At 32.0% G+C, this 60,948-nt stretch overlaps 4 protein-coding genes across 7 annotated transcripts; 2 read left to right on the forward strand and 2 right to left on the reverse strand.

Moving 5' to 3' along the window:
- The first annotated feature begins 7,096 nt into the window (after positions 1 to 7,096).
- On the forward strand, positions 7,097 to 26,287 carry LOC134707446 (uncharacterized). The gene is made up of 8 exons (XM_063567188.1): positions 7,097 to 7,186; positions 9,238 to 10,743; positions 11,176 to 11,286; positions 15,159 to 15,287; positions 15,661 to 15,762; positions 16,958 to 17,167; positions 23,652 to 23,769; positions 24,843 to 26,287. Exons 2-8 carry the CDS (start codon positions 9,303 to 9,305, stop codon positions 25,000 to 25,002), a joined length of 2,271 nt encoding a protein of 756 aa, XP_063423258.1. The 5' UTR covers positions 7,097 to 7,186; positions 9,238 to 9,302; the 3' UTR covers positions 25,003 to 26,287.
- A 2,295-nt stretch (positions 26,288 to 28,582) lies between these two features.
- Positions 28,583 to 45,214, reverse strand: LOC134707447 (ATP synthase subunit C lysine N-methyltransferase-like). Of its 4 annotated transcripts, none has more exons than XM_063567189.1 (5): positions 45,125 to 45,213; positions 39,208 to 39,533; positions 35,399 to 35,536; positions 29,936 to 29,986; positions 28,583 to 28,929 (listed from the first exon to the last, which is right to left on the reverse strand). In XM_063567189.1, exons 2-5 carry the CDS (start codon positions 39,508 to 39,510, stop codon positions 28,786 to 28,788), a joined length of 636 nt encoding a protein of 211 aa, XP_063423259.1. In that variant the 5' UTR covers positions 39,511 to 39,533; positions 45,125 to 45,213; the 3' UTR covers positions 28,583 to 28,785. The 4 variants fall into 4 exon arrangements, with proteins under 4 accessions (XP_063423259.1, XP_063423260.1, XP_063423262.1 ...); XM_063567190.1 differs by lacking the exon at positions 45,125 to 45,213 and adding an exon at positions 40,127 to 40,147; XM_063567192.1 differs by lacking the exon at positions 35,399 to 35,536 and having other exon boundaries at positions 45,125 to 45,214.
- Positions 45,215 to 45,951: 737 nt separating this feature from the next.
- Positions 45,952 to 49,113, forward strand: LOC134705194 (uncharacterized). The gene is made up of 2 exons (XM_063563953.1): positions 45,952 to 46,069; positions 47,711 to 49,113. The coding sequence occupies exon 2, from the start codon at positions 47,723 to 47,725 to the stop codon at positions 48,578 to 48,580; it is 858 nt and encodes a 285-aa protein (XP_063420023.1). The 5' UTR covers positions 45,952 to 46,069; positions 47,711 to 47,722; the 3' UTR covers positions 48,581 to 49,113.
- A 6,973-nt stretch (positions 49,114 to 56,086) lies between these two features.
- LOC134705195 (uncharacterized) lies at positions 56,087 to 59,724 on the reverse strand. Its single transcript, XM_063563954.1, has 4 exons — positions 59,466 to 59,724; positions 57,542 to 57,714; positions 56,881 to 57,041; positions 56,087 to 56,199 (listed from the first exon to the last, which is right to left on the reverse strand). Exons 1-4 carry the CDS (start codon positions 59,536 to 59,538, stop codon positions 56,124 to 56,126), a joined length of 483 nt encoding a protein of 160 aa, XP_063420024.1. The 5' UTR covers positions 59,539 to 59,724; the 3' UTR covers positions 56,087 to 56,123.
- Positions 59,725 to 60,948: the final 1,224 nt, after the last annotated feature.

A 60,948-nucleotide genomic window follows, 5' to 3' on the forward strand; every position in this document is an offset into this window, starting at 1 on the left:
AGAGTAGTCAACAATGAGTTCACATCATGCAGTCATATCACTATTATACTATGAAAGTAAGTTGAGAATATTTATCAGTTTTAACTTAAAATCTTAGATTAAAATCACACATGAGACTATGTAATAACTTCAAATAATGCTTCATATCAGATTATCCATACAACTTATTTACCCCACATTATTGACAGCGGGGCCCACAGAGATAGCTCCCATCTCAATGGTATCTAGTTATATTTCCATTGGTCATTTGATGTCAAGCTGAATGCTGATTGGCATTAAGAGTTACTAGTAACTCACATTTGCATTACTTTGTATCTTTTTTCAGCTCAACTGGTCAACCATCAGAATATCAATTTTCTCTCAAAATCTGATTCTGGAAACAATATCTTGAACAAACTGGGTTTTATAATCCCCCATTTTACAAAGAAGACTATTGATTTGAGGACAAAGTTCTATTGATAGATTAATATTTGTGCAAATTTTTTACCATAAATGAAAGTAAGGTATGATAGCCAATGTGATGACTCTCCAAGAGAGACTAAATGACATAGAAAATAACAGCTATAGGTCACCGTACACATTTCAATTATAAGTTTCCATGCTTGAAGATCATTATTCACAATGTTTCATGAAATTTGATAAAAAGCAACAGGCTGTGGTCCTGGTGGTTATATATGTGGCATTGGGCCTCTCAACAGATTGAACATAATTGGAGGGGTACCAGGAGGAGGACCTTTCAATATAAACATACAGTCTTTGACTCTCAGGGGGTAGGGTACAGACTGAGATATATCTCAAAAGTTATAACTTATCACAAATACTTCAGAAAGGATTATTATACAATTTATAACAAACTTTAAAGAGCTTATCTAGTTACAACTGATTTTCTTGAAAATTGAATCTGGCTTTTCAACTGCAAATTAACAGCTGCACAAAGAACTAATGATGCAGAATTTTGCTGTAGAAATGATAAAAAAGAAATAGATATAATTCTTTAGTCATTGACGATTGAAGACTGAGAAGCACTAACAAAGTCATACAATAGTAGCCAACATTATGTTTGTTTCCCTACTATGTAAATTTATGAAGTTCATACCTGGAGATAACCCAGGGGAGCCCCTGGTAGTAGCCCAGGTGGCAGCAATCTTGGGAGCTCATTATGGTTGTGCTTGTTCCTCGTCTTCCCCAGGCAGCCCACCAGGGACACTATTTCTTCTTTTTTTTTACATCTTTATCTCCATTTCTCTGCCTTTCACTTTCATCATATCTCTGTAGATGTCTCCACCTTCTTCATCGCTATCAGTATCAGAACTCTAGAATTTGCTATTTTTTGTGTATCTATGTTCATCCCACAACAAAAACAAATGCTCACTCAGAACATTCTTACTTCCATGCAAAAAATTGTAACTATAGATCTCTGATTTCTTTATAATACATTTTACTACTAATGAGCTCATACATAGTATAACGTAGTATAACGAAATCAGAGATCTATATTTTGATTAGATCGTGTAACCTATAAAAATATTCATTCCTTCCCATTGGAATTAGATATTTGTAAGTTCCTTTTAAGTTGCAGTACAGAAGGGAGGTTTATTGTTAGCTGTATTTAATCAAAGAATGTCTCATTTTGAACTGGTTCAGTGGCTAGAAAGAATTAGTAAAAATTAGTTACTCACATTTGCATTATTTTTTATGTATTTTTACCTCAACTGGTCAACCATCAGAATATCAATCTTCTCTCAAAATCTGAGTCTGGAAACAATATCTTGATCGAACTGGGTTTTATAGATAAGATAAGATAACTTTATTAGCACTAACACATTGACAATAAATGGTTATGGCAACAAATTAAAGACTAACTACAATAACATATATACAATGAAGGAGTAACAGTGGATAATTACGAGAGAAATATATAAAAAAATAAATGAGAAGCATATACATTATTACAGAAATCAAGTACCTTTTAATAATGAGTTTCTCACCAACAAGCATTCATTCAAATAGTTGACAACAATTTTTAATATTGTTTGGGAATTACTATTTAGAATTGATATAAGCAAGTTATATGATAAGGAAGGAAATTTGTTGTTCAATAGAACATTATTTAATTTTTTAATAAGGTTATCTCTCACATATTTATAGGAGGAACATTTTAAAAGAAAGTGAAGTTCATCTTCAATGTCTCCATTGTTGCAGCAAAGACATACCCTACTCTGCTTTGGTATTTTTAGATATCGCCCTCTTTCAATAGATAAAGTATGAGCACTTAACCTCAATTTACATAATGTTGATCTACCACTTTTGGATTTGCATTGATCAACATACGATGGTCTTTTATTTGGTTTATAAAGTATATTAAAAAAAATCAATTTTTTATTTTGATTGATGTCAGTTTCTTGCTTTTGGAAGGCTATATCATTGATTCTTTCTTGAATGGGTTTTAAATACATCTTAATATCAATAGGATTTAGATAAATAAAATGAAATCCAAGTCTTGAAATGAGATTTTTCATATTTATTATCCAAGAGTTATTTTTTTCAGTTGCTTTATAAATTTTTAGGGCAAGTGAATTGATTTATAATGCCCCATAGATTGACTGCTGGTTGCTTATCTTGTAGTGGCAAATATCAGAAGAATTTAGTAAGTTTGAGAGAACAAAAAACTACAATTCTTATTATCTTAATAAACTGTTTATTGTCGAGCCTGCAACTTTTGTTGCAGAAAGCTCGACATAGGGATAGTGATCCTGCGGCGGCGGCGTTAACTAACTTCTTAAAAGATTTATATTTTAGAACTGAGGTGGAAAACCTGGATGCTTCATACTTTGTTTATAGATGTCTCATGTTACGACGTTTCCGTCAGTCACATGTCCAATGTCTTTGACCTCATTTTCATTGTTCGGTGACCACTTGAAAAAAAAAGTTCAGATTTTTTGTAATGTTGAATTCTCTCTTATTATAAGTACTAGGATAATTATATTTGGTATGTGCGTACCTTGCAAGGTCCTCATGCCCGTCAGACAGTTTTCACTTGACCTTGACATCATTTCATGGATCAGTGAACAAGGTTAAGTTTTGTTGGTCAAGTCCATATCTCAGATACTATAAGCAATAGGGCTAGTATATTCGGTGTATGGAAGGACTGTAAGGTGTACATGTCCAACTGGCAGGTGTCATCTGAACTTGGGCGTATTGCATTCCCGCTAATTTTTCAAAGTCCCAATGCCAATGCTACGTTTCCGCAATTTGTATTTATTAATTTTCCGGAAATTTACCTGGTAAATTACAAATATTGGTAAATATGGAATATATATTGACTTGAAAAATGTTGCTATGTCCTTATACAGAGACAGGCGAAAGCAGTTTCCAAAATTACCCAAATGTAGATTAGAAATTCACGAAACATTAAGACAAATAGATTTGAACACTAGCAAAACTGAAACTTATTTTCACTTTTAATTAGTCAATGATTTTGATTCGGGCCGGAATCGTTATACTTTCATGTATCGCCAACTTGGTATGTCTGTGTAATGAAAAGACTGATATTTTCATAGATGGCACATTTAAATCTTGTCCAAAATTCTTCTACTAACTCAGTTTATTCGATACATGTATGTAAATCTACATTCGTCTTGTATTTGCGTTACTTTCACTTAAATCCGAGGAATGTTACACGAAACTGTTGGATCGGCTTATTGATGATTGCACTACCCGAACTTCGGAATAATTCTCCATCCCAAGGTAGTTCAAAATGACTTTGAATGTGTAATGCATACTGCTGTTACAAAAACACGAATAGTGCCGAGTCTTTTCATGCCCACTTGAACTAGCAGTTTTACGCTAGCCATCATAACATTTTTGTTTTTATCGATGTGTTATTGAAACTGCAAAGTTTAACAACATCTTACATAAAGATGAGAACTCTAACTGTAAAAGCACCCGTTTCGAAATGTGAAAAGGAGAAGATGGAATTCCTTCTTCAACAAAATACAAAACTTGTAAACGGTGAATGTACTACTGTGGACTTTGTACGGAGTGTTGGCTACAAATATTCTGCCAGGACTGACTTATGAACTCATATCAAGATATTTCTGATTAGTGCTGACTTTTGAACATACGTTTTCAAAGATTTAAATTATGAATTTTACTTGCATGTTTTGATGACCTTTGACTTACTTAATATTTATTTTATATTATGGCTTTGCTTTTGATCAACAGGTATTCTTCAATTATTTGCGGAAAAGCAATAATTTATTTTTTCCGGAATAGTTACTTTTTTCCTGAAAAGTAAGATATTTATTTGCGGAAACGTAAACTTTTGTTTCCGGAAATGTCATCTTTTTTTCCTGAAAAGTAATGCCAATTTGCGGAAACGTGAAACGCCGCTGAACTTGACCTCATTTTCATGGTTCAGTGGTTATAGTTAAGTTTTTTGTGTTTTGGTCGTTTTTCACATATTTTATGCAACAGGTCTACTATATTTGTTGTATGGAATGATTGTAAGGTGTACATGTCTAGCGGGCAAATGTCATCTGACCTTGACCTCATTTTCATGGTTCAGTGGTCAAAGTTAAGTTTTTGAGTTTTTGTCTCTTTATCTAATACTATAAGCCATAGGTCAATCATATTTGGTGTATAGAAATATTTTATGATCTATATGTCAGTGGCATAGGTTTTATTTGACCTTGACCTCATTTTCACGGTTCATTGATCAGTGTTAAGTTTTTGTGTTTTGGTCTATTTTTCTTACTATAAGTAATAGGTCAACTATAATTGTTGTATGGAAGCATTGTTAGCTTTAATGTCTGCTTGGCATGGTTCATCTGACCTTGACCTCATTATCATGGTTCATTGGTCTTTATTTAGTCATCTTGGTTAATGTTAAGTTTATGTGCCAGTTGTAATAAAGAAGTTTATACTTAGGACTATTAACATAATATCAATGATTAGTAAAGAAGGCGAGACATTTCAGCGTGTGCACTCTTGTTTAAGATCCAGACAGCTAAATGAATGTGGTTTCTTTCAGTGTAATAATTTGTTTCTTTTAATGACAAAATGGAAATAAATACTTTTATCAAATTTCTTAAGTTATGTGTAAAACTGAGACTACTATAACACATTGTGTTATAGTAGTCTCAGTGTAAAATTACTGAGAAACACAGAAGGTGGGGTTTGATTTTCAATGAGACAACTCTTCACGAGAGACCAAATAGCATAGAAGTTAACAACTTTAAGTCACCATACAAGCCTTCAGCAATAAGCAAATCATACCAAATAGTCAGCTATAAAATACCCCGAAATGACAAATGTAAAACAATAGTGGGGGTCTCATTGGGGGGTTCCGATCCCGGATCCCGCTTACTGTTTTGTCAGATTCCCGTATCCCGTTTACACTATGTACGTAACCAATTCTCATTTTTTTGTCATTTCCCGGGTCCCGCAAGACCTCATTTCCCGTTTTCATGACACAATAATTTGACTTTCACGTTTCACGCTTACGAAAAATCGGCAATCCCGCGTCACGCTTAGACCCCAATGAGACCCACAATTAAGGTGGTATGGGTGACTTCCTCCATCTTGGATTGTGAAAAACAGTGAACCAAAGGTCCACATTTTCTATCAAGTTAGCAAAATTTGATGCAGGAATGCAGATATTTGATATGAATTTTCACTTAAAAGAACCAATTTATAAGAATATAACTTAAAAATATTAATATTTTTGTAAAAGTTGATTATTTTTGTTTGTTTTATGTTGTTGTTTTTTTTAATTGCAATTTTTAGGGGAGGTAACTCTAAAATAATGCATTTTCTAAAGGATTCTACATGCAATTTTCCTATTTTGTATTCTAGCCGAAAAAAACTCACGGTGGCCCTATCTTTTCTTTTAAATTCTAAAAGCATTGTCTGAAAGCTATCTTTTCCTTTTCCTTAAGTATTTAACAATTTTATCATTTTGTTTAGTTTCTAACCACAAAATGGTGTTTTTTCCTGTATAATCCTTACAAAATGTGTCATTTTGTTGCTACCTGTAGCTTGAGAAAATGCGCGGTGACCTATCATGTTTATTATATATTTCAACATATATCATTAGATACTACGTTTTGGCAAAGTATGAACAAATTCTATCATTTTTATTTTTGACTCCCATACCACCTTAAAACGAGAAAACTAACACAAACGAAATACAGATATGATATATACAGGATCAAATGACATCCACTGACTTAAGACAGGCAATGCTGCATTTACAGTATGTGGATGTTTTCTTCTTCTTCTTCTTCTTCTTCTTCTTCTTCTTCCAGGTTAGGAACCTGATTCAGCAATGCTGAATGTTAATGGTTCGGACCTTCCGCACGAAAACTTTACGCAGAGTCGGGCAAAACATAAAGATTTTTCTTGGCTATTTACAAATTACATCTAAAACGAGGGTTTAAACATGTTTGCTGGTGTGTTAGTTCAACTTCAAGTGTTGGAAATTGTGTTTGATAGCTTTAACTAATGCCTTTTCCTCATGTGAACCAATTACAGTCATTACAAGATTAATCGCTATAACTAAGCAATGTATATGTAGAGTCTGTAGAGTTCTATTGTGGTAACAAGCACTGAGGCAATGTGTTTTCCACTTGTTTGATTTCAGTTGACCGATTGTATTTCACAATTTGTGTCTGTATTTTCTGGATAATGATGCACTAATAATGCATTTTGCACGTTTATTACATATTGTACAAGGAGAGTTTTAAAAACAAATTATTAGATAAATAATAATTGTTCTAAAACACAAGTAAAATTGATATCATATTAAATACCATAAGTTTGTTTTCTTTTGCATTTCTTTTTTTTTTAATCATTTTGAATAAGAAATTTAAATATAAAATAAAAAAAATTCTTGTCGTTAAATAGTCTTTTGGTCACTAAATTATTCGTCTTGTCCCTTCAAATAGATGAAAAATCTAGAGGATTCCGGATTTTATCACCTCCTGACAAATGTAAATGCCAGGATGTCCGGATCTGAGAATATAAGTGAGACCGTTAATGAACACTAATAAAGTACGGAATCTTCCTACCCGTGTATGGATTTACTTTTACTATTAAATTTATCTCCCTTTGTTGCTGCTGCGGCTGAGGAATTTCGCTCCAACGGCCCCGTTGACTTGACAATAACTCCAATAATATTTAACAGGTTTGTTTATATGCTCCACTTAGGGCATTATGTTTTTCGGTCTGTAGTTCCGTCCATTCGTCCGTCTGTCCCGCTTCGGGGTAAACATTTTGTGCCGGGTTTACTATCCAAAGACTCCAAAGTTTTTTTAGGGGTTCGTATGGATAGTAAAAACCACCCCTGTGCGATTTGCAATCAATCTGCATCAATCAATATATTTTTTCGAAACTTTTATGTTTTTAAGTTGGAGTAGACAGGTAGACAAAAGCTGACAAGGAAAGAGGAGATAATGATGCCAAAATCCAATTTTAAAGTAGAAAAAAAATCAAATAAAAAACCCAATATCGTCTAAAAGAAAAGCCCATTATACCACAGGAATCGGAAGTTCTATCAATAAAATTCTGTAAATAATAAGGTCGACTATCAATAGAGCTCAAGAAGCTCTATTGATAGTCGACCTTATTAGACTATCAATTGAGCTTCTTCTAGAGAAGAAGCTCTATTGATAGTCGACACCCTAAGTGGTCTTTTCTCATCACTTGGCCCTAAGTGGTCTTTTCTCATCACTTGACGTCCGTTCTCCGTTGTTGTCCGTCGTCTGTAAACTTTAACAAAAATCTTCTCCTCTCAAACTACTGGGCCAAATTTAACCAAACTTAGCCACAATCATCATTGGGGTATCTAGTTTAAAAATTGTGTCCGATGACCCGGCATACCAACCAAGATGGCCACCACAGCTAAAAATAGAACATAGGGGTAAAATGCAGTTTATGGCTTATTACTCAAAAACCAAAGCATTTAGAGCAAATCTGACAGTTTACTAATCAATCTTTGGATCTAAATTTTGACAATTAAAAGTTTCTTTCATTAAAATAAAGAGTAACTACAATGTTCTTTATTTCTTGATTAGAGTACAACTCCATCTAAAATTTGTAATCCTTCATCTTCCATGCAATTACTTTATACACAACAAAAGTCAACCATGAATCCTGTGAATGGAAATTATTAATAAAGCAATTTGATATATTTTGTCATATGAATTGGTCGATTATTGGTTGCCTAATGTCTGCAGTGACAAATATTTCATGCATGTAAACTATCTACTAGACTTCCTGCCGGTACATACCATGGGTAGATCCAGCCATTTTTAAAAGGTGTTTCAATAAAAAAAAAAAAAAAAAATTCGGACCGCCCTTTTTTTCAAAATGATGTTACTGGAAACACAGATAATTTTTTTTTAGGCCTTACTCATTATTATTCATTGGATACCAATTTTCGTGGGTTTTGTTGAAACAGGTAAACCACAAATTCAGATGTTCAACGAATAACACTTTTCAATCATTTTGTCAATAGGCTTTGTATACAGATATTGGTAAAAACCTCAAAATCAAATTTCCATGAATATGCAAGTTTTTAGCAATCCACAAAAATCGATGCTCATGAAAATATATGAATCCACAGTACCTTTTATTGTTTTTCGGAAGAAAAAAATACACTGCCTCCCTCAAAAGATGAATGGTCAGTTCTTTAATACACATTTATATGTGCAAACTCACAAAACAGTTCATAGGAAATGACTTGTTGATCCAGTCAACCTATCTACCATTCATGGCAACCTGTTGACTTGTGGATCATGTCAACCTGTCGACCATGTCAACTGCTCATGATTCTTTTTTCACCAAAGATACCAGTGACATGCATAAAGAATACATTTGTTAGCATAGACTGTTAGGTCAATACCTATAAACCAAAGATACAAAATGTACATATAAATCAACCTGTATTCAACAATGATTCCTGCTTAATAAAGTTAATAAATATATACTGTAAATTCAGAAATTAATGCGTGCATTTATTATTGGGAATTTGTCATTTTAGACTTAAATGCGAATTTAATTTTTACGACTATGAGGAAAATCCTGTTAAATTCATAAAATATATTTCAAAATGCGATTTTAAATTATTGCGTTTGCAATTCAGTTGCATTTTTTGCAATAATAAAAACCTCGCATTAATTTCTGAATTTACATTATTATCAAATGAATAATTCATTATTTCAAATCTATTTTCAGAATGTCCTGAAAATATAGTGTTGGTACGTAGGAGCATATGATAAGACCATTTTTCATCTTGTAAGATGGAAAATGAAACATTACATGATGATATGAAGTCATGTAAGTTAATAAGTGTGTCAACTGATATTATATTACCCAAGGAAAGTGAAAAGTGCATTCGAAAAACTCATGACAAGTCAGTTACAAATCCTAAAGAGAATATAAAGGAAAATATTGCCTTTGATAAAAAAGCCGAAAGTAAAGAATGTCAGACTGAACAGAAAGACATTTGTGGGAATGAACCTGTTAACATGGTTACTTCATTGACAGATACTGGATTAATAACATCTTTTCAACATAGAGGTGAGAAACCAGATGTCGGCCATCTTATGATGTCAAAGATTCTTCCAGATTCTATACTTGAAAGTGACCCTAGCAACAATGATTTTCTACCCGATAAGAATAATAATGCAAATCTTTCACAAAGAGATGGTTGTGGAACACCACCAATACCAAAAGACGAGGAAAGAAATTGTAAAACATCTAATCACATTCCATTTACAGAAGCAGCAAGAAGTTTGTCACCACTTAAAGGAGGATTATTACAGAATGTTGAAGATGAAAGATTGTCTCTATCTGGAGTGGTTAGAGTTTTAGGAGAAAGAGATGATATACTAGACATAAAACATAATAAAGATTTAGAACATATATGGAATTGTTTAAAACCGGACAAAAAAGAGGTTAAAAAATGTGCAGCAGCTGCAGAGATGGTTGTCAAAGCAGACTATAATATCATCTTTAAAAACTGTCTGAAAGATTTAAAAGAAGTTGATTTTAAACAAACAGATTCTTTTACAGGATGGCATCAAGTAAAGTCAATGTTAAATGTTGCTTGGATGTTGTCTGATTCAAGTCCATTGTTTTGTAAGCAAACAATTGAAGATACTGAAGCAGTTCAGAACTTATATAATATAATGAGACTAATCATAGAATGTGATATATTTGAAGAAAACAAAAATCTGAAATACATTATCAAAGCTTTTCTTGGAATTTTGCACAATATATGCAGACATTGTTCAAATTTTAAGGAATGTTTGAGAAGTTGTCCTTTTCTGTCTGTGATGTTAAGATTATCAAAGACCAAGATTGCAATGATACGAGCTAAATGTTTGATTGTGATGTCATACATAGTTAATGATTCTGAAATTCATGTTGTCAGTACCGACTGTAAAGTGCTGGTATTTATCATTGATATTCTGAAAAATGCAAAATGTTCTGAGGATCACATGTCATACAAATATGGGATGAACGTATCAGAAATACTGCATGGCTTGAATAATCTGTTGGCAAATGATGAAAACAAGGAGAAACTTATGTCATTAGATATTTTAAATCTCTATTTAGAAATCTTATCCAAGAATTTTTCAGATGAAGAAGTATGTTTAACAGTAATGGGTATTTGGAAATTGTCCTTCCATGACTCAAACAAAGACAAAATGAAGATGCATTCTCAACTTTTAGAAGGTGAATATTTTCTTGTACAGGTATTTGCATCTTATAGAATTGAATGCAAGCTAAAAAAAATACTAAAAGAAAAAGTAATCTTATTTCAGTAATTTACATTCAATTTATTCACACCCTTCAAGAAATGTGAAAAAAGCAAAAAATTAGAGATACATTAATACACTTCTATCAGTCACTTATAGTTTTTGTGTTAAGAATAATACAATGTATAATTGTTTACTCCTCAGTTTTTTTTGGTACATCTTCTGCATTTAAAATCTGTATATGATGATTGCTTTGTTTTTTTTAATCAGACACATACATGACATATATATATACACATATGAGAAGTTATGAACAAATTGAAATCATTGTAAATGTATGCTCACATGTACAGTACTCTCTATTTCTAAATATTGAATAAATAAGTCATATTTTCTTTTTTATATTTAGAACTGGACAGACTACAACTTTCAGACAAAGAGGATGTCAGACATGCTGCAAGAGGTGCATTGTGGGAAATAAACCAACATGTTGAAGGTCCTAATCTAAACACCAACTCTGGTAAATTGTGAAAAAAACACCAATTTCTATATGTTGTAAAGATTTTTTGTTATTTTTGATTTACAATTGAGAAAATGATCAGTGGTATGTTAATTATTAGGGCCCTGCATCCAGGATGTGGGAACAAGGTAGTTTTCATTTTGTCTGCCAATCAACATTTGTTAACCTAAAAACTCCAAACGAAAATGTAGGGGCCAATGAAATTTTGCACAGTTGTTGTGCATAACATGTAGATAATATGTATATTTTGGTGATATTTGTCTCATAACTCTGAAAAACTGAATTTATGTTAAAAAAACAATTTTTAGTAATATTTTTTTTAAATCAAAAACTATATAAGTATTGGTATAAGGCCAATAAAATTTTGCACAGTTGTTATGCATTATAAGTAGATGTGCCTTATATATATTATTGAAATTCTGCTCATGAATAATTTTTACATGTAACATATTTTAAAATGATTGACAAATTGATGAAAATAGTTAAAACTTTATTTTTATTGTAAAATTTGCCAATTTTGTAATTTTAATTTTAGATTTAAATATTTGTATTGGTTTTAAAATTTTCGTTCATGTTTTTTTGTTTACTTTTAAAATTTTCGTTCATGTTTTTTTGTTTACTTTTAATCTGTTCATGTTTTTTTGTTTACTTTTAATCTGTTCATGTTTAATATTAACTTTAAATGTTGTTTAATGTTTTTCAGTTTGGTTTGCTTTATTTTCTTATTCAATGGTAAGTAATATTCTGCTTTGAGAATTATTTCTGTATCAATATTAGAAAACTATTTGATCTTCACAGGAGATACAGATCTATTTTCCCTGTCAGTGTTTTATACTTCCTGAGTCTTCATGCAAATTGGATATAGGACACATACAAAAATATAAGCCTATTTAGTATGGTGTGTTCCCATTTCGCCTTAGTTGTGAATTCCAGGTAAAAAAGGTAAAAAATATACTAAGGCGATATGGGAATTGAACTAAGGCGAAATGTGAAATGCAATTAAAAATAGAGCCATGAGATTTTTTATGGGTGTTGGAAAACATACCCCAAATTTATCATTATATGGAGATACGGGCTGGATGCCATGTATAATTAAACAATGGTCATGTATTTTTAGAAATTAGTAAAGATTTTTGAAAATGAATGATACCAGACTTAATAAAAAAGTGTTTTTATGGGCAAATAGAATATGTAGCAGTAAAATTAAAAAGTGCATAAATAATAAATAATTGCAGATTTTTACATTAAAATAACGGGCGATATCTTTTTGCGCCAAAAAGTAACTCATGTGCGCCACAACTCAATTGCGCCAATACGTCTTTTGCGCCACCTAATTTTCAAATCTATAGGTATCATTTGCGCCAATAAAATAATCTTCTAATTGCGCCAATTTTATTTATTTTTATTTATATATAACAACTAAATGATTGACTTAAAATTCCTCTGATATTGTACACCGAAATTTTAATTTACCCTCGCATCCTAATAATCCCGCATTGTGGATCGTTACACAATACAAAGTCATCAACTTTGTTTGTAACTAACAACACCAATATCATCCAATGTTTTGTGAAATTCTGCTTGATTTTTAGGTTGAGCCGGATGCAGTGTTCTTCTCTCTATATACATTGACTGACGCACTTGTTTCAATCTTTTTTTTCTAAATTTTCTTCTTCAATTTTGGAATTTATTATTTTGAAGGTTGCTCTGACAACATATCGGTTGCTTCAATTCTCAGAATTTGACGTTCAATTTCTAGACATTTGTTTCATGAATATGATCTAATTCTCCATTCAAAATAATTGTACATGATTCATCTGTGAATAACCTAGCACAACAAGACTTAACTGTACATCTCCATCTTATTGCTCCAGTTTTCTTTACAAATGTCTAATGGAATTTATGTTCTACAACAATGGTGACCGGTTTTCCTCTATCAAACTCTATTTTCTTGAATATATATATCAGAGTGTATCAGACATTTTGACTCATTGAAACTTATTTTTTTGGTGAATTTTCATTAATTTGATGAGTGTTAAGTTAAATCTTAAGTGGAAAGGTTAATTAAATGTATGATATAGGTAAACAAATATTTACAGGTAAATGTGGCGCAATTTCATTTCATTTATTGGCGCAATTAATACCATCAAAATAAAAGAGAGTGGCGCAATTAATACCCTTTCAAAACTGCAATTGGCGCAAATTGATTCTGCCCAAAATAACAAATATCAAGTTATTGCAATACAAACAAAAAAAACTTAATTCCATTGTTTACAAAAGTTCCCATTTCGCCTTAGTTAATTATCTTTTACCTGAAAATTTGTACTAAGGCAAAATGGGATTAATTTTATATAAAGATTTTGACAGCTAAGGCGACATGAGAAAAAGCCTTAAGTATTAGCCCATATACCATGTATACCCTGTGAAGCCTGAATAAATATTTTATTATACTTGAGTGTAGGAAAGACCCAATTTCAATAACATTTACCATTCTGATCTTCTTTTTTTTGTTCAAAAAGGAAATGGTCTAATGGTTATCAATCACAGTGCATGATTAGCCAGATTATTTCACTCTAGTATTATAAATGAAAATATGATTTGTTTATGATTTAACACATACACTGTGTGCTTGTATTTAACCTATATCATCAAGAGTTATACAACCCTTTTATCTCTTTTATCATTTAAACCTATTTTTTCATATCATTAGCTGAAATACATCTTAGAAGATCTAGAAGTTTTGTTTTTATGTTCAGTGATCTTCAGTTTGAAGCCATTAGCATTACATGTATAATGAAAAATAGTTTCAAAACTAAATGTTATTTTGTGTGAAGGATTTACCTTTCTGGATACAAGCTACATGTACATGATCCTTATAATATTCTCTATCTTTAAATATAAAAAAGAAGATATGGTATGATTGCCAATGAGACAACTCTCCACAAGAGATCAAAATGACACAGAAATTAACAACTATAGGTCACTGTACGACCTTCAACAATGAGCAAAGTCCATACCGTATAATCAGCTATATAAGGCCCAAAAATTAAGCCTTGCAAGAAGTCAAATGATAGACATGCATAAATAGTCACAACATTTTAACTTAGCCTTTTATTACTCCCACACTAATATCCGTTCCAACTTGACCATTTTTTGTCTCAAGGAGAAGGGGCTTATTACCTGGTATTTGTTCCTAAAAAAAGATGCAAATGCAAAACACATTAAAAAAAACTTAAATAAAAAATATTAGCTATGCAGTGATACCACTATTAATATTGATAAAATTGAGAATAGAAATGGGGAATGTGTCAAAGAGACAACAACCATACCATAGAGCATACCAAATTGAGGTGACATTATAAGAGATATTCTCAGATCGAAATCTAAAAAAAAAAGTTTCAAAATTATTTTGGCTATGTTAACATAGAGCAGCAATATTTTGCTAGTCAAAAGACCAACACAAAATACTGTTCCGGCATGAATATCTAATACTGTTCCAGCATGAATATCTTTTTGAAATACTGTTGTTCTCTTCACTATTCATGCTATTGCTAAGCATATTAGAGTCAATTGGAGTATGTTTCATTTCTCTATTTACTGAATTAATCCTTCTTTTAAAAGTTATGTAAACCATGAAAAGGAAATATTTTAGTCAAGCATATGATTTTGTTAACTATGGATTTGGGGAGGTTGAAATACACAAAAGTTTAGGACCAGTTATTGTCAAAAATCATACCTTCTTTTTTAATTTTATTAAATTTATTATTGCGATTTTTTCATTTTAGAGAATAATTCACTTAATGTATCATTTTAGAGAATAATTCACTTAATGCATCATTTTAGAGAATAATTCACTTAATGTCTCATTTTAGGTAAGCTAGAAGTAGATTGTCCCCATATTATGATAAGTTATCAATGGGACAGCCAATCAGTGATGTTAAAGGTCAAGGACAGACTGAAGGAAGCTGGATACAAAGTTTGGATGGATGTAGAGCATATGAGTAAGGATATTTATATTAATAACAATAAAAGATATTTCTCAGTTATGCTTTTGTAACATTTTGTCTATAAATGTAAACAAATTGGTTAACAAGACGGATTTTTTAAAGTTGCCTTCAGTACTGGTCAGTAATAATGTAAGAAATTCAAACTAAAGATATAAGGAACAGAACATTCTTTTTCATATTTTTGTTGTTCGACTGTTTTTTACCACATTGAAAAAAATTGTCATGAAGAAGCATACAATATTCAGAAAATGTGAAGCAAATCAACAAAATATTTCCCCATGTTAATCATATAAATTATTTGAGAGTAAATACAATGCATGCTTTACAACATGTTGTGGCTTATGTTAAAAATATTTGTCTGTTATAGCTGGCTCCACACTAGAAGCTATGGCACTGGCAGTAGAAAAAGCAGCAGTGGTGTTAATTGCAATGTCTCAAAAATATAAAGACAGTCCATCATGTAGATCTGGTTAGTGTGTTTACATGTCTGACTAAAATTAATGAACCCTGACAGAAAAGTTGAAGAATTTGACATTTGTTTTGTTATAAGAAATATTGATCTTTTTTAAGTTGTATTTTCAAAGTGTTTTTAATGATAGGAATTTACCAACAGTAACTGTGCAAGAAATTCTCTTTTATAATGTAAGATTTCTAAACCCTGCCACATAATCAAATGAAGAATAAGAAACATTTGTATTTGAAATGCATAATTTATAGCATTCCTAATTTCCTAATAAAAATGAGAATATCTTTGTCTTATAGACACTGGTCTGCACTGTTATTTATTCATCTTTCAGTCCTTCATTCATTTTGATTTTTGGCTGATAATTCAAATACTTTATAAAAGATTGTAACCATACTTTATATTTGGTCTTACTTGATGAGAGGGAAATCTCTGAAAATTTTGAGGGCAGTCAAAACAAATAAGCTCAAGGTCATACTTCCTAAAAATAGGCAGAATAATTGAGTGTAGGAATGGAGTTTCTGGATAATAGCTCTTAAAGCTGGCATGGGTTTGGAAACAAAGTTTAATATTAAAGATTGATAGAGACTGAAATTAGTTCAGGAAGGGCTTTTTAGAAAGAAAAAAAATAATTGTTTTACTTTGTCATTTGTGGGCCTTTTATAGCTGACTATGCTTATGGGCTTTGCTCATTGTTCAAGACCGTATTGTGACCTATAGTCATTAATATCGGTGTCATTTGGTCTCTCATGGAGAATTGTCTCATTGACAATCTTACCATTAACATTTTCTTATTTTGATATTCTAGATAATTACTCTAGAACCTTACATATGTATAATAAAATAAGAACCAAACTTGCATTTATGCTGACATATAATGAGAGGAAGATCCTAATTGATTATTAGGACAGTGATTGACAATATATCAATTTCATAGTAACTTAAGATTAACAAAAATAAGTACAGATCAGGGGTTTCCAAATGACAATGAGGGTGGTAAAGGGTTATATTCATGCAAAAACCTGTATAAAAATCAATGTACAAGAAATTTGTAATTGTTTGTTGATTGGAAATGGCAACTTTATTTTGTTCTTCCATGCAGATACCCTTCCTTTACACCCCTCGATAATTTTTCGATTAAAAAAGGATTTTATATGGTAAACAATCAAATAAACATTTAAAAGGGAAATTTTTGTTGCAGAGGCTGAATATACATATAAACTAAGGAAAAGTTTCATCCCTCTACGACTTCAGCATCGTTATGTACCAGATGGCTGGCTGGGCATGCTCATTGGAACTCGATTGTACTTTGATATAAGCAGTGAAGATAAAATAAATCATCAGATGGACAATGTTATGAAGGAACTAGGGAATCGTGGAAAGATTGGTTCTCATACAGATACTGTTGATGGTAAGTTGTTTGTTATTTTTTTTATCATTGAACTTGGCATAATGTTGTTATAACATCCATAATCGATACATCTAATATGCAGTTTTTTAGGATACACACTGCCTTTCTCATCTTCTAGGGATCAAGGAATTTACAAATTGAATTTCTAAGACTAAGAATTGTGTTCATACTTATAGGTTATCGTCAGTTACCGTATCTTAACAAGATTTATTTTCTCCCTTGAGCTGGTAGGGCAAAATTGAAAAAAACAATCGAGTTGAGATGACCAATGGTAGGGCAAAATTGAAAAAAACAATTGAGTTGAGATGACCAATGGTAGGGCAAAATTGAAAAAAACAATCGAGTTGAGATGACCAATGATAATCTGTTTATTGCTATTTTACCTATGAGGACATTATTAATTTCCTTGACAACAGCACATGTTCCCTTAGTTGCTAGTGTTAATTTCATATCACTCAACTCAGTTGAGAGGAAACTATCAGTCAGCAACATCAAAGGAAAAATTTGTAGAATAACGATAAAGAATTATATATGATATTCTATTGGTACAGGTTGTGTTGTTTTAGTAGCATCCAAGCTCTTTGGTTTATTGGGGGACTGAAAGGCTACACTTCTCTCCTTAGTCTTACCTCACAGAATGCTTGTTATTGGTAATATTGATTATGTAACTGTTGAAAACAAAAGGGCTTGGAATGGTGTGATTTTTAATCAATCACAAAGCCCTATATAAGTTATCAGAATATAAAAAACTGACTTTTTGATTTTTTGTTTTATGTCTTAATGGCTTATTAATTATGTTTGTTTCTAGTAGTGAAGTAAGAAAATCAGGAGGGTTTCAAACCAAACTTGCAAAAGATTTTCCAAATTGGTCAGAATTAGTTTTATGTAAAGTTGATAGCTATGACTCTTTGTCTCTACTTCATTCAAGCTACCTAATTGGATCTCATTATTTTAGTAGTATCTAGAAAAATGTTTCTCATTTCAAAGAATTATGTGACCTTATTTTTTTTATTAATTTTCTATATCATTTGATGAAGAAAACATTAAGAATCTCACATCTAAAACAGTGTTAAACAAGAAAATCTGAGAACTTTAGGATGCCTAAGATTTCCCAGTAATGCATACTTGACAGTACACAAGGGGTACAATCAAAATCACGTGATGATATACACACACCGGAAGTTACAGTCAAACTCGCCGCTTGAAAGGTTAGTAGTTGCATTTTCTTGTTTGTATCAATTAGATTTTGTTAAATAAGTTGGCACACCGAATGTCGGATAGTATGTAGTTTTAAAATACACAATTGTTTTTGCTAGAAAGCGTGCAGTTATTGCAAACACTTCGACACAGTTCCAAATTTTCGACGGATAACTGTGTCGAAGTGTTGGCATTAACTGGACGCTTTCCAGCAAGGATAATTGTGTATTTCAAAACAAGATAGTATCCTACATTCGGTGCTCTACCTTATTTGTTAAATTTCATTGATATAAACAAGTAAATACGACTACTTACCTTTCAAGCGGTCTGCTCGACTGTTACTTCCCGTGTGTGTATATCCATCACGTGAGTTTGATTGTACCCCTTGGTACAATAACATACATATTATTTTTTTTAGAAGAAATGAACACTAAATCTATCTTCTAAATCTAGGGTGGCACAAAACACCTTGACTAAAATTAATTTGATTGGTTTAATTTTCTTTAAATTTGGACAAAATATTGACTTTAACACTTTGTCAGAAAGATGAAAATTTAAAAAGAATTGAACCAACCACTTCATGGGAAATATTTCATTGGATATATAGCAGTTTCACTGGGGTAAAGCTGATGACCGTAACTGCATTCACGGTCATCCCAAGATGTCGGATGAAAAATTAGGTCAGTATTTGCATTGTCTGTTTAAGTGTTTCTAAATCATTTTCTTTACAAAGCATACATTGGTACGATGTAAATGTATAAAAGAATCACACGGAAATCACATATTACTACCAAGAAATGTGTATGAAACAGGAAATTGGATTTGAAAAAATCGCTAAGATGACCGTAAATCGTAAGTAAAATATTTTCAAGATGACCGTAACATAAAACAAGGATGACCGTGATTGGTAAAAAGATGACCGTAATTTGTAAAGGATGACCGTAATTTATAAAGGATGACCATCGATTCTAACAGATATCCGTATTTGTATTACCTTTTTTGTATCAAATAATGAATTGTGTTGGTATAAAACGTATTTATAAGACTGCATTATCCTATAGGTAGAAGAAAATAAGACTTGCTTCAAATACATAGAGTATTACCAACTGTATTAAATCGTATCCGAATGAAAGAGGAATCTTGATAGCTTTGAATATGAGCTATCTTGTAAACAATGTGCTTGCTATGTAAACATTTTAACCTGCCTGTAACTTATAACAAAAGGAAACAGGTGTATATATGTTGCACCTGCTTTGCACGATAGTGTTGCATATATATTATTGGAGGGCACCCATAAAAAATCTAAATTATACAAGTGAAAACCAAATTATCAATTTAGAAGAACTAACTATATATATATATAGCATTCAAAAGATGTTCCTTTAATTTTAAAGTCAGTGGCGATTATGTCCAAGAAGGGTGTCCAACGGAATTAAAAATGAACTTTATTAAGTCGTTAGTTTTCTCGTTTGAATTTCTTTTACATTGTTATTTAGGGGGCCTTTTATACTGACTATGCGGTATGTACTTTGCCCATTGATGAAGACCGTCCGGTGACCTATAGTTGTTGCTTTTTGTGTCATTTTGGTCTCCAGTGGAGAATTGTCTTTTGGAGAGTTGTCTAATTAGCAATTATACCACATCTTTTTTATATTTATGAACTATTGCCAAATATTGAAGCAAAACTAAAAGAGATAGGGCGATACGAAGACTTCATTTCCGTTTTGAAATCCTTATCTAATGGAATATTTTATACTGAACATATTGCTTTTCATTTGTTACGGAAGGTTTAATCTCAGTCAAACCAACTGAATGCTGAATAAATTTTGCAGTTCCATCGGATCCGGTGTTGTCAATGGACTGTATATTTCAAGGCAGATGTTAAGATTTTAATCTGATTCCGTTGGATAATCTTATGCTAAATCAATGTTTTTTTTTCTTCAACTTTTCGTCGCATCGCTGTCAATTTGTATTATATTCTTCCCTACACAGTTTGGAGTTATACGTCAAGGAGATAACATAAGTCCTAACCTGTTTAAGATTTTCATCAATGACCTTCCCAACTATTTGGAAAAATCTCTAGACCATGTAAAGATTAATAGGAATATTATCTCTAAATAAACAAGTACACTGTATGCATGTTTTTGAGCATGCTATTAAGCTTATTTCTCTATATGGAAGTGAAATTTGGAGCTCATTCAATCCCTTGATAGCAAAATTTAGATATGGAAACCAACTAATTTGCATGGATAAAATGTGTTCAAATTTAACTTGTGAAAAGCTACACAGTAAATTTTGTAAATTCATCCTGGTCGGCACAAATAAAAACACAAATTGTGCAGCCTTATTTTAACTTGGTCGGTTTCCACTGTACTTTTCATTAGAGAGGTCTGCTTTGAATTATTGGCTTAGACTAAAAAATAAGAATAATTTCCTTTATTACATTATGCATACCAGCATTCAAATCTCTATATTCTCAGTATAAATCGTCATGGTATAGCTTTCTCCAACACATTTAAAAAACTCTTCCTGGTTTTGCAAATCTAAATGATGGGAAAAATATTTCAAATAATACCATTAGGAAAATATTGAAAGAGACGTGCATACAAAATTTGGAAGGATCAACTGATCAAGAAATCAGAAGGAGAGCTCTGCACTTATGTGACAATTGAGGATAATTATGGTTTCGAAAAGTATCTATATAAATATCTTAACAAAATTTTAGCGTAGGATATCATTAACAAAATTGAGGCTGTCATCTCACCATTTGCAGATTAAAATAGAACGATACCAGGGTACTCCTCCAAACCTTAGACCGTATGTCAGCAATGTAATTCTGGTAAAATTGAAAATGAAGTTCATTTTCTCTTGTATTGCACAAAATATAACGAAGACAGAAACTATTTATATCACATCTGAATCATGTTCCAATTTCATTAACTAAATTCCCAAGAGAAATTGCTACGGCTGCTGTCTTGTGAGAACTCAACTGTATGAAAAGAGTTGTGTATATTCCTGGTTAAACACTGCAAATAGCAGATTTATATTCCATGTTTCGCAAAATTAGTTATTGTTGTTATTTAAAAAAAATATTTTTTAAGTGACAGGATTCAGTTTCTCTATTTATTTTTGTTCATCTGCTTCTGACACTAGGAGGATTGCTGTTATTGCCTATCGCAATCAACAGTATATCCTACAGCACCGTCCCTTGAATTGGTGTCTCCTATACAGATGAACAAATTTATTGTCATTTGTCTATTATAATATCTGTCACGTTATATAATTTTCAATGTTTGTTGCATATACTTTCATTATTGGTAATTGTATAAATGCCCGCTTTGGGACCCTGGTTGGAAAAATAAAATATTTGATTTGTATTCCAATTTTAACGTTGTTATCAATAAATAATTTAATTTTTTTATGTTATTTCTTCATAGACAGAAAAAAAAATTACAGTCATTTTTTAAATATCTAATTATTTACGAGAAACATGCAATTTACTATCATTGTCATAAACTCTAAATACGGCAAATAGTTGAAAAGAAATTGATAAAATATATTTATAACCGATAAAAGAACCCCTATTGAGACAAACTCGACAAACAGTTATGAATACAAATATGAATATTTCTTAGAATTGACGGTCATCCTTTAAAAGTTACGGTCATCCTTAACAATTTACGGTCATCTTTCAACCAATTACGGTCAGCCTTGTTATGAATCGCTAATCTTGTTACGGTCATCTCGATTACGATTTACGGTCATCTTAGCGAATTTTTCAAATCCAAATTCCCGTTTTATACACGTTCCTCGGTAGAGATTTGTGACTTCCGTGTGAATCTTTTATAAATTTACATCGTATCAAAGTATGCTTTGTAAAGAAAATGATGAAGAAACACCTTAACAGACAATAAAAAAACTGACCTAATTTTTCATCCGACATCTTGGGATGACCGTGAATGCAGTTACGGTCATCAGCTTTACCCCAGTGAGTTTGGCAAACACTAATTTTTGTCGAGCCTGCAACTTTTGTTGCAGAAAGCTCATCATAGGGATAGTGATCCGGCGGCGTTAGCTCACTTCTTTAAAGCTTTATATCTTAGAAGGTAGAAGACCCGGATGCTTCAAACTTTGTATATAGAGGCCCCATGTTACGAAGTTTCTGTCAGTCACATGTCCAATGTCCTTGACCTCATTTTCATGGTTCAGTGATTGATTGAAAAAAAAGTTCAAAATTTTTGTAATGTTAAATTCTCTCTTATTATAAGTAATAGGATAACTATATTTGGTATGTGCGTACCTTGCAAGGTCCTCATGCCCGTCAGACAGTTTTCACTTGACCTCGACCTCATTTCATGGATCAGTAAACAAGGTTAAGTTTTGGTGGTCAAGTCCATATCTGAGATACTATAAGCAGTAGGTCTAGTATATTCGGTGTATGGAAGGACTGTAAGGTGTACATGTCCAACTGGCAGGTATCATCTGACCTTGACCTCATTTTCATGGTTCTGTGGTAATAATTAGATTTTTGTGTTTTGGTCTGTTTTTCCTATACCTTATGCAATAGGTCTGCTATAATTGTTTTACGGAATGATTGGAAGGTGTGCATGTCTAGCTGGCAGATGTCATCTGACCTTGACCTCATTTTCATGGTTCAGTGGTCAAAGTAAAGTTTTTCAGAATTGGTGTTTTTCTCTAATACTATATGCCATAAATCAACTATATTTGGTGTATGGAAATATTTTATGATTTATATGTCAGTAGCGCAGGTTTTATTTGACCTTGACCTCATTTTCAAGGTTCATTGCTCAGTATTGACTTTTTGTGTTTTGTTTGTTTTTCTTAAAATATAAGCAATAGGTCAACTGTATTTGTTGTATGGAAAAATTGTTAGCTGTTCATGTCTGCCTGCCATGGTTCATCTGACCTTGACCTCATTTTCATGGTTCATTGGCATATTTTTAGTTATCTTGGTTCATGTTAAGTTTATGTGACAGTTTTAATGAGGCTTTATAATTAGGACTATCAACATAATATCAATGTAAAATAAAGATGGCGAGACATTTCACTGTGTGCACTCTTGTGATCATTAAGGAGCTTAATATTTCCTTAACAATATAACGTGATTAAACATTCAGCTGATTTTACAGAGTTATCTCTCTGTAGTGTTAGGTACCACCTTGAGTATTTAAAAACCATTTTTCATGTATTATACTTGAGTCGTTGAAAGAAAATGTCATACTTGCAAGAATATGAAGAATTGTTTTTTTTTTTTTTATTTCAATAGGGTGTTCAAATACAAAACAAATGAACACAGCAGTAAATAGACTGAGATATGAAGATTGGTCCTCTACAGATGTATTTTCCTGGTTATCAGACAACGCTGTTAAATTGCCTGAAAACATGTGAGTAACTGAGTTAAATTGCCCGAGAATATGTGAATAACATGTTTGTTAAAATAGTTTCACTGTAAACAATTAGATAGTCTAGATATATATAGATTCTACCACTGCATTGAGTGTGATACAATATTTATCCACTTGAGACAGTTAAATTTTCAAATTAAAAATGCGAGCCTCACCGAGTGTTTTATATATTTAAAATTTAACTGTTGAGAGTGGATAAATATCGTATTAAACAAGATTTGGTGGTTGAATATGTTTCTCTAATGATTTTCTAACAATATCCAGTCAAACTTATTCCTTCTTTTCGAATGATCTGCAAAAAGATTTGTTCTTTCTATGTGATGTCATCAGGCATGGTAGCCTTTTTTCATAACGTCACAATAGGAAATTCAGAGAGAGCAAGAAAAGTCGACGTCATAATTGGATTTTAACCAATGAAGTGAACCACATGTTGATTAAACTTTTATATACAATGGGTGCAAAAAGGGATAAATTGTTGAAGAATTAGAGAAATATATATACCCTGTATTTCTGTCAAATAAACTTCATATACTAGAAACAACCTGTCAATATATGACTTTTTTCAATGTTTGTAAAACAAATCAGCATCTTTAAAGACTTTTATAAGTGTAACTTAAAAGTCAAAGGACTTTGTTATCACATGGCAGGTCTCCTATAATGATATTTTTATCCTCTTATTAAATAAAACATGTATAAAGTACTTAAAATTCATTTAATACTGGGTATACAAGTATGTAATGTTTATGAATTGCAAAACCAAAGAAGATGAACATTTTATCTTTAGTAGTTGTCGTTTGTTGATGTGGTTCATTAGTGTTTCTCATTTTCTATATAGATTAGATTCTTGGGGTCCTTTATAGCTTGATGTGCAGTATGAGCCAAGCTCTGTATTGAAGACCATACTTTGGCCTATGATGGTTCACTTTTATAGATTGTGACTTTGATGGAGAGTTGTCTCATTGGCACTCATACCACATCTTATATCTATAAACTTTGCAAGTTCAAGCAGGATTTATGTAATAGTAACTAATACCTATATCATCATTTTACAGACTAAAGGAGCTGGATGGGCCATTACTGAAAGAACTTATGACTATACAAGACAGGGCACCAGAACATTTCTACAGACTTTTACAAAATGATTTTGGCTTTGAAGTGATCAATTTGCTGAGATTCTCAAAGTTATTGAGACAATTAAATACTTTGTACTAAATTGGTAAAGCATTGAGCTATGTAGTCCTTTGTATTGTATGATCTAGATATGTGAAGGGAATCAGGATTCTGTAAACCAACTTATTTTCACGACTTTCGTGAGTAGGAAAATAATGCAAATTTTAATCGTCATGAAAATGTATAACTTGGTGCTTTCCTTATTAAACTACTTTAAGAAAAAATAGAAAATTGCGAAATTAAATCGCCGCAAAGTGGACTAGAAAGGAATAAATGCAAAATAAAGTATCTGTGAAAATAAATTGGTTTACAGTATTTGTTTTTTACTTTTTTTTGTAAATCATTTTTATTTGTTGGGTGACAATTTTAATAGATTTTGTGGGTAAAGGTAAACCAAATTTAAATGTTTTACGAAGTATTCATATTTAAAAGTATTCATATTCTGTAGGCTTGTATACAGACTGGCAAAATCACAAAGTTTTATTAATACATGTATCAGTGGAATGCAGTTGTTCCTCAATCCACGAAAATTGATACCCAAGAATATAAATGAATCCACAGTAGGTCAAATTTGATAGGAAAAATGTGAAGACTAACTACAACAAAATATAAATCAATTCATTTGTAATTTTCAACATGTATGTTACATGGTAAGTACTGACTGTCATTCATTGGTTGAGTTCATATTTAAAGACATTTATGGAAAACATTTTTAAAGTAATATAAGATTTAGGGTAATTTTGTGTCTTGTAAACTTTTATCCACATTTTCTTTTATTTTTGTATTGATCTGCCTTGACTTTTTTTCAGGGAATTTTAACTTTGTCTTTTTTCTGTTAATATCATTTTTTAAGCATTCCACATTAAAATTACATGTTTTTACTGTGATATGAATTGTTTTTGAATGTATATATGTATGTTTATATAATGATGCAATAGCCTTTCAACTGTGATAACTATTGTCTGGTTTTGTCACATGTCATTTATCAGAGAATGTATTTAATGTACTGGTGGATGCATTATTACATGTATTCTTTGGATACCAATTTTCGTGGATTTCGTGGTTACAGGTGAAACAAGAAATTTTATGTTCAACAAATGACAAATTTTAAATCGGCTTGTTTGCAGGACCTCACCAAAACAATGAAATTAAATATCCATGAACATACAAGTTTTCTTTTATCCACGAAAATTAGTACCCACGAAATAAATTAATCCACAGCAAGTGTTTGTAGATATTGTAATTGTTTAAACTAATACGGTAACAGTAGGAAAACAAATAAAGTCGAAAAAGCATTTAAGAGGGGGGCAAGGGGTTTAACTGTTATGCTGTTATGGGGCATTTTAATTCTTTGTTATCTGTTATTTTGAAAATATATTTACTGTTAGCTGTTATTGTCTTATTCTTTGTTAGCTGTTATAGGACTATTATCTATTTTGTTATCTGTTATTGTGAGAATCTATTTGCTGTTAACTGTTATTGAAAATTGGAATGTTAGCATTTTGACAGCCAATCTTCCGTAGAAATCAAAGATAATTGCAAATTGTGATTTGAATGGATAATAGTCTCATTGGCACGCTTACCACATCTTCTTACAGCGATATCTATTGGGGTCTTTCTACTGGTAATATCGGGTGGCCCTGTATTTGCAGAAGAATTTCAGTAACATACATTGTAAATCACATAAACATATTAAAATCAATTGGACCCAGGACCATTCCAGTATATATTATTATTATCCATTGTAATAAATTCCGTTGTCTGTGAACATGTAGCATTTTGTACAAATTATAATTCACTTATTACTTGTACAATAACTTATAGTATGGATTTTGTTATAAAAATAGCATTGGTACAAACTATAGATTTTTTTTATTCAATGACCACATAATAATCTTTATGTTGTACTATTACACCACTGTCCCTGATTAGGGGAGGATTGGACACCAACAAGCATGCTTAAGTTGACGCAGTCACATTCTGTATGTGCCTATTTCCAAGTCAGGAGCCGGGATTCAGTGGTTGTAGTTTGTTCCTGTGTTACTAAGTTTCTCGTTCACTATTTTGTGGATAAATTAGGCAGTTAGTTTTCTCCTTTGAATTGTTTTACATTACTAAGTGGTATGGGTTTGAATTATGGCTTTGGGAATTATACAACATCTTTTTCTTTTAGCATTTATATTATAAGTGCTACTCCCTCTCTTTTCATTTACACGAAAGAGAACCCTGACCACCATATTTTTAAAAGATTTTTAACTGCTTCACATGGCGAAAATTGAAGCTCAGAAACTATTGATGCAAATAAAGATGTGTCTTTGGTTTAATTTTTCGACAAATACCCTTTTAAAAATCCTACAGCTTCTCCAATGCTGTACCCAAATTTTCCATATTCTATAATTTCACATGAGATGCATGATTAGTGTTTCACTTGGTGTCATCCACATTTTTACTAGGTCCAATTTCTATTATACTATCAGAATTGTCACGTGAGTCATTTTCTATTATCAGAATAACCATAACTGGCATGCGTGTGTCAGTTACATGTCCTGTCTCCACTGATCTGGTATTTTTGTATTTTATAAGTAAGTTTTATCATGAGGTCATTAAATAAAAAAAAATATTGTGCATCAATGTTTTTGTTATTACTTGTAAAGTATATATATTGCTTTTCAGAAATAAAAAATCTAAAAATCAAATTGATAATAAAGTGTCACTGGCTGCACTACTTTCAAAAATTAAATAAAAAAACCTAAATCATTAAAAATTGATCCCTCAAATGCCCTAGATTAAAAATATCCCTATATCAAAAACAGAAACTAGTAATGTCGTTCAGAAAAATTCAACATCCATACTATAACTTCTTGTACAAGTTACAGAAAAAAAATCAACCAAGGCAGAACTGCCTCAACGGCCGAAACGTCTTGTTTACACAAATTACAATTTTCTAGGTCCATACCACAAGTTATATACTAAGATCTACGAGTCATCTACTGGATTGGTCCTGGACAGATTTATTTTCATATTTCATTTACTGTTATCTGTTATTGTCCCTTTTCAATTCCTTGTTATCTGTTTTTCACCAAATCAATTCACTGTTTTGCTGTTATGGGGACCCCCCTTGCCCCCCCTCATTTAAGTGCTGCAAATTATGAAATTAGTTTGATGTTATAATTGCAAAGCAATGTAATGGGATGCATATTTAAAATTTCACATTATTGAAAAAGAAAGACATGTGTGTATAATTCGGAGTTTAGTATGAAGTCCACTATCACTGTACTATTATGCATATTTTAGGGGCCAGCTGAAGGACACCTACGGTTGCGGGAATTCTCGCTACATTGAAGACCCATTGGTTGCCTTCGGCTGTTGTTTGCTCTATGGTCGGGTGGTTGTCGCTTTTTCTCAATTTTATGTGCATTTCTTTACACTAATTTGCATAGAAAACAAAACATGCTTTAACAAGACGGTTAAGATGACTATATTTACAGTATTAGTTCAAAGTTACTGTTTGGGTCTGTGAGAAGAATATTATTTTTTGGTCACTTATCTCTGATATCATCATGTTTAAAAATGCTTACAGCTAAAACATTGGAGTAAATGTAGTTTTAAATGATTTCTCACATTAAATTTTGTACTGTATCACATCTTTATTTTATTCTAATCAATTATCTCTGAAAATAAAACTGTCAACATCACATTCTGATAACACAATTGATTGAAAGCATGTCCACTATTTTTTTCCCTTTTTTGTTCCTCTTCTGAGCTGTCTGCCCTGTCTCTGTTCCACTGACACATTTTTTATCGCTCCTTCCTTTTGATGATAAATCATTGTTTTTTGTATAACCATACTGTATCTATACCTTCTCCTATTGTCTCAATTGGTTCCCAGTTTGGAAGTGGAAACCTACATGCCACTATTCTTACATCATTGTTAGTTTCATTTTCAAACTTTGTTTCAAGTCTGTCCATCTGTAATAAAGAAAACATTATTGAATGATAAATATTTACTTTAAATATGAACTTTCAAGACTTTCAGAATTGTATTAAAGCAGTATGTAAGGCATGAAATCTATATCTGTGATTTAGGTTGTGGATTTCAAAACATCAGTTAGTAAAGGTATGCAGATTTATCTCCCTTTTGTCTACATGGAAATATAAGTTGTCCAGAGACTCTGAGGGTTCAATTTTTTTTTATATATCTGGTGGTCCTTGAAGAAAAACTACTGGTCCTTGCTACTATTTTTTATACAAAATACCAAAATTGTGTCGGTTCTTTGCAAATTTTGGTGTCAAATCCCTAGGACCACCAATTTTCGAGAACTCATGAGAAATGGTGATTCAGTTTTAATATGATGATGTCAAACTTCTTAAATTGTCAGTACTTCAGCTATCAGTGAGACTTTTAAAGTAACTGTCAAGATGAGGAATAATCATAAAAGGAAGTTCACATTTTAAAACTTATCATAACCTTCTAGCACCATGGTGCTATTTGAAAAGATTTCATAAAAGAATTTAAAGATGTGCTATTAATTTTATGGAAACAGTGCATATATTTGTTTTTCGTTATTTTTTTTTACATAATTAAGGCTGTTAGTTCTCTTGTTTGAATTGTTTTACATTGTCTTATCTTTTATAGCTGACTACGTGGTATGGGCTTTGCTCATTGTTGAAGGCCGTACGGTGGCCTATAGTTGTTAATGTCTGTGTCATTTTGGTCTTTTGTGGATAGTTGTCTCATTGGCAATCATACCACATCTTCTTTTTTATATATATTCAAATCTTTCAGCTATCTTAAAATACTGGTCCAAACACTGCTTTACTAGCCTTACACATTTTTTTAAGGGAAAGCTCAAGCCCACCTCCACTAGTGGAATATTCTGTCGGGTTGTTGTCTCTTTGACACATTCCCTGTTCCCCATCTCAAATAACTTTAAATTCCCATGCATTCAATCTACAAAACCATATGATTACTCACCATAGATTCTACGCCAAATATAGAAATATTATTATAGCTTCCAACGTTTGTCTAAAATATAAATTAAAATGATAATAAAGAATTATAATAAACCTTATGAATTTTAAAAAGACAGCAATATTATTTAACTAGAGGCTCTCAAGAGCCTGTATCGCTCACCTGACTCTACTTGGGTTTTTGAAATCATATAAAAAAAGATACAATTTGGCTACAAAATTAACAGCACTTGGCCAGCACCTCATGAGGAAAGGAAGATTCATGCTATGTTAGGTTTCATTTAAAATCAGTGGTTCTCTAGAAGAAGAATTTTGTATGCATTTCCCATAGGGTCCCATGTTAAACTAAGCCCCCTGCTGGCAGCCATCTTGGATGATGGATGGCAACAAAGTAACAACACTTGGTCAGCATCTCATCAGGAACATTCCTGCTATGTTTGGTTTCATTCCATTCAGTGGTTCTCTAAAAGAAAACATTTGTATGTATTTCCTAATGGGTCCTATGTAAAACTAAGTCCCCCCTGGAGGCCATCTTGGATGATGGATCGGCTACAAAGTAACAACACTTGATCAGCACCTCACAAGGAACATTTATTCTATGTTTGGTTTCATTCCATTCAGTGGTTCTCTAAAATAAGAAAGGTGCACCGGTATGTATTTCACATATGGTCCTATGTTAAACTAAGTTCCCCGCTGGCGGTCATCTTGGATGATGGATGGCAACAAAGTAACAACACTTGGTCAGCATCTCATCAGGATCCTTCATGCTATGTTTGGTTTCATTCCATTCAGTGGTTCTGTTAAAGAAGTAATTTGTATGCATTTCCCATAGGGTCCGATGTAAAACTAAGTCCACCACTGGCAGCCATCTTGGATGATGAAATGGCTACAAAGCAACAACACTTGGTCAGCACCTCATAAGGAACATTCATGCTATGTTTGGTTTCATTCCATTCAGTGGTTCTCTAAAAGAAGTTATTTATATGCATTTCCCATAGGGTCCTATGTTAAACTAAGCTCCCCGCTGTCAGCCATCTTGGATGATGGATCGGCTACAAAGTAACAACACTTGGTCAGCACCTCATAAGGAACATTCATGCCATGTTTTGTTTTATTCCATTCCATGGTTCTCTATAAGATTAAGAAGTTCAAAATGTAACCAGATTTATAGCTTTATACGACCGCAGGTTGAACCCTGAACGGTTGGGGCAAGTATGGACACAACATTCAAGCTGGATTCAGCTCTAAATTTGGATTGTGATTAAATAGTTGACACAGCATAGGTTTCTGACACAGAATGAATGTGTTCTAATGAACTTAATTTTTTTGTTTTCTCTTAGAGCAATTCACTATGCTGTTGAATATTAATTCTCTCAAAAAAATGTTTGAAGAAATTTTCTTTTTATTTATGAAATTTCAAATGAGAAAAATTGAACCCAATTTTTTTAATTACATCCCCCTTTCCCTTATTCAAAAACTAATCTCAATTAAAATTTCTAATGGAGTTTGCAACAATAACTACTCATTTAAATACATCATAAAATATTAAGATGTAAAAAAACTGCTTGTTATCACTGAATGGTAAAGATTATTTTAATTTATCAGTTGGTAGTAAAAAGTGAATATACATTGTATATTGTATGTAACAAAGATTTAAGTTGATTCTGGACAAAGAAAGATAACTCCAATTAAAAAAAAATCTTGCTATTTCACAATATTGTGCAATTAGATATTTCTTGCTTACTATTCTGGACAAAGAAAGATAACTCTAATTAAAAAAAAATTGCTATTTCACAATATTGTGCAATTAGATATTTCTTGCCATTGCGCAATACTGTGCAATTGAAAAGACTTGCTATTGCACAATACTTAATATAATAATTTTAGATCCTGATTTGGACCAACTTGAAAACTGGGCCCATAATCAAAAATCTAAGTACATGTTTGGATTCAGCATATCAAAGAACCCCAAGATTTCAATTTTTGTTAAAATCAAACTAAGTTTAATTTTGAACCCTTTGGACTTTAATGTAGACCAATTTGAAAACAGGACCAAAAATGAAGAATCTACATACACAGTTAGATTTGGCATATCAAAGAACCCCATTTATTCAATTTTTGATGAAATCAAACAAAGTTTAATTTTGGACCCCAATTTGGACCAACTTGAAAACTGGGCCAATAATCAAGAATCTAAGTACATTTTTAGATTCAGCATATCAAAGAACCCAACCGATTCATTTTTTGTCAAAATCAAACTAAGTTTAATTTTGGACCCTTTGGACTTTAATGTAGACCAATTTGAAAACGGGACCAAAAGTTAAGAATCTACATTCACAGTTAGATTGAACCCCATTTATTCAATTTTGATGAAATCAAACAAAGTTTAATTTTGGACCCTTTGGGCCCCTTATTCTGTTGGGACCAAAACTCCCAAAATCAATACTAACTTTTCTTATACTAATGTTATGGTGCAAAAAACAAGAAAAATGCTTATTTTGGTCCCTTTTTGGCCCCTAATTCCTAAACTGTTGGGACCTAAACTCCCAAAAATCTATACTAACCTTCCTTTTGTGGTCATAAACATTGTGTTTAAATTTCATTGATTTCTATTTACTTAAACTAAAGTTATTGTGCGAAAACCAAGAATAATGCTTATTTGGGCCCTTTTTTGGCCCCTAATTCCTAAACTGTTGAAACCAAAACTCCCAAAATCAATCCCAACCTTTCTTTTGTGGTCATAAACCTTGTGTCAAAATTTCATAGATTTCTATTAATTTAAACTAAAGTTATAGTGCAGAAACCAAGAAAATGCTAATTTGGGCCCTTTTTGGTCCTTATTCCTAAACTGTTGGGACCAAAACTCCCAAAATCAATACCAACCTTCCCTTTGTGGTCATAAACCTTGTGTTAAAATATCATAGATTTCTATTCTTTTTTACTAAAGTTAGAGTGCGAAAACTAAAAGTATTCGGACGACGACGACGCCAACGTGATAGCAATATACGACAAAAAAAAAATCAAATTTTGCAGTCGTATAAAAAGTTAAGTACGACAGACGTAATGAGAAAAGCTCACTTGGCCCCAATGGATTAAGATTAAGAGGGTGGGGCCCCCTTTAATATCTGGGAAAAATTGACTATATAGGGAATCACTGAATCATGACCAGAGCAGGCGTCCTCTTTGGCTGTCAGTGGTCCCCTACTAATGAAAAATTCTAGATTTACACTGACAGTTCACACTGTAAAATGGGAATTTTTGTAAGTGGTTTATTTTTGACAATTTCTAAATTAAGCATGAATATAATTTATATCAGAATCAAGGACAGGAAAACACATGAAAATAGCTCCCCTAGAAATTGCAAAATTTAAACCCATTAAATATAGAGTACAAATTTTTGGACACAGACACAGTCTTTTACTTGGTTGGCTTCCACTTTTCAATGAATCTATCATAGAGAGTATTGGAAATCTCTTGTTAATTTTTTCCCTTTTGATTATTTTAAGAATTATCAGTTCAATAGTTTGAGAAAAATTTAAAATAATGTAAAATGACATCTTCATATGCAACTGGATGTGACAAACTATGACTTATGGGGAATTACATCTAAATAAAAAAAAATCAAAGTAAAGACAACTTGTGTGAAATTTATGAACAAAATGAATGAATATAGATTTGAAATTTAAATTATAGAGAATTTTCTCTCTGTCTAAATGAAATGATATCTCGTTTTAAGAAAATACTTTTTAAAAAAGAGAAGAATTCAATTTTCACATTGTTATCTTTCCATATATTTATTTAGCAACAATTCAACAGCACCTGTATAGAGGGGGGTGGGAGGGGTCCTGATTCTGAAATTCCTGGCTTAAAACATGAAATCAGGAGGTCCTGAATTTAAAGAAATTTAAATCCTGACATGCCGAAATTCAAAAAAGAATCCTGATCCCGAAAGGATCAATCCCAAAATCCAAAGCTTTAAAAAAACTGATTCCAATGTCCTAAAAAAAGTCCTGCCCCCCTCTGTATATATAGATTTTATCTCTTCTTTATCACCAATTAGGTGCCACTGGTGAAGCAAGAACCAGTGGTGGATCCAGGATTTTTCATAAGTGGGGGCCTACTGACAGACCTAAGAGGGGGCCCGCTTCAGTGATTCCCTATATAAGCAACCAAATTTTTTTCCAAAAAGGAGGGGCCCAGGCCCCCCCCCCTAAATCCGCCTCTGAGAACTGCAAACACTTTGGGAATACCCAGGTTCACCTCCAATTTTTGGTACTAATATTTCTCAATCTTCTTTTTTCTGTGTAGTTTTGTGAACTGATATTTTGCCTCTTTCGACCTCTCTCTTGATTGTCTTATATAATCCTCTTGTTTTCTGTACAAGGTTCAAAAGTGTTTTTTTTTCAAAATTCAACACTGGCAACAGTTACAATAACCTACTGAATAGTTTCTACAATTTCTGGATCTGTCCAGAATAAGGAGAAAATATATACATGTATTGTTGCCAATGGAAAATTCAGAAATTTTTAAAAGGGGTGACTTGACCACTGACTGTCTCAGAAAGGGTCGGATCCAGCCATGCTTAAGTGATTCCCAAAATAATTGACAAAATTTTTGAAGTTTTCTACAATCTTATGAATAAATTAACATAGCTGTATTTCGAAACATTTAGGAACCTAGAGACTTTAATGCTCTGCAACTTGATTTGGCCCATTACCCTTTTTTAAATTGATCATCACTAACAGGTCTTTTATATTCAAAACCTGTGTCTATTCAGTGGCGGATGCAGGAATTTTCGAAAGGGGGGGTGCTAGCCCAGGGCAAAGGGGGGGTGCAGGGGGGGGTGCAAAATTATCCCGATTCAAATGCATTGATCGGCCAAAATAAAGGGGGGGTGCGGACCCCCGGAACCCCCCCTCTGGATCCGCCACTGCTATTATACAAAATTATAAGTCCATACATGTACATGTATTCCTGCTATTCATTCTCCGATAATTTATTCATATTATTGATTTTGGCTTTAAATGAAAACATGGATTGAAATTATGGCTAAAATCAGGATTATAAGTTAACACTTCTAGAGCTTCTCCATACATACACAAAGTAACTTGACATCATCTGATAGATATAGGAAGATGTGGTATGAGTGCCAATGCCAACTCTTCATCCAAGTCACAATTTCTAAAGGTAAACCATTATAGGGCAATGTTAAAATAAAACATTTTTTCCCTCTCTTAAAATGGCTTCAACTAGTCCCAGGTTTGAAAAGATACAGAAAACCTTTGGTATACATATGGACAAATTCTCTTTTTGAGAGAGCAAACACAAAATTACTTGAAATAAACATTTATTTTACCAAAGAGAAATCATGTCTTTTACCAATGATTATTTTCCCAAGTAGTCCTAACTTTCACAATCTTGTTGACTAGTATTGTTTGATTTTAAGTTATCTTTATAAGTTTCATACTTTCCACAAATCTTTGGTTTGAAAAGTTGTCAACTTATGCACTTTATGTCTCCTTGCATTCCATCTTGAATATAAAACAAGCCATGGATTCAGTTCCACACCAGTGCCTCTAAAGCCAACTTTAGCTGCCTCTACCACCTAAAATGTTCCATTTGGCATTTGAAAAATATATACTTTAAAGTGTTTACCAATTAATTATGAATAAAAACATGGGGTACATTGTATATTCCTAGAGCCAACCTAAAGATAAATGTAGTTAAAGTACCTTTGTAATCAAGCTCACATACCCCATGTTTGTAAAAACAAAAGCTCTTCAGATCCTTTAATTTAAAAGACTTATAACTCTTACAAATGTCAAATGATAAAAATAATGTTTGTGGATATGGACCATAATTTGCTATTGGGCTCGTTTCCTTTAACTATAGAAAAGTGATAAAATTGTGAATTACTGTAAGAAAAATTGTAACTACATCTAAAGATGCCATTATTTTTATCAACATACAAGTGTATGCTACTCTTCCCTAAAAAAAATAATTGAAATTAACAAATTTCAAAGATTATACAACCATATTTTTGTGTCGTTTCTTGCGTTACTTTTCGCTTCCTAAGTGCATAACGCTGACTGATTTATAGATAATCGTCACCCGCAAATTCGTAACTTTTGCTTTGAATAACAAAGAACATCAACCAATAAGAATAGTGAGAAGAAAATACCAAGAACTATTAGTATTTCTGTAGCAGGTGTAAGAACACTGTCGTTACTTTGGTTTCTCATTTCGTAACACAAATTTTAGATGGTGTAATCTGCTTTGTTGTAAAAGAATTCTTTGCAACAATATGCAAATATGAACTCTCGCGAGATATTCAAACAGGTAAAAATCAGAGATGATTTACATTCTTGTTTTGTTCTTCTTAATAATTAAGTTAGAAAATGACGTTATCGTTATGCGTTACATTTCACACGAAACAGAAGTCAAGTTATTTATTAAAATTGTTTTTTGTCATTACGTTCTAATCATTTCGGGTCATACGTGAAACATGTGACTAACATGTGATCACACCCTTACAGCCAGATATACAAAAAACTAGGTCTAAACATTGTTTTTGTTTCCAACGGGATGTAAGCAAACATAATCTGCATACTTGTTTCGTCTTGTTTAAAAAAGGAAAATACAATTTTCAAAGGGATTGCGCCTGGGGTCTATTATTTTTCCTATGTGCATAATACGATCTTGTGTGAAAATAAATGCCCAATGACTTGACAAAATCGATTTCAGATTTGACCGACATTTTAACACACTTCGTTTCCCAATAACGATGTAAAGGGTCCTTGGGTAATTCAATCCAAATTACGTCTCTTATCATGGTGCCGATGTTCGTTGGATTGATTTTGCTTCAGCAGTAAATATTACTGGATATTTTAGGTGAATAAAGATAATTTAATAAAAAAAATACATGTTAATAATATACCGTTACACTTGGTATGTACAAAGTTGGTATCTTTGTCACAATTTTTAATTATTTTTTTTTATTCATGTTCTGCAAACACTTTTCAGAAACGCAATAAACTTGTCAAAGGAAAAGTAATCTTTTACCATGCATGACTTTAAAGGAAGTACTTTATTGATTTTAGCCCACTAAAGTAGGTTAAAATGTGGAAACCATGTAGATGGTGTACAGGTCACAAATATCACATGGTGCCTATTTTAAAGATTTTAATTCCAAGTTAAAAGTTTTTTTCTTTACTGGATTGAAAGAATTTTACATTGCCAATGATTTGGAATAAATTATATATAACTGGAATTTCAAAACCAAATATAAATACATTTTTTTGGCTAAAACATCAAGATACAACGATTATGGTATCCTGTATCAATGAAGAAAATATGGAAATTCCTGAATAAATTGTACTAATTGTTTTCAAAATAAGCACATATTTAGGAGTTATATAATACTGTTACATTTAAGATGGATTTTAAGAAAAAGAATACTGTTCAGATTATTTTAAGCAGATTTTGCAATAAAATATAACTAAAAAAGTGCTTTCGGTTTCTTACGGTTTCCTGTCGCGTTTAAAAAAAACTTTAATTTAACATTGAAAATAGATTTTAAATATTAACATGAAGCAAGTAACACTAGTAATGGTGTTCATTTATGTCTTTTGAAGTATATTGTGCAAAATAAAGAAAATAAAGATTGGTTTCCTGTTAAGTTTCCTGTCACGTAAACGGTGAATCAAAATGTATTAATTTGTTCTTGAAAAACTCAATTGTTCCATTAATACTATTCTAATACCAACACAACCCACAGAATAAAAGTTAAAGTTTTAGAACTTATAAAAAAGGATACAAAAAGAAACCAAAGGCCAAATACCAAATTATGGTCCATATACACATCTACTTAGTATGATGTCCCAACTATCTGCAAAGTTTCATGAAATTCTGTGTGATTTCAAAACAGTTGAGATGAAAAGAACAGTACTTGACTTAAAGACTGACAGACAGACAGATGGGTCAAAAACATAATAAATTAGGCAACTATGTTATGGTGGGTATGATTACAAGAATATACATTTAAAGTCAACAATGTACTCTTCAACAATGAGCAAGTATCACAATAACATGCCAAGCTCTAAATAACCTTTAGTTTTGGCAAATTGTGGGTACATTAAAGGAAACCATCCATCGTTCTTTTACAAGTTAGTTGTTGCAAAGTTCCTTATTTTTCTGTATCATGTGACATCCTTTAAGTTGTGTATAATTTATTAATTATGATAAAAAAAAAAAAAAAAATTTTTTATTTCCAACAGAGGATCCAGTTTATCTGATTTTTCATCACATAATTGCAATAGAAAATATACAAGAAGATAAAAATAGAAATACACAAGAAAATAAAAATAGAAATACACAAGAAAATAAAAATAGAAATACACAAGAAATTAAAAATAGAAATACAGCTAAAAAAAACCAACATGAAATACAAATTGAGTTAAAAATACATGTAGTCACATAAACCAGTATGTTTAGTGTTATTTACCATGAACTAGAGTAGCATCCCATCTATCATAAATAAAAAAGCTTTTGAGTTAAGTCTTCATCGTGGCTGATGCATATGAACAAATAATATTGTTGTTCAAATTTTGAAAATTTTTTGAAACAGGTTACCAGTAATTGCAACTTCATTAACAACAGCCAAAGTTTTGTCTTCCTTTGAGGAAGTTGCACAGTTTAGACAAAGTTGTACAGTGTTGCCAATAACAGTTGTTAAAGTTTGTGATTGGATCACCATTGGGGACCACTTATAGTACCTTTAAAAGATCAATGAAAATTAGAAGACAGTTGTATAATGTCATGAATGTGTGTTATTGGTATAATTAATTTCAATATTTCAATATTTTATTTATTTATTCAAATTAATTTAAATATTTGATATCCAGGACTCCAGGATACTTTTCAAATTACACATAGGCCAGACATATATCTCTGTGCCAACTTTTAAGCATGTTTAGTTGTTCAGTCAGTGCCCTTTTGTGCCACCAAATCTTTCATATACATACCCGTAGGGGGGGGGGGGTCCGAACCCCCCCTTGTAAACAAATAAGCACTGTTAGGTCAATGTTCTGTTCGAATTGTGACTGTTAAAGTCGAGTTTGTGAGCCCAACAAACCCCCCTTTGGAAATTCCTGGCTACGGGCCTGATATATTAGGCTTTCCAAACTTAGTCTTGAGTGTACCCTATAAAGGGTTTTTCGGATGTATTAATATTTATTAAACTACTAGTATATATTCTATTTGGCTATAAGAACTTACAATTCGTCCATCCCCACTTCCAATATCTAACAATGTCCCTTTTCTTCCTTTGAGTGCAGATAAAACATTTCGTACTTGTGATTCACTGGCAGGAACAAAAGGTAAACAAACTTTCCTAAACGCTGGAACAACAAATGGTAGCGCTGCCACATAAACTCCCGCTACAAGGCCTCCTATTACACCAACAATCACTTTCCCTGTAGAAGATAACTTGGCTGGGGGTTTACCTAGGGCTAAATCTGCTTCTGTAAGCCCCATTTCTTTGCAGTAGATACATTTTTCGTCTAGTTTGTCAGTAGTCATTTTGAATGTTTTTAGGTTATCATCTGAAGAAAAAAGAACATCAGAGTAATTTATCTGTTGAGTTAATTTACAGACAATTTTTAAGCTGAAAATTGTGAAATGTGTCACTGTTTTACCAGTCATTGAATCTATAAATAAATAATAATAAATAAGCTTTATTTAGAGTCGGCATGGTATATAAAACATAGACAAACATAAGCTCTAATGAGCTTTTAACCGACATATGAGACATTATATAACAGTACAACATTTATAACAACACAATACATAATATAGTACACATGCAATAAATATCACAGCACAAAAATGAAGCACTAAAAGCAGAATATAAGCATAAGCTAGGTGTTAAGGCTAAAAGCATATAAGTGTAAACTAGGCATAAAAGCTGGTAAAAATGCATAGCATAAAAATTGAAAAAATGGGATATGATCTAGATGGTAAATAGATTTGCATAATATATTAACTAAAAGTCTGCACAAACTGTGCACTTACAGTTATTTCCATTCCATGACTTTAAAATATTTTTGAACTGACTAAGTAAAATTAGCAATTTTTCTAAAATCATCAGGTAGATCATTCCATAAAACAGCAGCTGTGTATTTAAAAGAGTTCTTACCATAGGTTGTTGTTCAGACCCTAGGTATATCTACAATATTAGAATATCTAAAATTATATTTACAGTCTTTCAATACAACTAAATCATGTAAGCATGGTGGTGACAATTTATATAAAATTTTAAAACACTCAATAGCCATGTTATGCATACGTCTTATTTTCAGTGATGGAACCTTTGCTCGTAAAAGTAGTTCATCATATGAACTAACATAGTCTTCATATATAAATCGTAAAGCCCTTTCCTGATTTTTTTCCAATTTGGTGGTGTTATTTTTGTTGCAAAAATGCCATGCCAAAGGACAAAAATTAAAATTAGATAAAATAAATGTGTGGAAAATTGTCAGTTTATTCAATTTAGTAAGGTAGCAGCCAATGCGCTTCAAAACATTCAGTTGTTGGGATGCTTTACGACAAATATTTTTAATGTGGTGATTAAAATTAAGTTGATAGTCAATATCAATACCCAAAAGTTTGACAATCTCATCACAGGATATTTTTGCTGACTGTATATTAAATACAGGTTTTTTTGCAAATGTTTTATTTCCAACTGCAATGGCTTGGAATTTGTCAGGATTTGCCTGCATACAATTAAATCTGAACCAGTCAATTAAAACAGCACTTTCTCTTTCGAGTGTACATAATAAATTATCAAAATCATTGTCAGCATAAGACAGAGTATTGTCATCTGCATAATTATACAAGGTACCATGTTCAATAAAATAAAATATGTCGTTAATAAAAATATTAAATAATAGGGGCCCCAGGATTGAGCCTTGGGGTACCCCTTTCTGGATGTCAGCCCAACTGCTGAGTACTCCCTGAAGTTTGATTTGTTGCCTACGATCTGTAAGATAATTTTGAAGTAATTTCACTGATTTAGAAGAAAGACCGTAGGCAGATAATTTACTTAAAAGAATATCATGAGGTAAACAGTCAAAAGCTTTCGAAAGATCCATAAGAATAGCTGCCACATACATATTATTATCCAAAGCTGTTTTCCAATCTTCAAGGAGTCTCAGCAAAGTTGTGTGACATCCATGACCTTTTCTGAATGCACATAAAAAAGCATGAAATATATTCTCAAAAAATTCAGTTAACTGGTCAGACATAACCATTTCATAGACTTTTGAAATTGTTGGTAAAATGCTCACAGGTCTATAGTTCTTTTTATCAAGTGGATCATTCTTTTTATGTAATGGTACAACCTGAGCTTCTTTGAGTCTGTTGGGAAACTCACTGGATTCTATGGTGTTATTTATTAATGTTGTTATGTGTTTGTTGAGTACTGGTGCACCAGCTCGTAGTAGTTTAGATGATATTTGATCTACGCCAGTAGCTTTTTTTATATTGATCTTTTTCACAAGTTTGTTTACTGTGTCAACATGTATAGGTTTAAAATCAAAAGGTTTATCATGTTGTATGTGAGATTTAATTTTTAAAATACTAGGATGTGTTTTTTCTTCAAAAATAGTACCTTTGCCTATGTCATTGGCAACATTAACAAAAAAAGTATTAAAGTTGTCACAGACATCTTTAGTATCGTTTAAAATTTTATTATCATCCACAAGTACAATTTTTTGTTGGCTACAGGTAGATTTTTTAGATAAAAATGGTTTGACTGTGCTATAAAAGTGTTTTGATTTTTGTCCTCCAGCACATCTTTCTTGAAAATAAATGTTCACTGATTTTCTTTTTAATTTTGTGACCATATTTCTTTGTCTTCTATATGCTTCCCAAGTTTTGCTTGTTTTGTATTTTTCAAATTTTGTTCTCAGCATTTGTTTGTGAAAAATAGCTTTTCTTAGTTCTCTATTCATATATGGTACTGAGTTTTTTCGAGGGTATCTGTATTTCATTGGTGCATGACAATTTATCACATCTGAGACTTTTGTTTCAAAATCATTATATACCAAATTTATATCATCTATACATTCATCTGAATCATGTAAAAAATTTATATTATCAAGATCATTAATATAATTATCAACATTAAAAGATTTAAAACTTCTGTATTGTGTCTTACTGTTTACACAATTAGGTGTATGACCTTTTATAAAAGTAGATATCATATGATGACAATCACTAACACCAGTGTTAAAATTCAGTGTTTTGAAACAAAGAGTTGTTCTGTTTGTAAGAATAACATCTACAAGTGATGGTTCATACCCTTTCATATAGCATGTAGGTTTTTTCACTATATTTGACAGATCAAAAATGTCACATATATCCTCTAATATTTGTGATTTGCTTTTAACCATAAAATCATAGTTAAGATCACCAATAACCATATAATTTTCTATAAATCTATAATCTACATCGAAAGTCTGTCATACCAGAGACATGTATACTATGTCTCTGGTAATATGAAGGTTTTACTAAAAGTACTATAATAGACTTTTATATATTCAATACTCTATGAATAGTTATCAAAGGTACCAGGATTATAATTTAGTACGCCAGACGAGCGTTTCGTCTACATAAGACTCATCAGTGACGCTCATATCAAAATATTTATAAAGCCAAACAAGTAAAAAGTTAAAGAGCATTGAGGATCCAAAATTCCAAAAAATTGTGCCAAATACGGCTTAGGTAATCTATGCCTGGAATAAGAAAATCCTTAGTTTTTTGAAAATTCAAAGTTTAGTAAACAGAAAATTTATAAAAATGACCACATTATTGGTATTCATGTCAACACCGAAGTGGTTTTTTTTTGAAAATTCAGTCACATTCAGAATCCATATCAGACACACCACGTATTCCTTTCAATAATTCCGTACACCAAATATAGTGGTCTTAAATCTCACAGATTAAACAGTAAATCTTAACAATGACATCATGAAAAAGAGGTCAAGGTCATATGAACCCTGGACAGACATGTTCATGTACACCTTTATATAATCAAAGTAAACAACCATGACGAAGGGGCTAGAGGCCAAATAATCTCAGTCTGTGCCAAACTGTTTTACAAGTTTTACAGAAAAAAGAAATTCAACATTTTCTACTTTTTCTATTGTTAAGACATTAAAAATTTCTGTCTGACCAAATGAATTTTTGTCTTACATTTTATCATTCAGACAGAGTTTGAAATACACTTCAATCTTAATACTGGATTTGAAATGTGTGAATATTCTTATTAAACTTCTTTCCAAATATCATTGACCTTCAATTCAGAAAAATAGCTGCGACTGCAAAAATTGGTATCAAGTTGATATAAATTACTCCACAATAAAAAAAAATATAATGTAGTTAAATGTTTTGTGCTGTAAGGAATGGAGATGAGATGTCCACCACATTGCACATATTTTGTCAATCCAACATGGATCAAGGACAATAACTATTTTTAAGGGGTAATTTTGATATATATTTCATAAAATTCTGGCAAGAATTTAAAACAAAAGAGCACTGATGATTCAATTATCATTATACATAATATTTTTAAGGGGTAATTTTGATATATATTTCATAAAATTCTGGCAAGAATTTAAAACAAAAGAGCACTGATGATTCAATTATCATTATACATAATATTTCCAAGGGGGATAACTCATTTAATAGAATAATTGATTGGGAAAATATTTTCAAACTCATCCAAGACATGGATGATATAAATATATAATATAAATTCATATAAACCTGAATTAATTTAAACTAGAAAATAGAATATGCAAACTCTGTAATGAGGAAATAGAAGATGAGATGCATTTTCTTTTAACATGTAAAACTTTGGATAATGTTAGAAATCCTTTTCTAAGCAAACTATTTAGTTAAAATAAACATATTTCAAAACTTAATGATAACAAATCTCTTTTTACTTGGCTAATGGCATGAATGGGTAATGTAAATAAAAACATTTTGATAAAAAATTGTCAATTATTAGAGGTTTTAAGTATAAACAGAAATACAATATTAAATTAGATTTCTTTATATAAAGTTATAGAATGATATGTATGATCAGATATGCATTTACATTTGTTATTTCTTTTACTTTTAATAAATTATTGTAGTATACTATGAGGTGTGCTGTCCAATAAAAGGACCAGAGTAACAGACAATGGGTCATATTATATTATATATTTTTATTATTACAAATTGCTTACTTCATTTGCTTTAATATTTAATATTAATCAATGAAATCAAAATAAATCATATTATGTACTTTGATCAACCTATTTTTAATTAACTTTACATTATGTTTGAAAATTATACTGTAATTATTCTGCTATTTTGGGTGCCGTGATTGGCAAATAAAATATTTTTTTGTTTCTTTGTTTCTTTATATTATATAACTGATATCAATAAAAAAAAAAAGATGTAATAAAAAATCCTGTTTTTTTTTTTTACTTCTTTGTTCAAAATAATTTTTTTTTTTATCAAAAAACTTCATTTTCACAAAAATCTTTCACCTTTTTTAAATTTAAAATTGACTAACTGCTGTATACTGTAGTGTAGTCCAAACAATTATGACGTCTGGCAAGGCTATTTTAATTTTTTTCTGTGAAGGAGTCATAAGACAGCAACCATTTGATTTTGAAGGGGGGGCTATGGGTTTTTTTTCTATGCAAACTTTTTTTTCGACTTCGACAGCGAAAAACAAGCTATTTTTTTGGCGACAAGATGAAAACAATTTTTTTTTTCAATTTTAGCATTACATATAAAAATTAATTTATAGTGGCCGCTAAGGGTGAAACAAACAATATTTTTTCTCAGGGTAAAAAAACAAATTATTTTCTTTCCAAAAACTGGAAACAAACTTTTTTTTCAAAAAAAACCCATAATGTTTTCTGCCTAATCATTCGGAATAACTGTGAAAGTATGGCCTACATGTACACGGTTTCACAAAAACACTTTTCAATGGGGACGTAACTCATTTTCACAAATGTATTACACGGTTACCACCTTTCGTGCAATACAGTCAGTACAATTTTTAGTTAAGATTTAGTCGTGATAAAATAAAGTTATAAACGTTAACAGAAGACTTGAAATATACGAAAACTCTTACCATTGCCGGAAAATTATAAACAAGGTCAAGCATGTGTTTCGATACAAGAAAGACAACTCTGGGTATTTATTTAAAAACAAATATGTCGCACATGGAAAGAAATGATTTTCAGAAATATATACAAGTTATCGTTTTGTACAAAACAAAACCCGATACAAATACGAATGCGCCTTATACACGAACGACACTCGGCTAACCGATAGATTGGTCGGTTAATCTATATTGAGTATGCGGCTATATGGGCGATTGGTCGGCGGCTGTTAATCGGGTTGGCTATACGACGTTCGGAAGTTTCCCTCGTTTCTTACTCATAAAAAGGCTTTTATTTGTATGCATTTGCTTACGATTGTGTAGCTGTGGGTCGGATGAGCCTATTTTTTAATCATTCCAAAATTGATGTTTTCTTAATTTTTAAGATTAATTTTCATCATTGTAAAAGAAAAAAAAAACATTATTTCAATTTATTTGTAATAATGATCCATTATCCTTAATAATGGCACACTTTGTTTTCAGTAGAAGTTCTTTATTTAAGCTAAAACAGTAGAAGAATATTTTAATGTAGCTACAATATTTGATATAAATTATTTTAAAATTTACCAGTATGCGAATTGCACACTTTTAACCTATTCAGAGAAATTTTATATGATTTGATTAAAACAATAAATATGTAAGGAATTTATCATTAGCAGCCTAGATTAGAAAACAATAAATATGTAAGGAATTATCATTAGCAGCCTAGATTAGTTCTTAACTTGTGTTCAAATAAAGCGAAAATTTCGAAATGATAATATATGAAAGACGAGATAAAAATTTCGAAATACTAACTGATAAAATACAAACAAGATCTATAAATCTCCATATAAATACAGCATGAAGGTCATCTAAAATACTTGATACTTTGCACTCAAAGAAGAGGACCAGAAAGCATTTACAAAATTTTCATTGGTAAGCTTATATCATTATTATACATTTCGTCAATCAATTATCTTTATCTGAAATATAAACAGTACTGCTGGGTATATTTACAATTACAAATACCTATGTAACTTAGGATTGTTAATTTTATCGGAGTTAAGAAGGCAGTCCGATGAATATAACACTAATTTTTCAGAAAGCTTTTGCTTAAAAAATGTGTTTTTTTTATGATTTAAAACTGTACAATATACATTGTAGTATGCCATAGCACATAACTTTTACTGGTGCTAAACTGCGGTGATCCGGCTAGAACTTTAGTATGAGTGCCACGAGCTAGTAAGATATCAATTTGTTTTTAAATTAATTCGTTTTTCAATTAATTTCCATTGAGGTCCAAAAACTCGAAATAAAAAAAAAAAAAAAAAAATTAAATACTGCTTCCTTTTTAAAAAAAAAGTGCAGAGCTTACCGCAATTTCAAGTAGACTGATTACAATTGAGTTTTAGTTCAATTTCGAGTTAGAAATAATTTTTGATGCGAAAACGACTGATTTATTGCTGGTTGCATTTAAAAAAATTATGACGAAAATTATGTTTCCTTAAAATTGGATCAAAACGAAAATTCTGATATCTCAAAGATCCTCGAATAGTTTCTTTTAACCAAAAGGTAAGCCATGTAAAATTGAGAATCGAAATGGAGGTATGTAGTTATCTTTCCTGTTGGCCGATATACTGCCATCTATCATACTAGTTGCATCTACTCCACCCCTTTCGTCACATGATCAACAAGGTTATGAATGTTAATTGTAGTTACTTTACCAAAAATGTTGCCAACGTTTGAAAAAATTAAATTGTCTTTTGATAGATTTATATTTTACTGGCGTCTTTTCAAATACAACCAAAGTTATTGACCAAGCAAAATAATTTATCCGATTTAAAACAATTGCATTGTACTTTCATTTTTTTTTAATTATTTTAATTGAAAGCTCAATAACAGATTTACATTCTGTAAACTCATGAAACAAAATTATGCCAAATGTGTCATGTTTACGCAATATTATTTCTTTTAAAGTCTAATGTATAAAATGTATTTGATCGATAAACATAAATAAAATAAGCATAAAAAGGTGGAAAAAATAAGAATAAAAGGTTAAAAAATAAGCATAAATGGTAAAAAAAATTAGCACATAAATCAAAATGTTCAAATTAAATAAGCATAAAAAGGTTAGAAAATAACATATAATTAAAGGTTAGAAAATAGGAATAAAAATGTAAATTCACCTACGACAGAAGAAAGTTACACAGCAGAGAAAAATAATTAAAAAGAACTAAGAATAAGAAATAAAAACACCACAACACGATTAAAATTTTTTTAACTGCAAAAGATGATGTGAGTAGCGACTACCCCCGAAACGGGCGGATGCAGGAATTTTCGAAAGGGGGGGGGGGGGGGGGGGTGCTAACCCAGGGCAAAAGGGGGGGGGTGCAAAACATATGTCCCGATACAAATGCATTGATCGGCAAAAATAAAGGGGGGGTGCGCACCCCCGGAACCCCCCCTCTGGATCCGCCACTGCGAAATAACCATGTTCAAAAGAACAAATGTAAATAAATCTCCCAATGTGATATACAAATTCAGTGTTTTGTTTATTTTTTTAACTTTTTTTTGCAGTCTGCTGTAAATATGGATACAACAGAACAGAAGACTGGGGCGAACATAAGGGAAAATAGTCATATCCCAGCAATGACTATAATGCTATGGAACCATTTCCAAGAACAGCCTGGGATGTTACATGAAGTGTTCAAAAATGGGTATTATCCCGGCGGAGAAAGCAGCAAACAAATTCTAGATATAACTGGTGGTTTGGAGAATGATGCATTAGCAATGTTTGATGTACACAGTTTGGATGATTTCAATCATACTGCATATGATATTCAAAACAAACTATTGCTATTTCGAACCAAAATCAAGCATGAAAGAGTAATTAAGGTGAGTGATAAACATTTCAACAGGGAATGGTGGAAAGATGAATTTGCCGTTCTAGTGAATACATTAAGTGAGGAAATTCGTGACCAGTTAGTGTCAAGACTACAACAAGCAAGAGAAGATTTTCAAAAAGGCAAAAAATTCTGCCTGCAGCTTGATTTTAGCCAAGGGTTAGAGTCTTGGTATGCTGATGTATGTGAAGAAGCCACTCCTTTTATCAGACAATGGTGGCATACTCGAAATGACGACCGTAATTACGGAGAAGATTCTATCAAGAATTTAAGCGTATTTATTTTGAACTGGTCCAAACCGGTAAAGTGTTTCCTGTCAAAATGGATGATTTTCTGCTGCTTCCCTTGTTGGTTGTTATCAGGAGGTTGCTGTTACTATATTCACAGAAAAAGTCAGGTAGATGACATGAAAGACAAATTTAAGTTATCAGTGGCATTTCGATTTGTGAGTCACTTGCCACAACAAGAAGATACGCCATGTTGCCATTTTGGGAAGATTTACCACCTCCCTCTTGACAGCATAAGATATAAAACCTATCTGTAATATTTAGTAATTGGTAGCTGCGTGTACAAAGGAGGAAACTTTAATCAGTCCGGGCTTCATTTTTATCCAGCTTTGAATACCATATGAGTCTATGAGTCGGTTTCACAAAAAAACTTTCGACGAAGATTGATCGTAAGTTATCTTCAAAGATCATTAGATACTGATCCTTACATATTAATTGTTTGTCACCCATATTAACTTTCTCTTCCATGCATACAATAACAATTCAGTGTTTAATTATCATTTCATTGTCATAACGAAAATCATTGTAATCAATGTATGAAATCAAAAACCCACAAAGGTCTATAATTGATTATTTAAGTGTTATAATATATTCTATTCTATCTTTCGGTAGAATATTTGTAAAATATAATCAAATATGTACATCTGAACAAATGGTCGATTAGGAGTTGATTTTTTTCTCAAGCAATGGTTGGCGTATATATAAAATTTAGTCCTGGTATCTATGATGAGCTTATTTATTTGACATGTGTGATTAATCCGGTTTTTTTTATCAATATAATTATGCTTAATCGGATGGAAGTATAGTCCGGCGGCTTTGTAAAAAATTGTGCACATCCTGTTACAAGCATGAAATTTGGCATAGACCTTCCTCAACTATTACTCTTTTATTTCAGATAGGGAGGCATTTGAAAAAAAATGTCTCACTTCCGGTAAAATCTAAAATGGCGGACGTTATACTTAAATCAGTCCAATATCGAAGGCTAGCGTGTAAAAATGTCCTATTATCATGCTACTATCATAATATTTGGTACAGACCTTTGTGTTTTACTACTTTTGGATAAATTAAATAGATTAGATGTCTTCAGAAACCCCACTTCCGGTTAAAATCCAATATGGCTGACATTTTACTTAAATAAGCTTATTTTTAGGGAGGGTAATTGAAATGTGTTTTAACGTATTGCTACTATAATTACATTGTATATGAACCTTTATTTGGTGCTTCTGATGGAGACAATGTATAAGACATATTTCTTAAAAACCCTTACTTCAGGAAGTATCCAAAATGGCCGACAGAGAAATATAAATTTTTTATTCAAATTTTCAACTTTTTTCAAAATGTAAAGAAAAAGGATTTTATTTTGTGCTGGTCATTAAACTTTTGGCTTTAAGTTATCCCCAAAACCACTTATTTTAGCATGTGGTAAATGCTAAGATATAAAGTTGACACTTCCGGTAAAAATATGACGTAAATTTTAAAGATGAGTCCTCAATCTATTTCTTCGATGTAGAGTTTTGGATAGATTGATTTAAACAAAATATAATCACTATAGTACTAAAAAATATTTAAAACTACTTCTATTTTGCAAAGAATACATGCTTATTCACAGTCACCACCACATGCACACAAGGCAGTGCACGGGTGACCCGATTTTACACATTAAAAATAACCGCGGCATCCTGTCTTACATCCATAATGTACAAGCTTCTGAAAAAATGACGAGGTCTCAGAAAGAGTTTTTTTTAAAGGGACCCTCTTTGTCCCTTCGCGATCCATTAGTGACAAGACTATGTAGCATAAGAGTCAATCCAAAGCTCGTCTCACTAAACACCTGCATTAGTATATTACACGTTTTACATGCTTGAAAAGACTAGAACAAGTCGTGGGAATAGCCTCACTTAAAATGAGATTTCCCTTTTGTGCAAAAATTGACTTTCTTTGTTCGTTAATCATGTTAGATCTGATAAGTTTGTACAGTACAACCCCGGTGATTTAGGCTGATCAATCATCATTCTTTATGTTAACGTCACATCTTCAAATACCATTAATGTCTCCCACGCAGTCTTTTTCCCCTTTTCAAACAAAGAGAGAACAGTATTACAACCCGTCATAATGTATTGGTCAGAAATAAAAGTGTGTGATCACTCATTGCCTAGTGCATTTGAAAGGCCATTGATAGATATTAATCCAAAGATTTTTGCCTCCCCAAATACAATCAATAGTTCGTCTGCCCCTTTGTCACGGGCTAGCGAAATACTGGTAGTTTGAAAGCTGCTAAAAGAAGCAAGGGCAACATTTAGGGGAAAGGAAATACACAGAAGAACCCAGGATTAAAAACATCCTCAAAGATAGGAAAGTTTTCTGAGAGATGACGACAGTAAGAAAGAACTTTTAAGTTTTCATTCACAGGAGCTTGCTCAATACAATTTTGAGTACAAGGTAGTTGAAGCAACAAATGCTCAGGATGTTTAGTGTTATCCACCACTTGATGATGTTTCAAGTTTAGCACCATGTTTACACGAAGAGACTGACACTAGAATCAAGATAGATGTGTCTGATGCAGTGAAACATAGACTTAACTGAGTCATGACTCAAACAGTCGATACTGATGTCATTGCTGTTTCGCTATTCCGTGGCATAGGGCAGACAAACTTTGGTTTGCATTTAGAAGGGGAAAAGTATAAGATATATATCAATCAATGACCTTTCAAATGCACTAGGCATTAAAAGATAACACGTTCGCTGGAAAAGGAACTGCGTTGGTGACATTAATGGAGTTTGAAGATGTGACTATAGTATTTAGAATGATGATTGACCAGCCAACATCACCATATGGATTTGATGTTTAATGTCATTGAAAACGATACGTGGCTTTGTTGGAAGATAAAAAAAAAGAAACTGATTAGGTTAACAAGGCAAGAAAATATATGTTTTTGCAGAATTTATTAAGATGTGAGAAACAATACCACAGTCTTTGTAAATGTTGGAAATCAGCTCTCCGATTGTGAATTGCGGCCTACTGAGTATGCTGATTGGGTATTATGTCCTTACCTAAATAAAATACCTTGAAACTGAAATACGAGTGGATGAAGTCTTGGATGCGTATGGTAGTTATAGCAACAAATGGTCAGGATATTCTATCTTATCCACCACGTTATGTATTTCAAGTTCAGCACCAAGTTCACATTCAGAGGCAGCCACTAAAATCATGTTGCATGTGTCTGATGCAGTGAAACACGCACTTAAACGAGTCATGATTCGAACAGTCGTTAATGATGATGTTGTCACTACTGTTTCGCTATTCCGTGACATAGGGGTAGACGTTGTGTTTGGGAGGGCAAAAGACATTGGATTAATATCTATCAATGGCCTTTCAAATGCACTAGGCAATGAGTGATCTGAAACAGTTATTGTTATCCATGTCTTTACCTGTTGTGATATGGTTCTCTCTTTGCTTGAAAGGGGGGAAAAGACTATGTGGGAGACATTGATTGCATTTGAAGATGTGACTTTAACAAAAAGAATGATGATTAATCAGACTAAATCACCGGGGTTTTACTGTAAGATCGCACAAACTTATCAGATGGGTATAACATGGTTAACGAAGCAAGAACATAACTATTTGCGCAACCAGGACGGCTTTTTGAGGCTATTCCCTCAACTTGGTCTAGTCTTTTCCAGCATGTAAATAATGCAATATACTTAGGCAGGTGTTTAGGGAGACGAGCTTGGGATTGGCTCTTATGCTACCCACTCCAGGCGGGGACAAAGAGGATAACTTTTGGAAACTCTTTTTGAGGCCTCATCATTTTGTCAAAAGCTTATACATTGTGGATGTAAGAAAGGATTCCGCGGTCATTTTTAATGTGGAAAATCGGGTATCCCGTGCACTGCGATGTGTGCATGTCATGGTGACTGTGAATAAACATGTTTACGTCATATTTTTAACCGGAAGTGTTAACTTTATATCTAAATATTTACAACAGGCTAGAATAAGTGGTTTTGAGGATAACTTTAAGCCAAAAGTTTAATGACCAGCACAAAATAAAATCATTTCTTTACATATTGAAAAAAATGAAAATTTAAATAAAAAATTGATATTTCTCTGTCCGCCATTTTGGATATAACCGGAAGAAAGGGTTTTTAAGACATATGTCTTATGCATTGTATCCATCAGAAACACCAAAGAAAGGTTCATACACAATGTAATGATAGTAGCAATACGTGAAAACACATTTCAGTTACCCTCCCTAAAAAATAAGCTTATTTAAGTACAATGTCAGTCATATTGGATTTTAACCGGAAGTGGGGTTTCTGAAGACATCTTATCTATTTAATTTATCCAAAAGTAGTAAAAACAAAGGTCTGTACCAAATATTATGATAGTAGCATGATAATAACACATTTTTACACGCTAGCCTTCGATATTGGGCTGATTTAAGTATGACGTCCGCCATTTTGGATTTTACCGGAAGTGAGACATTTTTTTCAAATGCCTCCCTATCTGAAATAAAAGAGTAATAGTTGAGGAAGGTCTATGCCAAATTTCATGCTTGTAACAGGATGTGCACAATTCGTCTGAAATATGCTTGTAGCCGCCGGACTAGTAGTGTTCTTCCTTGCAAAGTTCATTTTTACTCGAACTGAAATATATTTTGGTTTTTATTCATAGGTGAAGTTTTTACATCAGCTTGTTAACCTCGATGCTTAATTTATGTGAAGGGCAGGAAGGCATATATCTTTCATTTGTGTATGTTCACTATTAATTTTCAAACACATCGAACCAATTTCCATTATACTTTAACTATGGAAACACTCAATATAAGGAGCATTTACAGATATTTGTAGCCGATATTTATTCCTTTTTTATAGGTACCCCCTTTTTTAAATCGATATTTAATTGGATCTTTGAAAAGGAAATGATAGTTTCACATTTCGTTTTTTTTCACAACTTAAAGAAGAAACATTTAGTAATTGTTTTCAAAATTAGGGGAATTCGTAACAATCCTATATAGTTTGAAAAAGGTTTCTTAAGATTTGGGTACACATAATGCTTTTTGTTATGAAATGAAAACAAATGAAGATCTTGACCTTTTAGTACGTTTAACAGTTTCCTAATTATTCGAGAGGCGGATACATTTAAAACTGAAAAGGTGGAGCTTCAGTCATGGAATAACATGAACATGAATATGTTATACCATGGCTGAAGCTCCGCCTTTTTCCTTTGAATTCTAGTTGAGTTGCATATTTAATTAGCAAAGTATGGTACAACATTAATTTGCATATAATATACCATGGTTTTCCCTCACCACACTTTTTAAGCAAATTATTTCATAAAAACATCAAAGGAAATAATCCAATTTATGTTACAATTTTTTTTGTCACATGGCTGAGCGGGTGACAAGAGTAAATTGACACCCTCGTCTTAGCCAATCAAAATATGGCATTTTAACGTGAAGTATAATAATATATATTATTATTACAAATTACTTATTTTTTATTTACTTTGTTATTAGGTGTTAATCAGTTAAATAGAAACTTGTCTAGTAGTCTGATGTTATTTATGTATTATTGTCATTTTGTTTATTTTCTTTGGTTACATCTTCTGACATCAGACTCGGACTTCGCTTGAACTGAATTTGAATGTGCGTATTGTTATGCGTTTACTTTTCTGCATTGGCTAGATGTATAGGGGGGGTTGTGATCTCATAAACATGTTTAACCACGCCGCATTTTTGCGCCTGTCCCAAGTCAAGAGTCTCTGGCCTTTGTTGGTATTGTATTATTTTAACTTTTAGTTTCTTGTGTACAATTTGGAGTTTAGTATGGCGTTCATTATCACTGAACTAGTATGAATAATTCAAATAATCAAATATATATATGTTTAGGGGCCAGCTGAAGAACGCCTCCGGGTGCGGGAATTTATCGCTGCATTAAAAACCCGTTGGTGACCTTCTGCTGTTGTCTGCTCTATGTTCGGGTTGTTGTCTCTTTGACACATTCCCCATTTCCATTCTCAAATTTAACATTATATTTTGTTTCATCTATTTTGTATTATGTTTAAAAAAAATTGTAGTAATTATTTTACTAATTTTAATGCGCCGTGATAGGCAAATAAAGTATCTGTATTTGTATATGTGTTGTTGGTAGTTTGTTTGAATACCATTCCTTTCCCAATAAGAAAAAACTGACGGTAATTATGCCGTCGAAACGGAGGAGAAAAACCTAATCAAAAGAAAAATACCCCAGCAGCAGATTTTGAGTTTGATTAAAAGGGGACATTTTGATCAGAATTATATTCAATAGGAAAATTCATCAGTGACTCAAATGATATGGTTCCCTTATTAACACAAGAGTGCACAGCCACACGCTGAAATGTCTCGACTGCTTTTCTGATCATTGATTTTCATGTTGAAAGTTTTAAAGATTAGGTTTACTATACACTAAACATTTTTAAAGATTCGTGACAATGAGGTCAATGTCAGATTAATCCTGTCAGGCAGTCACACCTTACAATTATTCCATACACTAATATAGTTGACATATTATATAACGTAACTGAAAAATATACCAATACACAACAACTTAGCATTTGACCATGAGGTCAATGTCAGATGGTATTTGCCAGACCGACATGTACATTTTACAATCATTCCATTCAGTCACCCAGTCAGAGTTGAGCTATTGCTTACAGCAGCTGAAAAAAATACCACGACACAAAAATGTAACATTGACCAATGCTCTATGAAAATGAAGCCAAGAGTCAAGGTCAGATGAAACCTGCAAGACTGACATTAACCCTTTTACAATCATTCCATAATCCACACGACATAATTGAACTTCTGCCTATAGTTTCTAAGAAACTGACCTTTAATCGCATAACTTTAACATGATCACTGGTTCATAAAATGAGGTCGAGATCGGATGAAGCATGTCTGGTGGAAATTACAAGGACCCATATACCAAATATAGTTTTTCTATTACTTATAGTGGAGAAATTGACATGACAAATAAAAATATAATCCAAGCAGTGACTGAACTATCAAAATAACGACACATGACAGAAGGAAACTTCGTAGCATAAGGTATATGCATACAAGATACGAAGCGTACATATTTTCAACCTTTAAAAAATATAAAGCCTTATGCAATAGTTTACGCCTCTCGCTGCCGTCGCCGCCTGACAGCTAGGTCTCTCATACTTCGACGTTCGAAGCAGACGAGACAAAACAAGGTCCAGTCATGATATCCTATTAACGGCTATCATAATAGTAGATGCAATAGAACAGACTAATTAATATCTGCTGTGCAAAATCTTTATATTGCAATATCAACTAAAACAACACGCACAATCTACTGTACAGATATGAAAAACAGCTGCTTTGAATGACTATCAGGAATATCTACCGTAGTGAACATTGGTGAAACTGTAAAACAAGTAAGAGTTTTGGCTAGCTTTACAACCAGGTTCTATCCACCTTTTTTCTACATAAGAAAATGCCTGTACCAAGTAAGGAATATGACAGTTGTTATCCATTCGTTTGATGTGTTTGAGATTTTGATTTCGCCATTTGATTAGTGACTTTTCGTTTTGAATTTTCATCGGAGTTCAGTGTTTTTGTGATTTTACTTTTTGAGTATATAATGTGAGTCAATTTGATATTTTGGTACATGTCAATTTTTTCATCCGTATAATATATAGGTCTTCTACTTTTGAAGTTTAGATCCGTTGGTATATGAAAGGTACATGTTTTTTATACATGTGATTTGAATTGAAATTATTTTATTCATCCATTTAGACTAGTTTAAGTTCAGTTGGAAAGGTCCACTATTTGTACCACAGTTTCTTAGGAAAGCTACAAAGATTTCTGCAAACCTGCAAAATACAGTAGAAATACACAGTTAAGTAAGATAAGCTTTTATTGTGTTGGATATTGACAATTATAACAAAAACAAATGAACTTGATACCATCCGGCAAACTTTCACTGAATCATATTGTAACAAATAAGAAACATGTGGTATTTTATGATGTAAGCATACTTTTTAATTTAATTTTATTTTATACATTACGGAGTTTAGTATGACATCCATTATCATATTTTTATTTGTTTTTAGGCTAGCTGAAACACGCCTCCGTGTTCGGGTTTTTCTCGCTGTATTGAAGACGTGTTGATGGCCTTCTGCTGTGTTCTGTACTTTGGTCGGGTTGTTGTCTCTTTCACACATTCCCAGTTTCCATTCTCAATTTTATAATTCCCCTTTCAGACATTTAATATACGTTAGTGTTGTTGTCTTCTTGATGTATACTGTATACACAGCTTCTGTAAGTCATATATGCATCTTCATCGAAAATGTACTTTATTTTAGGTATTTTTGACATATAGCTCTTCAACGGTTTCGGTACTTATACATCTACGGTTTTCAAATGCTTGGCTTTGAGCGTTCCTGGTGAAAGTAAATCCAGAAAAGCGCTTTGGATGCAAGAGATTATTGAACGTTTTGTTTTAAATTTTTGGCAAGATTGTTTGTGTGGTTTGCATTGTGATAAATATATACCTTGTACTGTCGAAGCCCCAAAGTAAGTATTTAAATCCAATAATCCTCCATGTTCGTATGAAAATTGGTATCTCATCAGCACATGTTGTTCTTCCTTTGTCGCTTAGACTCCCAGATTCGCGACAGCAGTGGAAACTTGGATGATTACACTTATAAGTATTCTGTAAAGATAGGAAACTTGGATGATTACACTTATAAGTATTCTGTAAAGATAGGAAACTTGGATGATTACACTTATAAGTATTCTGTAAAGATAGGAAACTTGGATGATTACACTTATAAGTATTGTGTAAAGATAGGAAACTTGGATGATTACACTTACAAGTATTCTGTAAAGAAAGGTAACTTGGATGGTTACACTTATAAGTATTATGTAAACAAAGGTAACTTGGATGGTCAAGCTAATAACTATTCAGAAGTGAAAGGTAACTTGGAAGATCACACTTATAAGATCTTATAAGTAATATGTAAAGAAATGTTCGAAACAAATTGATCTGGAGAGGTGACCAAACTATGATATGTGCTACGGTATGGTGTATTGACAGAATGACTGTTCCTAGTATATACTCACCACACGATCATCCTGTGTCCAGTCATAACATTCTAGTATACTCACCACACGATCATCCTGTGTCCAGTCATAACATCCTAGTATACTCACCACAAGATCATCCTGTGTCCAGTCATAACATTCATCTCCTACTTTGACAAACGCATGTATGGGTGGTGTGAGAAGATCTGTTTCATCTTCAGGTAGATTGTTTTTGTTGTAAGTACATTTTCCATCGATAAGTTCTTCTGGCTTTGCAAATGGACATGCGTATAACTGGAATTCTTGGCGAAAAAAAATTAATATACTATTATTTCAATATCCAACGTGTAATTATGTGTTTAGTCTATAGAGGGTTTACATTCAATTTTGTTTTTCTATATTGGTAAAGTTGTGTGTTTTATAATGATTAAGATTATAACAAAATCTTGACTGCATGCTGTATCCAAATTTTTGACATGTAAACCTATTATCATCGTTTGTATGGCTTACACATTGTATTGAATAATGAATATAATTAAATTTTGTATGACTATCATACAAGTGAGTAGCTAGCTTTTAAACCAGAATTAACCTAAAATTTTCCTACATAAAAAAAAATGGCTGTGCCAAGTCAGGATAAGACAGTTGATTTCCATTCGTTGGATGTGTTTGGGCTTTTGATTTTGCCTTTGTTTTTAATTGAGCCTGTTGAAGGACTTTCCGTTTTGATTTTTTCTTGGAGTTCTATATTTTTGTTATCTCAATTTAATAGACGTAACTTTCAATAGACATTTTGCATTCTGTTCTAGAGTCATCCACAGACATATGTTTCTTGATTCATATGAGTTATGTTATTTTGCTCGATAAGTTATATTATACCTACCATCTCGCAAACTTATAAGGAAAGGTTGATCTTAAACTGATTTATAATCGAATCTGTTCAAACACAATGTATAGGTATAGGCTAAGATTGTGTCAACAAAATTTGTTTTGATCATCATTGTTGATTTGATTACCGAGAATACAATTTTAATCGATGATTCAAATTATCAAACGATGATTTATTGAAATAATAGTTACTGTAGTATATCTTATGTGCATTTGATAACAGTAGGAAATACTAGTTTTTTTCTCGGTAAACGGCCTCAAGTCTGGGTTGAATATTATACAAGTTTGTGACAAATCTAAAACCCGACCCCAAACAGAGAGAGAAAAACATCACTTCAAACTTAAATTTTGAAGTCATGATTCTAATCATAAATGATAAAATATGCAACAAGATGAAAATGATTATGAAGCGAGAATTTTTTTTTTTTGTCAAATAAGATTAAATAATGTGATTGTTCATGTTTATGAAAATCTAGTAAGTGTTTATATAAATACGTTACACTTTGTAAATACAGCAGTTTGACAAACCACGCCTCCTTTTATAATTCTAATATATATAATAACCATAAATATTATCTTATATAGAGACATAACTTGAGAATGTTTCAAGTATAAATAAACATGAAAAGCGACCAAATTGAATTATGAGGAAGATCCAAAGTGAAGGAAGGGGTATTACAGAATTTTAGTGTAAGGTTGAACTGCTAGAAGTCAAGGCATATGAATGTTAATTATCACTTTTGAAAAAAATGATGTTAGGATTAGGATATAGAAAAGTGGCAGCCAAAACTTGCGTAAGACAGAAAAGCCCTTGTCGACTGTTAACCTACTCTCAGTCACCTTCCAGATGCAGTCGAAATTATAACTAATCGACACAATGTGCAAAAGATGGTTATTTTTCTTTTGTTTTTAATACTTCAACTCTTTGAACTTTGACTCCCAAATTTCAAATCGTTTAATTTGCTTCATTTAAAATCGGTTCAAGCTACGCGACTGATTTTGACTTGTATTTGGGATTGACAGAGTTTTAACAATTTCCAAATTTAAACTTTTTCAGGATTTCAAAGACTATGATACTTGGGGGAAACAGAGGGGTGTTTAAATTGCAAGAACACGGTTTATCGGTAAATAAAATAACAATATATGGATTGAGTAAAAATCTTACCTTTTACACCTTTAGAGGAAACTGTGGCTGAAACTCCGCTTACTAAGATGAAAACTACGAAGACTTTTTCCATACTTAACGATAGTCTTTTTTCCCAAGTCTACAATTAGTGTTAATATTGTTATAAGCCCTGTTATTGCATTTAATTGTTCTGCGTTTAATATGAAATTTATCCGGTGATAAAATATATAATGCCTATATAAAGTCTTAAAAAGAGGATTTTGGTATCGATTAAAGTATGAAATGGTCATATGACTGCAATGTGTTCCCTGCAGGTCTATATATGCACTTGTATATTGACTTTTTTTTATATAGAATGATTCTATCTAGTATTCTGATTTATTTTTCACAAGCGCACATACTCATATAATCATCATGTTCCGCTCAAGTGGCTAAAAGAATAATGGTAATTGATAACATACATTCTCATGACGAAACTGAAGTAAAGTATGACGTAAATGATATATACATCTTCTTGTTTATGTATAATAGTAAGAGTTTGATCAGTTTAGCTGACCTGTCTTTTCAACCTGTTAATTGGGAGGGGAGGCTATCATCATAATTTGAGTGTTCTTCTATATCGATTCTTCTTGTGTTGATACAGATCGGCTAGCTCAAGGGAAGACGAAATAATAATGTATAACTTGATAAACGTAATTCTGTACACAACCAACCATACATTATTCTTGCATTCGTTAGTTTCAGTGCTTTCACTGTTTTAATAAACGTTTCTATTCAACACTATTGTATTACAATACCTAACGTTAACACGTCCGACACTCGGCTAACCGAGAGATAGGTCGGTTAATCTATATTGATTATGCGGCTATATCGGCGGTGGGTCTATTAATCGGGTTGGCTAAAGTCTGTTAATCAGGTGTTATCGTGAAAATCGGTGCAAGGTCATTATGTTTCATTGTATAACTTTTTAATTATATTTATATCATAAAAACTATTCATGTCTGACAAAATGATTTGGAGTGCTGAATCCAGTGGTGTAATTCTTTTTTTTCTAGCTTCAATAAACGATCTATAAAATGAAAAGGCGAGTTACTCATCAGTAAATGTATACACATTTTACACACACAAAATGTACACAAAAATGACAAGTTGGTTGAGTTTACTTGTATGCAATCTTAATATGTGAAAAACTACACGAAAAACTGTATTTTGGTGACATAAATCAATTTTTGATAAAAATATGGTCTGTTAATCGGTCGGATGTATAAAACTCGGTCTGTTAATTGGTCTGTTAAGAGTTATGAATGACAGTATAAGTATAATTTAAGGATGTCTGCTGCTCTAATTTAAAATAACAAGGATGTCATGTGGTTGCTTAAAATGAAAACAACTTTGATATTTAAACAAAATAAAGTAATAAAATCATTAGTCGCGTGTGTAGTTTTCAAAATACGAGACATTTAGAAAATGGCGGGAAAAGGGTTTTCTTCAGACTTTACTATTTGTTAACATTGGAATTGTT

This window comes from Mytilus trossulus, chromosome 2, assembly GCF_036588685.1.
Source record: "Mytilus trossulus isolate FHL-02 chromosome 2, PNRI_Mtr1.1.1.hap1, whole genome shotgun sequence".
NCBI classification, from domain to species: Eukaryota; Metazoa; Mollusca; class Bivalvia; order Mytilida; family Mytilidae; genus Mytilus; species Mytilus trossulus.

Excerpts from the sequence above, each read along its gene's own strand:
- LOC134705194 (XM_063563953.1), top strand. The coding sequence starts at position 47,723 with ATGGATACAACAGAACAGAAGACTGGGGCGAACATAAGGGAAAATAGT.
- LOC134707446 (XM_063567188.1), top strand. The coding sequence starts at position 9,303 with ATGGAAAATGAAACATTACATGATGATATGAAGTCATGTAAGTTAATA. Across the intron at positions 15,288-15,660 it reads GATGGATGTAGAGCATATGA|CTGGCTCCACACTAGAAGCT; the intron begins GTAAGGATATTT and ends TGTCTGTTATAG. Across the intron at positions 17,168-23,651 it reads TCATACAGATACTGTTGATG|GGTGTTCAAATACAAAACAA; the intron begins GTAAGTTGTTTG and ends TTATTTCAATAG.
- LOC134705195 (XM_063563954.1), bottom strand. The coding sequence starts at position 59,538 with ATGGAAAAAGTCTTCGTAGTTTTCATCTTAGTAAGCGGAGTTTCAGCC. Across the intron at positions 57,715-59,465 it reads TTCCTCTAAAGGTGTAAAAG|AATTCCAGTTATACGCATGT; the intron begins GTAAGATTTTTA and ends TTTTTCGCCAAG. Across the intron at positions 56,200-56,880 it reads TGGGGCTTCGACAGTACAAG|GTTTGCAGAAATCTTTGTAG; the intron begins GTATATATTTAT and ends TGTATTTTGCAG.
- LOC134707447 (XM_063567189.1), bottom strand. The coding sequence starts at position 39,510 with ATGACTACTGACAAACTAGACGAAAAATGTATCTACTGCAAAGAAATG. Across the intron at positions 35,537-39,207 it reads GAAGTGGGGATGGACGAATT|GTGGTAGAGGCAGCTAAAGT; the intron begins GTAAGTTCTTAT and ends GGAACATTTTAG. Across the intron at positions 29,987-35,398 it reads AAACCAAAGATTTGTGGAAA|ACAAACGTTGGAAGCTATAA; the intron begins GTATGAAACTTA and ends TTTATATTTTAG.